Raw genomic sequence first — 72,089 nt, forward strand, 5'->3', positions numbered from 1 at the left:
CCGTGGTTGTATTCATTATATATAATACAGCAACCGGAAAAACGTGAGGTGATATCTGCTTCACTAGGGTTGGATGTAGCAACAGACACAGAGTTCAGCGGTACTCCCAGAGGGGGTAAACCGATAAAAGGACTCGGGTTGCCCGTCGAACCAGGACCCGGAGGGGACAGATAGGGCCGGCAGCCAGTTCACATACAGCAGCAGGGCCACACAGAAATTGCGCACAATAAGAGGCGAAGACCCCGGCAGGGTCAAAGTAACTCAGAGTTCCCATACAGACTCCGGTGACAGGACTGGTTGTAAATCCTTTTATGTTAAAGTAAACTGGTTAAACGTTTCAGTGCCTCAGTCTTTCATTTGGACAATAGCCATCTATCCAGGATCGAGATCGTCACCGCTGGGAGAACCTGCTGCTGATCAAGTAAGTGCCTGTCCCCTCATGATACCCCTTACACTGTGCATTGCCTGAGGCCACAGCACCGGGTCAAGCCACCCGTGACATCCCTCTCAAGAGACAGACTCCATTGGTCCGGTGCTGGGTATCCCGGTCTCCTGGGCGTCACAATTGGTGTCACGAACAGGATCTAGCCAGCCCGTATACCGGGTATTGTGTGCCGTGATTGGAGCCCAAAACTGTGAAAACTGGGATGAAAAATCTTGAAAATTGACTTTATTAAAGAAAAATCCATTCCCCATTGAAAACTATTGAAAGTGACTTTTCCCCATTGGTTATAATGGAGTAAAGATGGCCGCCATCCCCTGAGGTAATCACTTCATAACCATTAGGCACGAGACTGTTAATTGAGCTACGCCATCACCTGAGCCCCAGTCTAACTGAAAAACTTCAGAATCCGCCATTACAGAGCGCGGTGGGTGGGAGCAGCAGGGGGCGTGTCATTGTGGGCGGCACCAAGCTGAGCGCTCTGACATCAGAGCAAGGGGAAAATCGATCCTGCTGCACAGCGGAACGAATCTACACTATCCCGACGGAAGCGGAGGACCGGAAGGGTCCGGATTAACTAAGGGGGCACAGTATGTCGCAGCACGGAGACGTCGCAGCACTCGGCAACGCTAATGCAGCTGAAAGACAGAGTGTCAATAGAGAGTCCGGCAGCGCAGCGGTGCAAGGAGTGGCGCCCATCATGCCGGTGCTGATGCCATATACCCCGGGTGGCCCATGGCTTCTAATGTATGAAGGTGAGCCTAATACCCTTGACGATTTCAGAGAAAAGATGCTGGCCCATTTTGACATGTTCCCTGTGGGTGAAGTTCAGCGTGTTAGTCTCCTGATGATGCAGTTAAGTGGCCATGCTAAGCGAGAAGTCACAGCATGGGCAGCTGATCTAAAAGGCACTGTTGAACGCATATTTGCTGGATTAAAAGCTACATTTGAAACCACGGCCAGCAGCAAAGCTAAAATACGATTCTTTAGTTGCAAACAAAAAGCTAATGAGGGCGTGAGAGACTTTGCCTTAAACCTGCAGGAAGCCCTTAAATCACTTACACTGGCTGAACCCATTTTTAACACCGGAGCGGATAAACTGCTAAGAGATCAATTTATTGAGGGACTCTACACCCCTTCTCACCGGGGGCATGTGAGCATGCTTGTTTTTAAGAACCCTGAATTGACATTTGCCCAATTAAAGGAGAGCGCTATACGTCTCCAGCTGGCAGAGGCACCTCGGGATCAGGATCCTGCGCAACCCATGGCAGAGGCACCTCAACAACAGGGAGTGCCAGTGACATCAGCTATGTCTGGGGCCATTGCTAAGCCCCTGGGGCCCAGTACTAATGAGGCTCTTAAACAAAAGCTTGACTCTTTAGCTGATGTTGTTGCTTCAATGGCTAAAACCATGCAGGAGATGAGAGGACACAAGATGGAGTTGGCAAACTGTAGAGAGGATGTTCCATGGATGAGACCCCGGAGATACCCGACATGGAGAGGACGACCCCGCGACCGCTACCAACCGGATGGACAGCCCATTTGCCGCCGTTGCCAGCAGCCGGGCCACTTTGCACGAGATTGTGATTTAAACGGGAATCCCCTGGGAATGCGGGCCGCTTCGCAGGAATGAACTTTCAAGGCCCAACACCCTGGCACGACAGGTACATCGGAGGACGACCCATTATCCCTATCGTGCTGGACGGAATTCCCCTCAACGCTTTGCTGGACACAGGTTCCCAGATTTCATCTATACCGTATATCCTTTATAAGAGGTACTGGGCTGATGCAGATATTGATAAAGGGCCCTCTGATGTTGAACTAGATATATGGGCCAGTAATGGTAAGTTGGTACCGAAACTAGGATTCAGGGAGATGACCATAAAGATTGGTAAAGTAGAACTGAAGAAACAGGGTATAATTGTTGTTGATGTTGACCGGCGGAACTGTGAACCAACTGTATTGATAGGAATGAATGTGTTAGAGAACTGCTTTTCCGAAGTCATTTCTGTCTTACAGCAAATTGCTGAAACTGCCCAATCCTGCCAGCAGAGAGTTCTCCGGAGGGAAATAAAAGTATTGATGTTAAGGCAACAGGTAGAAGTTGCAGGTGGAGAAATCGGCAGTGTGAGGGTAAGTGATCCAACGTCTATTGTAATCCCACCAAAAACAGAAATGCTGGTATGGTGTAGAGCAGCCATTGGTACTAAGGGACGAGATTATCAAGCCTTAATAGAACCAGTGTACACCGACAGCAGGCCCACTATACTCACAGCACGAGGGATAGTCGAGGTACACCGGGGACGAGTGCCGGTACGACTTTTGAACTGTGGAGAGGAAGAGGTCACTTTGCCAAGGTATGCTACAATGGCAAAGCTATATACTGTTGACAACAATGCCATCACAACCATTGAGCCCTTAGAACCAACCTGTCAGGTGGAAGGCAATGGCTCAGATGGAGAAATGGAGGATTGGTGCCAACAGCTACACGTGGGCATAAATTCAACACCTACCCATCAAAAACAAGGGGTGTATAGGCTAGTGACGGAATATGAACAAGTCTTCAGTAAACACCCATTGGACTTCGGACGGATAGAAGGGGTAGAACACACAATCCCCACAGGTGACCATCCCCCAATAAAAGAAAGATATAGACCCATACCGCCTGCTCACTATCAATGTGCAAAAGATATGCTGAGGGAAATGAAACAGGCCGGGGTAATAAGAGACAGCTGTAGCCCCTGGGCGGCCCCTCTAGTGATTGTCAAAAAAAAGGACGGAACCACGAGAATGTGCGTAGACTACCGGAAGATTAATAACATCACCCATAAAGACGCCTACCCCTTGCCTAGGATAGAAGAGTCCTTAACTGCTTTGAAATCTAATTATTTTTCCACCTTAGACTTAACAAGCGGGTATTGGCAAGTCCCTGTGGCTGAGAGAGATAAGGAAAAGACGGCATTCACCACACCAATGGGTCTATGTGAATTTAATCGCATGCCGTTCGGACTCTGCAACGCATCCGGTACCTTCCAGCGGCTGATGGAATGCTGCCTCGGACACAAGAACTTCGAGACCGTCCTCCTGTACCTAGATGATGTGATCGTCTACTCAAAGACTTACGAACAACACTTAATAGACCTGGCAGAAGTGTTCGAAGCCTTATCCAGGTATGGCATGAAAATCAAGCCATCCAAATGTCACCTTCTCAAGCCAAAGGTACAGTACCTGGGACACATCGTGAGTTCGGAGGGAGTAGCACCAGATCCCGAGAAAATAAGCGCCATAAGGGATTGGCCAAGACCTACCAGCGCAAAAGTGAGACAATTCCTGGGATTGGTGGGTTACTATCGCAGATTTATAAAAGGATTTACCAAGTTGGCAGCACCCTTGCAAGACACCTTGGTAGGGCAGACGAAGAAACCTTCAAACCGAAACCCTCCTTTTCAGTGGAACGACGAAAGGGAAGACTCCTTTGAACAACTAAAGAAGGCACTAACCGGAGAAGAGGTTCTGGCATACCCAGATTACCATAAACCTTTCATCCTCTACACCGATGCCAGTAATGTGGGACTAGGAGCGGTGCTGTCACAAAAGCAAGAAGGTCGGGAGAAAGTCATCGCCTTTGCAAGTAGAAAGCTCCGGCCTACTGAAAGAAATTCAGAAAATTACAGCTCCTTCAAATTGGAACTACTGGCAGTAGTTTGGGCTGTGACGGAGCGTTTCAAACACTATCTGGCCGCTGCAGAATTTATTGTCTATACTGACAACAATCCGTTGACCCACCTGGACACAGCCAAATTAGGTGCGTTAGAACAGCGATGGATAGCCCGGTTATCTAATTACAACTTCATAATCAAGTATCGAGCAGGTCGCAAGAATGGAAATGCCGATGCCCTATCCCGGATGCCACACTTGAGAGATGTAGAAGAGGAAACGGGGGAGCTTGAAGAAATTGAACTACCAGCCTTCCATCGTCCCAAGGCAAAACATCATCAGTCAAGTACCTATCAGAAACAACAAGAGGTGAATTTTAATCCGTTAGCACACCATAGATGGGCTGACACCCAAGACAGCAATCCGGCTGTGAAGTTGGTGAAGGAACTGTTGACTGAGCAAAGTGCATATCCCTATGAGGATGCCCCAGAAGAGACGCATCAACTCTGGAAAGAGAGAGGCAAAATGTTCCTGTATCAAGGGAAGCTCTGTAGAAGATACACCAATCCGAAAACACATGAATTGGTTTGGCAGATTATTGTGCCTAAACAAGATGTGAAGATGGTCCTCGAAGCTTACCATAATGGTGCTGGTCACTTCGGTTGGAAAAAGTTAGAAGTACTTCTAAGAGAAAGATTTTATTGGGTCGGGATGAGAAAATCAATCGAACAGTGGTGCAGAAATTGTGGCCCGTGTAACCTCAGAAGAAACGATCAAAAGAACCAAAGAGCACCACTGCAGCCCATAATCACCAAACAACCACTTGAACTTGTAGCCATGGACCACGTGAAGTTGACACCAAGCCGGTCCGGCTATGTCTATGCCTTGACCATCGTGGACCATTATTCACGTTTCTTGGTAGTAGTACCCGTAAAAGATCTGACAGCAAAAACAGCAGCCAAAGCGTTCCAAACGTACTTTTGTAGACCCCATGGATATCCGGAACAGGTTCTCACCGACCAAGGTACAGCCTTTGAATCAGAGATCTTCAGAGAATTCTGTAATATGTATGGTTGCAAAAAGATCCGGACGACGGCCTATCATCCACAAACAAACGGCTTATGCGAGAAGATGAACCATATTGTAATAGACCTACTAAAGACTTTACCTGAGACAGAAAGGAATCAATGGCCAGAGAAATTGCCTGACTTGGTGGATCTGTATAATCATGTCCCGGTGAGCTCCACCAACTGCACCCCAGCTTACCTTATGCGTGCAAGACCCGGCCAATTACCAATCGATCTAGAAATGGGAATTCTGAAACCAGACGCAGAAGTTCAAGACTCCAATTGGGATATCATACGGCAAAAGCAGTATCGCCAAGTGCAAGAGAGTGTGGAAAGAAGCCTTCAGCAAACTAGAGAAAGACAAGAGCGAACTTTCAACCAGAATGCTCTAGCGACCCCATTAAGACCGGGTGACCAAGTGCTCAAGAGAAATCGTCGAACCAATAAACTGGACAATCAGTGGGAAGCCGTACCCTACACAGTTTTACCAACAAGAGTGGATAATCCTAAAATGTGTCTCATTAGCAAAAACGGAGGCTTAACATCTGTACTAGTGTCAAGAGACAATCTTAAATTATGTCCGGAAGCATTGAAAGAGCCAGACGTTGTCCAGCCAGAACCAGAAGTTATTCAACCCATACAGGTTCAACCAGTAAAGGAAAAAGAAGAGGAAGTGTATCACACCTGTATAGGAGACTTTCCCAAAACCCTACTAACATACCATGGTGCAGTAGTGGTTCCCATGGTGGCCTTTTACCCAACACCGAACCCAATACCAGAAGTCCCAAGACAGGAAGAGGCTGACCCCGTACTACAGGAGGTTCCAGGCCAGGAAGAACAGATTCCTGGTCAGAGTAATCCCATTCACGGTGGACTTGCCAACTCCATAGTCGTGGAATTATCTTTAGCAGAGCGGGCAGATACTACATGCGCAGTAGACAGTAGTACACCACATGAAGAGATACCGCTATTACGTAGATCACAGCGTAGTACCCAGGGCCAATTACCAGCCAGGTATGCAGATTACCAACTATAAAGCTCATAATGTGAATTGTATATATGTTATGCCATATATAGTTAAACAGAAAATGTAGTATAGTCATTGTTATCAGTCTGCAACGTTTAAGCCCAGTACCTACAGAGACTTGTCTGTATGAACTTCTTGCATATTCTTGAACTTGTTATCAGCCCGGAGGCACTAAATCAAAGCTCCGGAAAGACTGCTTTTTGAACTTTGCTTTTTGCTCTTTTTGAACTTTCTTTAGACTTTCTATTGAGTACCTTCAAGGGTAGAACTGTATTAATGGACGCTATTTGAAGTGACTTTTTACAGAACTCTATTTTTGTTTCCTTGAGTGGTTTTTGTAACTTTTCATTTTTAAGACTCTGTACATATTAATTGTTATTTCAAAATGTTATTGTCCCACAGTCCCGGAGTACTGTTCTTAACTAAGGGTGAATGTGGCACCCCTAGGGGTATTTGCCACAAAAATAGTTACTGACACTAAACACAAATATTAAGATAGCAAAACTGCACTACCACCTCCGGCCAGAAGGGGGAGCTCCAGAGACTCCCCTTGATCCATTCTGGTCTGAGAGAAGAAATGGCAGTTGGGCTAAGGAGCTGAAAGTGAGAGGTCATACAGCTGAATTTCTAACAGCCCTATGACGGTTTCCAGGCCCAAATCACCGGCCTGAGGAGAAGAGGGATAGAGAAAAAGGACATTGTGAGAACCGGGTAGCATTAATCACTACCCAGAACAGGCGCAAAGACGGATACCGGATCCGTGGTTGTATTCATTATATATAATACAGCAACCGGAAAAACGTGAGGTGATATCAGCTTCACTAGGGTCGGATGCAGCAACAGACACAGAGTTCAGCGGTACTCCCAGAGGGGGTAAACCGATAAAAGCACTCGGGTTGCCCGTCGAACCAGGACCCGGAGGGGACAGATTGGGCCGGCAGCCAGTTCACATACAGCAGCAGGGCCACACAGAAATTGCGCACAATAAGAGGCGAAGACCCCGGCAGGGTCAAAGTAACTCAGAGTTCCCATACAGACTCCGGTGACAGGACTGGTTGTAAATCCTTTTATGTTAAAGTAAACTGGTTAAACGTTTCAGTGCCTCAGTCTTTCATTTGGACAATAGCCATCTATCCAGGATCGAGATCGTCACCGCTGGGAGAACCTGCTGCTGATCAAGTAAGTGCCTGTCCCCTCATGATACCCCTTACACTGTGCATTGCCTGAGGCCACAGCACCGGGTCAAGCCACCCGTGACATCCCTCTCAAGAGACAGACTCCATTGGTCCGGTGCTGGGTATCCCGGTCTCCTGGGCGTCACATTACTTTTATAGTATTTTACACTTAGACTGTCACAGTTGACTTGAAAAGCAAGATGGGATCAGTAGTTCCACAAGTGCAAAATGATCTGTAGTACAGTTTGTTTTCCTATTAAACCCTGACTTTTGTTTCCAGCCAGAGAATACAAGCTATACTGGCACGTGTAGTAAAGATAATGAGGGTAGTAAATTTTTACTGTCAGATTTCCAGCTGCATGAATAAAAAAAAAAGCTTTTGCTTTTGTGACGTCACTGAATTCCTTTTGAAATGGAAAGCGAATTGGGATTTCCCTGATCTGAGGCGAGGCTGAAAGGCGGCAGGAAGTGGAGGGAGTATATATTGTCAGGCAGCACACATGTAAGAGCAGAATACTCAGAATGAACGGTAGCGTGCAAGTAACACTTGCCTGGAAAGATGGCTCAGTCCTACTGCAGCCAATATGGGACTTTGTCACATCTAAAGAAGAACTGGTCAGGTCCCCTTTCTATCCAGTTATCTTCTCATTTACAGTCTACTTGTTCTTCTGTCTGCCTTACCTGGCACTGGACGCTCTGTGCTACCAAATACCTGCTTTGAAGAAATACCAAGTGCAGCCAAAGTCCAGACCTACCCTGGCTATGGTGCTCCACTGCCTGGCACACACGGTTTACAGCCACTTGGTCTTTATATTTCCACTGACTGTTGCCTACTGGTACTGGAGACCAGTTAATTTGCCGCCTGTGGCGCCACAACTGCCTCGATTTCTACTGGACATCATTGCCTGCCTGCTCCTGTTTGACTTCCAATATTTTGCTTGGCACCTGCTGCATCACAAGGTTCCCTGGCTGTACAAGACATTTCACAAGATGCATCACAAGTACACGGCCACCTTTGTGCTGGCCACCCAATATTCCAGCGCCTGGGAGATGCTGTCTCTTGGATTCTTTGCCAACGTCAGTCCCATCCTACTGGGATGTCATCCAATGACTGAAATGGCCATCTTCATCATCCATATCTACCTGTCCGTGGAAGATCATTGTGGTTATGACTTGCCATGGTCAACTCACAGGTTAATACCATTCGGGATATGCGGTGGACCAAATCATCACGACCTCCATCATGAAAAATTTGTGTCGAATTATGCACCTTACTTCACGCACTGGGACAAGCTGTTCAATACACTAGCACAGAAGACTGCTAAGAAACCTTAAAACCCAGGAAACTGCATTCAGAAATGAACTAGACCTTGATTTGCACTTCAGGACCAAGGAGCGGGTGCAAGATGTGCTGGATCTGGGACTTCAAGGCTGAGCCGTCAGAACATGGTACCAAAACTGTACCTTGTCCCAACCACCTTCTCCAGGTCCATCAAGGCTAAATATTTGAAAACTGTACCTGGCACCGAATAACTGAGCCTTGTCCATCACTTCTGCATGGTTGGTGTATGATATTTCAACTGGACTTTGTGTTTTAACATTGATGCACCTTAGGACCATAGGATGCAGATCACCTTTACAATGACTATACTGTAAAGAACTGCAGCCATAGGGAAGGAAATATTAATTATTACTAAATGATAATATTAACTATTAATTTATTTATAGTCCTGTACATTACATTAATGTGAAATTAATTGCGTCCTACGACTTCTAATACCTTTATACGGATACGTTATTTATTATAAACATGCAGAAGGATTCTGTTTCAGAAAGTTATGCCATTTTCAGTCATTGTGATCTAAAATCATAAAGTTATGAAACTAAGTGTAAAAAAACCCTTGGTTGACTATGATCATAAAATAAGTTATTGTAAGTGGAGGGTGGGCTGAAGAATGTGGTTATAGATGGCAGAGGAGGTGTCAGTAGACTGTGTATGAGTCAGTGGAGAGACAGCGTTGTAAGTATAGATGTAGCAGAGCTGAAATTGCCATTACTTTTGTTTTTGCACTGTGACAGTTCACACATGGTGACGCCGCATGGCAATTGTGTCAGATAGCAAACTCTTCTCTGCTACATCAGGATATACTGAAAGCTGCGGAAGGGATGTGTCGAAGGATACGGGAAATGTTAAGAGAAGAAATCAGAAAAGTAGTAAGAAAGTGATAAAATGTGTTTGGATAAAAAGGGAAATACGTGATTTTAAGAATAATGTTTTGCTGACTGAATTATTTTCTTGAAATGGAGAATGTGCAGAATTCATTGGAAAAAACAACTTTGCACTAAGCACAGCTGGCTGTGTTCCCCCCATAATAATAGACACGTGTTATATATTTTTGTACTGGTGAAGTGTTGTAAATTATTAATTGTGTGTTTATTACAATGTATAAATGTTATATATTTCTCTTTTCTTTAATGAAAAAGTATTATTAAAAATCAGACCTTTTTTTTTAAATCGATGAAATTGGATTTCATTATTTTTACTGTTTGGCTGGATGTTCTTACGAGTGAAAGTTTGAGGATTTACATGATATCTATAAAACATGAATTTATTAGTAGAAATAATATGCATATGTTACATACAAGTGACCAGTAGAAAACACTTTTTCTATTATATTGGCATGTTAATAATGGCTTAGTGATTAAGAGCATTGAAACTGGGAAAACCTCTTGGACCTGGTATGTTCCTCGTAGATTAAATTTTCTTTGTGTTCCCTACTTCATCTCACATTTCAAAACAAGGTTTTCTATGAGATTGGCTATACTGATAAATGATAATATTAGATCCTGAGCAGCAGTAGGAACTGGCACTGATTATAGGGGTTTTCCAGGACTATATACATTTTTTTTTACTATGGGCCTAAGAAATAACAGGAAGGTAGTTACTAACTATCTGCCTATTGTGCACGTTCCTGACCTCTGCCGGCATAGAGCGGTCACAGACCACTCCTGTCGGCGATTCAGTGGCGTCATGTCGACAGAGTGGCTTTTCTTGCGCTCTGCTCTGTTGACGGGTCATCACTTCCGATGTCATGCTGATTGACAATCGGCTCCCTGCTGCCTAACGATGCATTGACAGAGCAGCTTGGAAGAAGAAGAGCTGCTGTATTGTCATGGAGCAGCTGAATCGCTGGGAGGAGCGGTCAGTGACTGCTCTGTTTTGGTGACAACTACCTGCCTGTTATTTGGCGCACAGTTAAAGAAATAATATAGTCCTGGATAACTCACTAAGTGATGCAATCTGTACAGTGGGGAAAGTGCTGCCATTGTGTAAACTGTGTCATGTACTATGAATACCGTTGAACACAGACATATGGCATGCACATGACACGAAAGAACTTCATGTGAGAAGGAAGTGTAGTGTGTGGCAAACAGCGCTATTACTGCTCCGGGAAAAATAATTACAGATGCATTGCAGTTCAACCTGTCTGAAAGTTGTTTCCTCTGATGAGCGGGGGCTGCTCAGGCCGTCCCCACGTACAATAGATTTTCAACAGATCCGATCAAAATTGATTGGATCAGCCAACAAAGAGTAGAAACAGACTGTTTGTGGCCACTGTAGGACGCACACTGTATACCTAAGGTGTATACACTGAATAATGTCCACAGTCGGTGTGGATGCCCAGGTTACTGTAGACCATAGGGACCTATGAGGTCAGAAAGTGCCGTCTGCAGCATCCTATACAATTACACAAACAGTTGGAAGTGCATACTGGACACTGTAGGTTAAGGGAACACTGGTAAATGGCAGGATATGGGAGCGTTGATGTTCCCAATTTATATTTTAGGCCAAGTGCACAGACGCAGTATGAACTTAGCCCAATAACAATGATGTTGCTGTTATAAATAAGGTACTCTACTCTTTTCCGGTATAGAAAAGTTTGCATTTTTGCATTACACATATTTTGACAAGAATATTGTGAACTTTTGCTTTTTTTTTACACCACCCCTGACCTGTAGTCTAAAAAAAGTGGTTGGGGCATAGCACATAGCAAAAGGCATGCTCGGACTGGCCCATAGGGTAACAGAGCAATCACCCAGTGGGCCCCAGCGCAGAACCTTCCTCTAGCCGCTAGTACTCAGCGCAGTGACATCTGGGGCACAATCACACAGGTGAGCAGTGTCAGTGAGTCACTGATTCCGCTGCCCATGTCCTGGCTGGCATCCTCTCCTTGTACTGAGTTCTATTTGCTTCTTGAAGATGTGATCACCCCCAGTACAGGGACAGAGGGGCTCTAATCATGTTTCTGCTCAGCCAGTTACTCCATAAGTCCGGAGGGTGGAAGTAGTGTGAAGCTGTGAGAGGCCAACGCCATTAAGGGGATGTTGGGTATCTTGAAGTCACTGCATTGTGCCACCTGTGCCCACTGTTACACATGATGGAAAAGGAGATGGAGTCTGTGGGGAAAAAGGAGTCTGAATCAGGTGAGTATAACCTTTTTTTTATTACTCTTACTTTATTTGCCTTGGGAGTCAAATAGTGGGACTATTATACTCTATGGGGGGCTGTGGTGGACATCATACTGAATGGGGGACTGTGGACATCATAATATATGGTTGGGCTGTGGAAGCAACCATAATGTATGGTTAGGTTAAGGTGGATGTGATGTTGTGAGGGGGACTGTGGTGAACATACTGTATGGGGGATATGGGGGCCACCATACTGTATGGGAGGCTGTGGGGGTGCCATACTCAATGAAGGACTGTGGATCCATCAAATTGTATATGGGGCTGTGGAGGACATTATTCTGCATACAGTGGGTTCAGGTTGCTATCATACTTTATAATGGCATATTTGGTCTTCTCAAATGCCTGAAAGTCAATATATACCATATAAAAATCCAATAAGTAGAACAGGGAGACTCCTCAAAATTATTAAATCAAACATTCTTTATTGTATAATCATATACAAAACATTAAAGAAAACTATTATAAAGATAACATATGGGGTAGTTTTCAGAAACAGAGTAAAATGAACCCGGTGACAATATACAGAAGTAAAATGCTAGCGTCAGTGAAATACTCAAGACAGAATCCAATCTAGAATCCGGAGGAGTCTATTGAAGGTTCATAGTGGGCACTCCATGTGGGTCTAAGTCGTAATATCTTATATCTTATCATTGAAATAAAGTGCTAGATGCCCATCACGTCTGAGTAGGAAAAATATCTACTCAAAGAATAGCACAATATACAAATGGCTAACATTGTTATTCAAGAAAAAACACCTGCAGATACCATATGCTACTATAAATTAGATATCTGACAGGTGACATCTAATTTTTAGTATTCTTCACAGCACTCATTGTTATATCTTGTTTGTCTGAGATATTGTATTATCTTAGGACTGAGATCTATATATTAAGGCTGAGTGTATGAATAATATGAGTTTGATAAACTCAATAGGTGATTTTCCTTGAATAACACTGTCAGACATTTGAATATTGTGCTATTCTTTGAGTAGATACTTTTTCTACTCAGACTTGGAGAATTTGGTGGAGTGTCCACTCTAAACCTTCAATAGAATCCTCAGGGATTCTAGAATGGACTCTGTGGTGTTGAGATATATTATTTAACTAACACTAGCATATTACTTCTGTATATTGTCACCGGGGTCATTTTACTCAGATTTGTGAAACTTCCCCATATTTTATCTTTGGAACTGTTTTTAATGTTCTGTATATGATTATGCAATAAAGAATACTCGATTTGATACATTTTGAGAAGGAGTCTCTCTGTTCTATAGATCGGATTTCTTTCTGGGGGCCTGTTGTGACAATGTTGTGTCTATGATGCCGTGTAAGCCATTATGTTTTGTATACAGAGCTTAGGGGGGCATCATACTATATGACGGGCTGTGGTAGACATTATACTGTATGAGGGAATGTGAGGTACATCATATGGTATGGGGGACATTATACTGTATGGGGATTGTGGGGCATCATACTGAATGGAGGGCTGTGGTCCATCATACTGAATATGGGGCTGTGAGGGACATTATACTGTATGAGGGGATGTGAGGTACATCATATGGTATGGGGGACATTATACTGTATGGGGATTGTGGGGCATCATACTGAATGGAGGGCTATAGTCCATCATACTGAATATGGGGCTGTGAGGTACATTATACTGTATGAGGGGATGTGAGGTACATCATATGGTATACATCAAAATGTATAATAATAATAATCATACTGAATGGAGGGCTGTAGTCCATCACACTGAATATGGGGCTGTGAGGGACATTATACTGTATGAAGGGGTGCGAGGTACATCATATGGTATGTGGACATTATACTGTATGGGGATTGTGGGGCATCATACTGAATGGAGGGCTGAGGTCGATCACACTGAATATGGGGCTGTGAGCGACATTATTCTGTACATAGGGGATTGTAGGGGCTATCATACTGTATGGGGGCTATGGTGAACATGCTGAGTATAGGGGGCTGTGAGGGATATCATACTCTATGGGGAGATGTGGGTCCCTTATAAATGTATAGTCCAAATTAACTTCACGCCGCAGAATTCAGTTATCATGTCCACTGGGAACGCTAAAACCGGCCCCAATCCAAGAAATAAGTATTATTCACTGACTTTGATGATTCCATTGTGAAATATTTTTATTTTCATTTCAAAGTCATTTCACTGATTTTCTATATGGGAAACAAACATACAGATAAATTTCAAATATTCTAAGAAAAAAAATCCATGAATAGCATATTTGAAATGCCACACAGTTTTGATTAGACGTGGAACAACACGCCTGGAGGTTTATTTCACAAATGAATTATCAATGTTTGCGAATTTTTATTTTTTGGATTCTGGTAACCTTCATACTGTGTATGAGGCGTTGTGGTGACCATAAAGTATGAGGGGCGAGCTGTGGGGGCCATCAAAATGCATGTAGGGGGCAGTAGTGCACATACAGTATATGGAAGGCAGTGGTGTACACTATACTGTATAGGGATATACTGTAGGTGGACCCCATACTGGATGGGGAGCTGTGGTGACAATCATACTCTGTGGAGGGGCAGTGTGAGGAGGGGGCACATATTTGGAGAGGCCAGCGTGGTTGGCAACATGAGACAATTGTGAAAAGGTGGCATAGTATAGACATGGAGAGAAAGCAACATGATATTATGTCACAGTATGGAGAGGGGTTAGCATGGCAGGGGAGAGTGTAGAGAAATAGAGAGTGTAAGGAGAACGAGAGGAGAAGGAACAGCTATGGTATAGGCCATGGTTCTTAAGGATAGGTTGTTTGCAGATATAGCTCATAAGGGTGAATGGTGTGGCGATTATACTGCAGTTAATAAGGGTAGACAGTGTAAAGGACATATATCATTGGAGGCTTATTTAGGGCAGAGGATGGACAGACATTTTTTTTGTTTTATAATGACACTCTTATTTTTCTGGCAAGATGTGCCGCAGAAGGAAGTTTATGGATACATTGTAGTTCTTTAACCCCTTAGTGACAGAGCCAATTTGGTACTTAATGACCAGGCCAATTTTTGCAATTCTGACCACTGTCAGTTTATGAGGTTATAACTCTGGAACTCTTCAACGGATCCCGCTGATTCTGAGATTGTTTTTTCGTGACATATTGTACTTCATGATAGTGGTAATATTTCTTCGATATTACTTGCAATTATTTATGAAAAAAACGGAAATATGGCGAAAATTTTTAAAATTTAGCAATTTTCAAACTTTATATTTATATGCCCTTAAATCAGAGAGATATGTCACGAAAAATAGTTAATAAATAACATTTCCCACATGTCTACTTTATATCAGCACAATTTTGGAAACAAAATTTTTTTTTGTTAGGGAGTTATAAGGGTTAAAAGTTGACCAGCAATTTCTCATTTTTACAACACCATTTTTTTTTAGGGACCACATCACATTTGAAGTCATTTTGAGGGGTCTATATGATAGAAAATAATGAAGTGTGACACCATTCTAAAAACTACACCCCTCAAGGTTCTCAAAACCACATTCAAGAAGTTTATTAACCCTTTACGTGCTTCACAGGAACTGAAACAATGTGGAAGGAAAAAATGAACATTTAACTTTTTTTTGCAAACATCTTAATTCAGAACCATTTTTTTTATTTTCACAAGTGTAAAAACAGAAATGTAACCATAAATTTTGTTATGCAATTTTTCCTGAATACGCCAATACCCCATATGTGGGGGTAAACCACTTTTTGGGCGCACCGCAGAACTTAGAAGTGAATGAGCGCCGTTTGACTTTTTCAATGCAGAATTGGCTGGAATTGAGATCGGACGCCATGTCACGTTTAGAGAGCCCCTGATGTGCCTAAACAGTGAAAACTCCCCACAAGTGACACCATTTTGGAAACTAGACCCCTTAAGGAGCTTATCTAGATGTGTGGTGAGCACTTTGAACCCCCAAGTGCTTCACAAAAGTTTATAACGTAGAGTGTTGTGAATTTGCTTTTTGGCTCCCTCTAGTGGTTACTAGTTTTTTGACTCTGGTTTTTCTGTCTTTCCTTTTATCCGCACCTGGGTCGTTAGTTAGGGGCGTTGCTTTATAAGCTCCCTGGACACTCAGTTCTATGCCTGGCAACGTAGTTATCAGAGCTAATCTGCTGTGCTCTTGTCTACTGATCCTGGTCCGGTTATTCAGCTAAGTCATTTACTTTGCTTTTTGCTATTTGTTTTTGGTTTAGTATTTTTGTCCAGCTTGTTCCTAATCTGTATCCTGACTTTTGCTGGAAGCTCTAGGGCGCTGGTGTTCTCCCCCCGGACCGTTAGACGGTTCGGGGGTTCTTGAATTTCCAGTGTGGATTTTTGATAGGGTTTTTTTGTTGACCATATAAGTTACCTTTCTATATTCTGCTATTAGTTAGCGGGCCTCTCTGTGCTAAACCTGGTTCATTTCTGTGTTTGTCATTTCCTCTTACCTCACCGTTATTATTTGTGGGGGGCTTCTATCCTGCTTTGGGGTCCCTTTCTCTGGAGGCAAGAGAGGTCTTTGTTTTCCTCTACTAGGGGTATTTAGATTCTCCGGCTGGCGCGAGTCATCTAGGATCAACGTAGGTATGACCCCCGGCTACTTCTAGTGTTGGCGTTAGGAGTAGATATATGGTCAACCCAGTTACCACTGCCCTATGAGCTGGATTTTTGTATCTTGCAGACTTCCACGTTCCTCTGAGACCCTCGCCATTGGGGTAACAACAGTTTGCCAGGCCCATATTAAATGTTTAATGCATTGCAAAAGAGGGATTATAAGAAAGAAGATTCTGAGTTTTTTTTTTTCTCCTCTCTCATTTTTTTTTTTTTTTTTTTTTTTTTCTTCATCCCCTTTACCTCAGAGTGGCTTATGCTTGCTGCAGACATGAATGTCCAGACCTTGATTACAAGTGTGGACCAGCTGGCTACTCGTGTGCAGGGCATACAAGATTATGTTATCAGAAGTCCTGGGTCAGAACCTAAGATACCGATTCCTGAACTGTTTTCCGGAGACAGGTTTAAGTTTAGGAATTTCAAGAATAATTGTAAATTGTTTTTGTCCCTGAGACCCTGTTCATCTGGAGACTCCGCTCAGCAAGTAAAAATTGTTATTTCGTTCTTACGGGGTGACCCTCAAGATTGGGCTTTTTCGCTGGCGCCAGGAGATCCGGCATTGGCTGATATTGATGCGTTTTTTCTGGCGCTCGGTTTACTTTATGAGGAACCCAATCTTGAGATTCAGGCAGAAAAGGCCCTGCTGGCTATGTCTCAGGGGCAGGACGAGGCTGAAGTGTATTGCCAAAAATTTCGGAAATGGTCCGTGCTGACACATTGGAACGACTGTGCACTGGCCGCTAATTTTAGAAATGGTCTTTCTGATGCCATTAAAGATGTTATGGTGGGTTTTCCCATTCCCACAGGTCTGAATGATGCTATGGCACTGGCTATTCAAATTGACCGGCGATTGCGGGAGCGCAAGACCGCAAATTCCCTCATGGTGTTGTCTGAACAGACACCTAATTCGGTGCAATGTGATAGAAAAACCGCAAATTCCCTCATGGTGTTGTCTGAACAGACACCTGATTTAATGCAATGTGATAGAATCCTGACCAGAAATGAGCGGAAAATTCATAGACGCCGGAATGGCTTGTGCTACTACTGTGGTGATTCTACACATGTTATCTCAGCATGCTCTAAACGTATAGCTAAGGTTGTTGGTCCGGTCACCGCTGGAAATTTGCAACCTAAATTTATTCTGTCTGTAACTTTGATTTGCTCACTGTCGTCTTATCCTGTCATGGCGTTTGTAGATTCAGGTGCTGCCCTGAGTCTTATGGATCTGTCATTTGCTAAGCGCTGTGGTTTTACTCTTGAACCATTAGAAAATCCTATTCCTCTTAGGGGTATTGATGCTACGCCATTGGCAGCAAATAAACCGCAGTATTGGACACAGGTTACCATGTGCATGACTCCTGAACACCGCGAGGTGATACGTTTTCTTGTTTTACATAAAATGCATGATTTGGTTGTTTTAGGGCTGCCATGGTTACAGACCCATAATCCCGTCCTGGACTGGAAGGCTATGTCAGTTTCTAGTTGGGGCTGTCGTGGTATTCATGGGGATATCCTGCCTGTGTCTATTGCTTCTTCTACGCCTTCGGAAGTTCCGGAGTATTTGTCTGATTATCAGGATGTCTTTAGCGAGTCCAGGTCCAGTGCATTGCCTCCTCATAGGGACTGTGACTGTGCTATAGATTTGATTCCAGGTAGTAAATTTCCTAAGGGAAGACTCTTTAATCTGTCGGTACCTGAACATACCGCTATGCGTTCGTATATCAAGGAGTCTTTGGAGAAAGGACATATTCGTCCGTCTTCTTCCCCTCTTGGTGCAGGATTCTTTTTTGTGGCTAAAAAGGACGGATCTTTGAGGCCTTGTATTGATTATCGGCTTTTAAATAAGATCACTGTCAAATTTCAGTATCCTCTGCCGCTGTTGTCTGACTTGTTTGCCCGAATTAAAGGTGCCAAGTGGTTCACCAAGATAGACCTTCGTGGTGCGTACAACCTTGTGCGCATTAAGCAAGGTGATGAATGGAAAACCGCATTCAATACGCCCGAAGGTCATTTTGAGTACTTGGTGATGCCTTTTGGGCTCTCCAATGCGCCTTCAGTTTTTCAGTCCTTTATGCATGACATTTTCCGGAAGTATCTGGATAAATTTTTGATCGTTTATCTGGATGATATTTTGGTTTTTTCTGATGATTGGGACTCGCATGTGGAGCAGGTCAGGTTGGTCTTTAAAATTTTGCGTGAAAATTCTTTGTTTGTCAAAGGCTCAAAGTGTCTCTTTGGTGTACAGAAGGTTCCCTTTTTGGGGTTTATTTTTTCCCCTTCTGCTGTGGAGATGGACCCGGTCAAGGTCCGAGCTATTCTTGATTGGACTCAGCCCTCGTCACTTAAGAGTCTTCAGAAGTTCTTGGGTTTCGCTAACTTCTACCGTCGTTTTATCGCTAATTTTTCTAGCGTTGTGAAACCTTTGACGGATATGACCAAGAAGGGCTCCGATGTAGCTAACTGGGCTCCTGCTGCCGTGGAGGCTTTCCAGGAGTTGAAACGCCGGTTTACTTCGGCGCCTGTTTTGTGCCAGCCCGATGTCTCACTTCCCTTTCAGGTTGAGGTGGATGCTTCGGAGATTGGAGCAGGGGCCGTTTTGTCGCAGAGAGGCCCTGGTTGCTCTGTTATGAAACCTTGTGCCTTTTTCTCTAGGAAGTTTTCGCCTGCCGAGCGAAATTATGATGTGGGCAATCGGGAGTTGTTGGCCATGAAGTGGGCATTTGAGGAGTGGCGTCATTGGCTCGAGGGTGCTAAGCATCGTGTGGTGGTCTTGACTGATCACAAAAATCTGATGTATCTCGAGTCTGCTAAACGCCTTAATCCGAGACAGGCCCGCTGGTCATTGTTTTTCTCCCGTTTTGATTTTGTTGTCTCGTATTTACCAGGTTCAAAGAATGTGAAGGCCGATGCTCTTTCTAGGAGCTTTGTGCCTGATGCTCCTGGAGTCGCTGATCCTGTTGGTATTCTTAAGGATGGAGTTATCTTATCAGCTATTTCTCCGGATCTGCGACGTGTGTTGCAGAGATTTCAAGCTGATAGGCCTGAGTCTTGTCCACCTGACAGACTGTTTGTTCCGGATAAGTGGACCAGCAGAGTCATTTCCGAGGTTCATTCCTCGGTGTTGGCAGGTCACCCGGGAATTTTTGGCACCAGAGATCTGGTGGCCAGGTCCTTTTGGTGGCCTTCTTTGTCAAGGGATGTGCGGTCATTTGTGCAGTCCTGTGGGACTTGTGCTAGAGCTAAGCCTTGCTGTTCTCGTGCCAGCGGGTTGCTCTTGCCCTTGCCTGTCCCGAAGAGACCTTGGACACATATCTCCATGGATTTCATTTCTGATCTTCCGCTATCTCAGGGCATGTCTGTTATCTGGGTGATATGTGATCGCTTCTCCAAGATGGTCCATTTGGTTCCTTTGCCTAAGCTGCCTTCCTCTTCCGATCTGGTTCCTGTGTTTTTCCAGAACGTGGTTCGTTTGCACGGCATCCCTGAGAATATTGTGTCAGATAGAGGATCCCAGTTCGTTTCCAGGTTCTGGCGATCCTTTTGTAGTAGGATGGGCATTGATTTGTCGTTTTCCTCTGCTTTCCATCCTCAGACTAATGGACAGACGGAGCGAACCAATCAGACTTTGGAGGCTTATTTGAGGTGTTTTGTCTCTGCTGATCAGGACGATTGGGTGACATTCTTGCCGTTGGCTGAGTTTGCCCTTAATAATCGGGCTAGTTCCGCCACCTTGGTTTCGCCTTTTTTCTGCAACACTGGTTTCCATCCTCGCTTTTCTTCAGGTCATGTGGAGTCTTCTGACTGTCCTGGGGTGGATTCTGTGGTGGATAGGTTGCAGCGGATCTGGAATCATGTGGTGGACAACTTGAAGTTGTCACAGGAGAGGGCTCAGCGCTTTGCCAACCGCCGCCGCGGTGTGGGTCCCCGACTACGCGTTGGGGATTTGGTATGGCTTTCTTCCCGCTTTGTTCCTATGAAGGTCTCCTCTCCCAAATTTAAACCTCGTTTTATTGGTCCTTACAAGATATTGGAAATCCTTAATCCTGTATCTTTTCGTCTGGATCTTCCTGTGTCGTTTGCTATTCACAATGTATTTCATAGGTCCTTGTTGCGGCGGTACGTTGTGCCTGTAGTTCCTTCTGCTGAGCCTCCTGCTCCGGTGTTGGTTGAGGGCGAGTTGGAGTACGTGGTGGAGAAGATCTTGGATTCTCGCCTCTCCAGGCGAAGACTTCAGTACCTGGTCAAGTGGAAGGGCTATGGTCAGGAGGATAATTCCTGGGTGGTCGCCTCTGATGTTCATGCGGCCGATTTAGTTCGTGCCTTTCATGCCGCTCATCCTGATCGCCCTGGTGGTCGTGGTGAGGGTTCGGTGACCCCTCACTAAGGGGGGGGTACTGTTGTGAATTTGCTTTTTGGCTCCCTCTAGTGGTTACTAGTTTTTTGACTCTGGTTTTTCTGTCTTTCCTTTTATCCGCACCTGGGTCGTTAGTTAGGGGCGTTGCTTTATAAGCTCCCTGGACACTCAGTTCTATGCCTGGCAACGTAGTTATCAGAGCTAATCTGCTGTGCTCTTGTCTACTGATCCTGGTCCGGTTATTCAGCTAAGTCATTTACTTTGCTTTTTGCTATTTGTTTTTGGTTTAGTATTTTTGTCCAGCTTGTTCCTAATCTGTATCCTGACTTTTGCTGGAAGCTCTAGGGCGCTGGTGTTCTCCCCCCGGACCGTTAGACGGTTCGGGGGTTCTTGAATTTCCAGTGTGGATTTTTGATAGGGTTTTTTTGTTGACCATATAAGTTACCTTTCTATATTCTGCTATTAGTTAGCGGGCCTCTCTGTGCTAAACCTGGTTCATTTCTGTGTTTGTCATTTCCTCTTACCTCACCGTTATTATTTGTGGGGGGCTTCTATCCTGCTTTGGGGTCCCTTTCTCTGGAGGCAAGAGAGGTCTTTGTTTTCCTCTACTAGGGGTATTTAGATTCTCCGGCTGGCGCGAGTCATCTAGGATCAACGTAGGTATGACCCCCGGCTACTTCTAGTGTTGGCGTTAGGAGTAGATATATGGTCAACCCAGTTACCACTGCCCTATGAGCTGGATTTTTGTATCTTGCAGACTTCCACGTTCCTCTGAGACCCTCGCCATTGGGGTCATAACAGTAGAGCCGTGAAAATAAAAAATCGCATTTTTTCTACAAAAATGATCTTTTTGCCCACAAATTTTTATTTTCACAAGGGTAACAGGAGAAATTAGGCCACAAAAGTTGTTGTGCAAGTTCTCCTGAGTACGCTGATACCCAATATGTGGGGGTAAACCACTGTTAGGGCGCACCGCAGAGCTTGGAAGAGAAGGAGTGCCGTTTGACATTTTCAATGTAGAATTGGCTGGAATTGAGATTGGACGCCATGTCGCGTTTGGAGAGCCCCTGATGTGCTTAAACAGTGGAAACCCCCCACAAGTGACACCATTTTGGAAACTAGACCCCTTAAGGAACTTATCTAGATGTGTGGTGAGCACTTTGAACCCCCATGTGCTTCACAGAAGTTTATAACGTAGAGCCGTGAAAAAAAAAAATTGCATTTTTTCTACAAAAATGATTTTTTGCCCACAAATTTTTATTTTCACAAGGGTAACAGGAGAAATTAGACCACTAAGGTTGTTGTGCAATTTCTCCTGAGTACGTCGATACCCAATATGTTGGGGTAAACCACTGTTTGGGCGCACCGCAGAGCTTGGAAGAGAAAGAGTGCCGTTTTACTTTTTCAATGTAGAATTGGCTGGAATTGAGATCGGACGCCATGTCGCGTTTGGAGAGCCCCTGATGTGCCTAAACAGTAGAAATCCCCCACAAGTGACCCCATTTTGGAAACTAGACCCCCCATGGAACTTATCTAGATGTGTGGTGAGAACCTTGAATGCCCAAGTGCTTCACAGAAGTTTATAATGCAGAGCCGTGAAAATAAAAAATATTTTATTTTTCCACAAAAAAGATTTTTTAGCCCCCAAGTTTTTATTTTCACAAGGGTAACAAGAGAAATTGGACCCCAAAAGTTGTTGTCCAATTTGTCCTGAGTATGCTGGTACCCCATATGTGGGGGTAAACCACTGTTTGGGCACACGGCAGAGCTCGGAAGGAAGGAGCGCCGTTTTGGAATGCAGACTTTGATACAATGGTCTGCGGGTATTATGTTGCGTTTGCAGACCCCCTGATGTACCTAACCAGTAGAAACCCTTCACAAGTGACCCCATTTTGGAAACTAGACCCCCCCAAGGAACTTATCTAGATGTGTGGTGAGAACTTTGAATGCCCAAGTGCTTCACAGAAGTTTAGAATGCAGAGTCTTGAAAATAAAAAATATTATTTTTCTCCACAAAAAAGATATTGTAGCCCCCAAGTTTTTATTTTCACAAGGGTAACAGGAGAAGTTGGACTGCAATAGTTGTTGTCCAATTTATCCCGAGTACGCTGATGTGCCATATGTGGGGGTAAACCACTGTTTGGGCGCACAGCAGAGCTCGGAAGGGAAGGAGCGCCTTTTTGGAATGCAGACATTGATAGAATGGTCTGTGGGCATTATGTTGCGATTGCAGAGCCTCTGATATACCTAAACTGTAGTAACCCCACACAAGTGACCCCATTTTGGAAACTAGACCCCCCAAGGAACTTATCTAGATGTGTGGTGAGAACTTTGAATGCCCAAGTGCTTCACAGAAGTTTAGAATGCAGAGTCGTGAAAATAAAAAATATTTTTTTCACAAAAAAGATATTGTAGCCCCCAAGTTTTTATTTTCACAAGGGTAACAAGAGAAATTGGACCCCAGAAGTTGTTGTCCAATTTATCCCGAGTACGCTGATGCCCCATATGTGGGGGTAACTAACTGTTTGGGCGCACGGCAGAGCTCAGAAGGGAGGGAGCACCATTTGACTTTTTGAGCGCAAAATTTGCTGTCGTGTTTGGAGACCCCCTGATGTACCTAAAGAGTGGAAACCCCCCAATTCTAGCTCCAACCCTAACCCCAACACACCCCTAACCCTAATCCCAACCTGATCCATAATCCTAATCACTAACCCTAACCATAAGCACAACCCTTACCCCAAAACAACCCTAATGTCAACCATAACCATAACCCTAATCAAAACCCTAAATCCAACACACCCCTAATCCTAATCTCAACCCTAACCTCAAACCTAACCCTAATCCCAATACACCCCTAATCACAACCCTAACCTTAACCCTAATCCCAAACCTAACCCTAATCCCAAGCGTAACCCTAATGCCAACCCTAACCCTAATACCAACCCTAATCCAAACCCTAACCCTAATCCCAGCTCTAACCCTAACTTTAGCCCCAACCCTAGCCCTAACTTTAGCCCCAACCCTAACCCTAGCCCTAAGGCTACTTTCCCACTTGCGTCGTTTGGCATTCCGTCGCAATCCTGCAAATGTGCCCGCAGGATGCGTTTTTTGCCCATAGACTTGTATTGCCGACGGATCGTGACGGATGGCCACACGTCGCGTCCGTCGTGCACTGGATCAGTTGTGTTTTGGCGGAGCGTCGGCACAAAAAACGTTCAATGAAACGTTTTTTTGTACGTCGCATCCGCCATTTCTGACCGCGCATGCGTGGCCGTAACTCCGCCCCCTCCTCCCCAGGACATAGATTGGGCAGCGGATGCGTTGAAAAACTACAGCTGCTGCCCACGTTGTGCACAATTTTCACAACGTGCGTCGGTATGTCGGGTCGACGCATTGCGACGGCCCCGTACCGACGTAAGTGTGAAAGAAGCCTAACCCTAAATTTAGCCCCAACCCTAACACTAAATTTAGCCCCAACCCTAACCCTAAATTTAGCCCCAACCCTAGCCCTAACCCTAGCCCTACCCCTAACCCTACCCCTACCCCTAACCCTACCCCTAACCTAACCCTACCCCTAACCTAACCCTACCCCTACCCCTACCCCTAACCCTACCCCTAACCCTACCCTTAACCCTACCCCTAACCCTACCCCTAACCCTAACCCTACCCCTAACCCTAACCCTACCCCTAACCCTACCCCTAACCCTAACCCTACCCCTAACCCTAATTTTAGCCCCAACTGCTGTTCTCCTGCCGGCCGGCAGATGGAGACAGATGGCGGGCGCACTGGGCATGCGCCCGCCATTTTCTTCTGCCGGCGGCCAAGAGGAGCAGCAAGAGGATCCAGGGACACAGGTGAGTATTGTAGGGTCCCCGAATCCCCCTATTTCTCTGTCCTCTGATGTGCGATCACATCAGAGGACAGAGAATTACACTTTACTTTATTTTTTTTTTTTGCAGGCGCCGGTAAACAGTTAATTACCAGCGATCGCAAAACAGGGGTCGGTAAAACCGATCCCGATCATGCTCTTTGGGGTCTCAGCAAACGGTTAATCCGGCGATCGCAAATGCGGGGTGGGTTAAAAACCCCCCGAATCATGTTCTCTGGGGTCTCAGCTACCCTCGGCAGCCGAGACCCCGGAGAAAATCGGCCTCTGGGGGGCGCTATTTACTTTTTCCACAGCGCCGTTAATTAACGGCGCTGTGGTTTAAGTACCCTTAGCGGCCGCCGTTAAAAGGCGTATCGGCGGTCGCTAAGGGGTTAATGTAGGAAACTGTAATTGGTCTTGTAAATTTTAATAATTGCTCATGTATAAAAATGAATGCCATATAGATGACAATTGTGATGAAAATTGCCCTTTGTATGTGGATGAAACTCTGATGAGTTTTTATACACTCTTGAGCACAGGATTTAGAGATCAATGATTTTTCTTGCATGGAAAACCAGTTCGAGTTTCATAAGAGTTTTTTTTTACCAGAGTGTAAACAGAGATTAGTCAGTGTGTACATTTTTACCATCAGGGTTTCCTCAGAATTTCTCACTTTTTATTGGATGGAAAAAAACTGTTTCTCCAGCTTCACCTATCAAACAATCCTTGAAAATTGGACCCTCGCAGACAATTATAGTTACAGGCGCTATCCTTGAAAAACAAGGGTAGCACTCACACAAGAAAAAAGCACGCCTCATTGAACCCTAAAAAGGAATAGAAAAAATATCAAACAGGTTTTACTTTCTTTTTGTTTAACTATGTTTCCATGCTAAAAAAATTAACATCTATCCACATATGTATATATAGATGACCTCGTACTTAATATTATAAACTTCCAAGATACTGGAAATCACCCGGATGAAAGAACTCCAATATTGCTTTGGATATTCTTAACAATTTACGTATGGGGTTCATTATAACCTTATTTATTCATTGATCACACATGTACCAGCCACCCCCAGTGTCAACCACACGAACCCCGGCCTTAACGTTAAGTATAATGTACCCCCATCCACAATATACAGTGGGTACGGAAAGTATTCAGACCCCGTTAAATTTTTCTCTCTTTGTTTAATTGCAGCCATTTGGTAAATTCAAAAAAGTTAATTTTTTCTCATTAATGTACACTCTGCACCCCATCTTGAATGAAAAAAAACAGAAATATAGAAATTTTGCAAATGTATTAAAAAACTGAAATATCACATGGTCATAAGTATTCAGACCCTTTGCCCAGACACTCATATTTAAGACACGTGATGTGCATTTCCTTGTGATCCTCCTTGAGATGGTTCTTGTCACGATAAGCTGCAGCCGGAGATGCGACCCAGCCCATGAACGCTCCCACACCGACCAACCAACTAGGGCGGGGGGGGGGATGGGGCACGTGTTCCCCAGGGATGCAATATGGACCCTCTATACCACAGAGGGGGACTCGGGCCTACCCGAACTAGGGGAGGGCAGAGACCGGGGTTCTGTGGCAGCTGAGCATGTGGACACTTAGGACTTGATTACACCGCATAACTTCAGGTATAGAGAAAGTAAAGTTTACTAAAGTAAAGTCACTTAGTACATAAACCAAACATGAATATGCCAGACTCCCGATTCCACACCTCCTAGAAGGGTACCACCCAGTGGACCCCAAGGCACCAACGGATCACTGAGGCACACATAGGCGGGACATCAAGACATCAGGACACAGGCAGGACATCAGGGTATACAGGGTAATCAGGACACAGGCAAGAAATCAGGGTACACGAGGACGTCAGGACATCAGGGTACACGAGTTCATCAGGACACAGGCAGGACATCAGGACACAGGGTAACCAGCAAACATCAGACAAGAGTCGTTCGGTTCCGGACATCCGACACGACCTACAGGCACCACCACTGTCATCATTCTCCAAGCTCCAGGCAGCAGTCATCAGGTTCCAGACTGCGGTCTTCAGGCTCCGAGCATCGGACCTAGGAAGGAACTCAAGCGGGATGGTGCTAGAACCGCAAAATTGCTGGACCTGCCAGGAGCTAGCACCGCATGGTAGTCAAAGCACAGAGTAGTAGATGCTCAGCAGAAACACCAGTTTCAAGAGACTCAAAGTCACTGGGTGCGAGGCTCCAGATGCAGAGAGATTCCAGGAACATAACACAGCAGACACAGTTCAGACAGAGTCAGGTACAGGACAGGTACAGGATCAAGGATTCAGGCCTGGATATACCGCTTCCAGGACAGGCGCCAGAACAGGACATAACAGGAATCAAGGCAAGGACTTTGGTACCAAAACATAGACATGAGAGTTGCAGGAACACAAAACACACATAGCAAAGTTCAGGAGCTTTGTGAGTAGCTCAGGCCCCGCCCAAAGGGCAGGGGAACTTTATATAGGAGCTGCTCCTCAGCAATTGGCTGGGGACAGCTTTTCAAGAACACACAGTAACCCTGATAAAAGCAGGTGAGGTGTGGCCGCGCACGCCCTTAGCACAAACAGAAACCATTATAGCACAATCAGTGCAGGAACTGAGGCTCAGGGCACCTGGCAGAGGCTGCACGCCCAGACACACGTGGAAAGTCATGCACCAGCTGCAAATGACTTCGCAACCCGCGGACAGCTTCCACAGCAGCAACCAGGGACCGCACATGCAGAAGTTAATGCAGCAGAGCAAAGACCTAACCACCCATGTACGGCTATGCAGCAGAGCAGGGAACTGAGAAGGCTCCATACAGGTAACAGCCAACAGTATCCAAGCTCAGTTAGGGGGAAAGGAGCAAAGGGCTAAATCAAAGACATGCATTGTCACGCCGAAAACCAGATACAGACAGAACGGCGTGACAGTTCTACTCCTTCATTGGAATCCAGCTGTGTTTAATTAAACTGATAGGACTTGATTTGTAAAGGCAGACCAAATGAGAATCATGAGGTCAAAGGAACTGGTCAAGGAGCTCAGAGACAAAATTGTGGCAAGGCACGGATCTGGCCAAAGTTACAAAATAATTTCTGCAGTATTCAAGGTTCCTAAGAGCACAGTGGCCTCCGTAATCCTTAAATGGAAGAAGTTTGGGACCACCAAATGTTATCCTAGATGTGGCCATCCAACCAAACTGAACAATCGTGGGAGCCTTGGTGAGATAGGTAAAGAAGAATCCCAAGATCACTGTGGCTGAATTACAGAGATGCAGTAGGGAGATGGGAGAAAGTTCCACAAAGTCAACTATCACTGCAGCCCTCCACCAGTCAGGCCTTTGTGGCAGAGTTGCCCGACGGAAGCCAGACTATGAGAAATAAGATTCTCTGGTCTGATGAGAAGATAGACCTTTTTGGTGATAATTCTAAGCGGTATGTGTGGTGAAAACCAGGCACTGCTCATCACATGCCCAATACAATCCCAACAGTGAAACATGGTGGTGGCAGCATGGGGGTGTTTTTCAGCTGCAGGGACAGGACAACTGGTTGTCATTGCAGGAAACATGAATGCGGCCAAGTACAGATATATCATAGATGAAAACCTCTTCCAGAGTGCTCTGGACCTCAGACTTGGCAGAAAGTTCACTTTCCAACAAGACAATGACTCTAAGCACACAACTAAAATAACAAAGGAGTGGATTCAGAACAACTCTGTGACCATTCTTGACTGGCCCAGCCAGAGGCCTGACCTAAACCCAATTGAGCATCTCTGGAGAGACCTGAAAATGTCTGTCCACCAACGATCACCATGCAACCTGACGGAACTGTTGAGGATCTGCAAGGAAGAATGGCAGAGGATCTCAAAATCCAGGTGTGAAAAACTTGTTGCAACATTCCCAAGAAAACTCAGAATAATAATAATCTTTATTTTTATATAGCGCAAACATATTACGCAGCGCTTTACAGTTTGCACACATTATCATTGCTGTCCCCAATGGGGCTCACAATCTAAATCCCCTATCAGTATGTCTTTGGAATGTGGGAGGAAACCGGAGTACCCGAAGGAAACCCACGCAAGCACAGGGAGAACATACAAACTCCTTGCAGATGTTGTCCAAGGTGGGATTAGAACCCAGGACCCCAGCGCTGCAATGCTATCCACTGAGCCACCGTGCTGACTCATGGCTGTTCTAGCTCAAAAGGGTGCTTCTACTCAATACTGAGCAAAGGCTCTGAATACTTATGACCATGTGATATTTCAGCTTTTCTTTTTTAATAAAATTGCAAAAATTTCTACATTTCTGATTTAAGAGGTCAAGATGGGGTGCAGAGTGTACAGTAATGAGAAAAAAAAATTGAACTTTTTTGAATTTGCCAAATGGCTGCAATAAGAGTGAAAAATTTAAAGGGGTCTGAATACTTTACGTACCCACTGTAACCTCATCCTTAGCAGTGTCCACTTGCCATATAAGACACCTATGTTATACCCACTTATTGCCTCCTATTAACCATATGGAGGGCATGATGTGACCTTTTGACTTGTATGGTATACACTGTATGAGTACAGCAGATTGCCCTAGTCCTTACTGAGGTATCCAGTAAAATAATACATATTCTGGGATCGGTGTACATTATTGCATCTATGGGTGATGTACGTCACAGAGGATACAATTGCTGTGACACATGGTCATAGCGACAGGAATGGGGGCTATCATTGCATTGCATGTACATACAGTTTTTTCTGCTGACCCTAATAATAGTGGTTTTCATAGAGCAGAATTTACCAAGATACCGTTATCTTCAAACTGCAGTGAGTACAACAAAGACCAGGAGAAATGTGTTTTATGAAAAATTACTTTTATAGTATTTTACACTTAGACTGTCACAGTTGACTTGAAAAGCAAGATGGGATCAGTAGTTCCACAAGTGCAAAATGATCTGTAGTACAGTTTGTTTTCCTATTAAACCCTGACTTTTTTTTCCAGCCAGAGAATACAAGCTATGCTGGCACGTGTAGTAAAGATAATGAGGGTAGTAAATTTTTACTGTCAGATTTCCAGCTGCATGAATAAAAAAAAAAGCTTTTGCTTTTGTGACGTCACTGAATTCCTTTTGAAATGGAAAGCGAATTGGGATTTCCCTGATCTGAGGCGAGGCTGAAAGGCGGCAGGAAGTGGAGGGAGTATATATTGTCAGGCAGCACACATGTAAGAGCAGAATACTCAGAATGAACGGTAGCGTGCAAGTAACACTTGCCTGGAAAGATGGCTCAGTCCTACTGCAGCCAATATGGGACTTTGTCACATCTAAAGAAGAACTGGTCAGGTCCCCTTTCTATCCAGTTATCTTCTCATTTACAGTCTACTTGTTCTTCTGTCTGCCTTACCTGGCACTGGACGCTCTGTGCTACCAAATACCTGCTTTGAAGAAATACCAAGTGCAGCCAAAGTCCAGACCTACCCTGGCTATGGTGCTCCACTGCCTGGCACACACCGTTTACAGCCACTTGGTCTTTATATTTCCACTGACTGTTGCCTACTGGTACTGGAGACCAGTTAATTTGCCGCCTGTGGCGCCACAACTGCCTCGATTTCTACTGGACATCATTGCCTGCCTGCTCCTGTTTGACTTCCAATATTTTGCTTGGCACCTGCTGCATCACAAGGTTCCCTGGCTGTACAAGACATTTCACAAGATGCATCACAAGTACACGGCCACCTTTGTGCTGGCCACCCAATATTCCAGCGCCTGGGAGATGCTGTCTCTTGGATTCTTTGCCAACGTCAGTCCCATCCTACTGGGATGTCATCCAATGACTGAAATGGCCATCTTCATCATCCATATCTACCTGTCCGTGGAAGATCATTGTGGTTATGACTTGCCATGGTCAACTCACAGGTTAATACCATTCGGGATATGCGGTGGACCAAATCATCACGACCTCCATCATGAAAAATTTGTGTCGAATTATGCACCTTACTTCACGCACTGGGACAAGCTGTTCAATACACTAGCACAGAAGACTGCTAAGAAACCTTAAAACCCAGGAAACTGCATTCAGAAATGAACTAGACCTTGATTTGCACTTCAGGACCAAGGAGCGGGTGCAAGATGTGCTGGATCTGGGACTTCAAGGCTGAGCCGTCAGAACATGGTACCAAAACTGTACCTTGTCCCAACCACCTTCTCCAGGTCCATCAAGGCTAAATATTTGAAAACTGTACCTGGCACCGAATAACTGAGCCTTGTCCATCACTTCTGCATGGTTGGTGTATGATATTTCAACTGGACTTTGTGTTTTAACATTGATGCACCTTAGGACCATAGGATGCAGATCACCTTTACAATGACTATACTGTAAAGAACTGCAGCCATAGGGAAGGAAATATTAATTATTACTAAATGATAATATTAACTATTAATTTATTTATAGTCCTGTACATTACATTAATGTGAAATTAATTGCGTCCTACGACTTCTAATACCTTTATACGGATACGTTATTTATTATAAACATGCAGAAGGATTCTGTTTCAGAAAGTTATGCCATTTTCAGTCATTGTGATCTAAAATCATAAAGTTAAGAAACTAAGTGTAAAAAAACCCTTGGTTGACTATGATCATAAAATAAGTTATTGTAAGTGGAGGGTGGGCTGAAGAATGTGGTTATAGATGGCAGAGGAGGTGTCAGTAGACTGTGTATGAGTCTCTGGAGAGACAGCGTTGTAAGTATAGATGTAGCAGAGCTGAAATTGCCATTACTTTTGTTTTTGCACTGTGACAGTTCACACATGGTGACGCCGCATGGCAATTGTGTCAGATAGCAAACTCTTCTTTGCTACATCAGGATATACTGAAAGCTGCGGAAGGGATGTGTCGAAGGATATGGGAAATGTTAAGAGAAGAAATCAGAAAAGTAGTAAGAAAGTGATAAAATGTGTTTGGATAAAAAGGGAAATACGTGATTTTAAGAATAATGTTTTGCTGACTGAATTATTTTCTTGAAATGGAGAATGTGCAGAATTCATTGGAAAAAACAACTTTGCACTAAGCACAGCTGGCTGTGTTCCCCCCATAATAATAGACACGTGTTATATATTTTTGTACTGGTGAAGTGTTGTAAATTATTAATGGCGTGTTTATTACAATGTATAAATGTTATATATTTCTCTTTTCTTTAATGAAAAAGTATTATTAAAAATCAGACCTTTTTTTAAAATCGATGAAATTGGATTTCATTATTTTTACTGTTTGGCTGGATGTTCTTACGAGTGGAAGTTTGAGGATTCACATGATATCTATAAAACATGAATTTATTAGTAGAAATAATATGCATATGTTACATACAAGTGACCAGTAGAAAACACTTTTTCTATTATATTGGCATGTTAATAATGGCTTAGTGATTAAGAGCATTGAAACTGGGAAAACATCTTGGACCTGGTATGTTCCTCGTAGATTAAATTTTCTTTGTGTTCCCTACTTCATCTCACATTTCAAAACAAGGTTTTATATGAGATTGGCTATACTGATAAATGATAATATTAGATCCTGAGCAGCAGTAGGAACTGGGACTGATTATAGGGGTTTTCCAGGACTATATCAATTTTTTTTACTATGGACCTAAGAAATAACAGGCAGGTAGTTACTAACTATCTGCCTATTGTGCACGTTCCTGACCTCTGCCGGCATAGAGCGGTCACAGACCACTCCTGTCGGCGATTCAGTGGCGTCATGTCGACAGAGTGGCTTTTCTTGCGCTCTGCTCTATTGACGGGTCATCACTTCCGATGTCATGCTGATTGACAATCGGCTCCCTGCTGCCTAACGATGCATTGACAGAGCAGCTTGGAAGAAGAAGAGCTGCTGTATTGTCATGGAGCAGCTGAATCGCTGGGAGGAGCGGTCAGTGACTGCTCTGTTTTGGTGACAACTACCTGCCTGTTAGTTATTTGGCGCACAGTTAAAGAAATAATATAGTCCTGGATAACTCACTAAGTGATGCAATCTGTACAGTGGGGAAAGTGCTGCCATTGTGTAAACTGTGTCATGTACTATGAATATCGTTGAACACAGACATATGGCATGCACGTGACACGAAAGAACTTCATTTGAGAAGGAAGTGTAGTGTGTGGCAAACAGCGCTATTACTGCTCCGGGAAAAATAATTACAGATGCATTGCAGTTCAACCTGTCTGAAAGTTGTTTCCTCTGATGAGCGGGGGCTGCTCAGGCCGTCCCCACACACAATAGATTTTGAACAGATCCGATCAAAATTGATTGGATCAGCCAACAAAGAGTAGAAACAGACTGTTTGTGGCCACTGTAGGACACACACTGTCTGCCTAAGGTGTATACACTGAATAATGGTCACAGTCGGTGTGGATGCCCAGGTTACTGTAGACCACAGCGACCCATGAGGTCAGAAAGTGCCGTCTGCAGCATCCTACTCAATTACACAAACAGTTGGAAATGCATACCGGACACTGTAGGTTAAGGGAACACTGGTAAATGGCAGGATATGGGAGCGTTGACGTTCCCAATTTATATTTTAGGCCAAGTGCACAGACGCAGTGTGAACTTAGCCCAATAACAATGATGTTGCTGTTATAAATAATGTACTCTACTCTTTTCCGGTATAGAAAAGTTAGCATTTTTGCATTACACATATTTTGACAAGAATATTGTGAACTTTTGCTTTTTTTTTACACCACCCCAGACCTGTAGTCTTTAAAAAAGTAGTTGGGGCATAGCACATAGCAAAAGGCATGCTCGGACTGGCCCATAGGGTAACAGAGCAATCACCCGGAGGGCCCCAGCGCAGATCTGGGCCTCCAACCCCACAGTAAGGGCAGTATTTGGCTTTATTCACTTGATTCACTCTGTACAGAAAAAAATAGCATCTCATCATTCATTATCCAAACTACCCAGTTTATTATTATATAGAAATATAGGTAAAATTGTGAATGAGGGTAGTGTAACATTTGTATGCAGGTGAAAAGTGTCCCCCCCAAAGTCAATGTTACTGGTGGGCCCTTGGCAAACCAGTCCGACACTGGCAAGAGGGTATAAACAAGCAGGCACAGCAGACTTGCTATGAGGGTGCAGTCAGACGGCCGTATTGGACCGCATTGCTCGGACTGGTCGCGGCTTTCCCGACCTGAGCGTTACAGCTTTATGTATTTATGCAGCTCAGGTCAGGAGCATTGCAGTCCAATCTCAATCAGATTTATGCAGCTGTCTCACTGTGCCCTAAGGGTTGTCCAAAGTCAGGGACTTTTTTTTTAAAACTTAAATGCATGTTTCTGGGACTAAAGAACTGCTTTACATAGCCTCTGTGTTGCACTGTTTCTTGGAGCTGCAGATGAGTTAACTTCGATTCTGTCAGTGAGTTCTTACAGACTGGACAGACTGTGACTATTATTTGTCTTTTTCTGAGTTCCTCTCAACTGATTTTTGAACACAAGTCACATCGAAGTTGAATGTGCAAGGAAACAAAGAATCCATGAAAGCTAAAATGTGCAATTTTTTTCTTAAAAAAAAGATGTGAGAAAATGTAATTATAAGGAAAGAAACATTTCCCCAGAGGTGGAAAATCCCTTTGAAGGGAACCTGTCAGCTGATTCATGCTGTCCATACCAGGAGCAGCATGAATCAGAGCTTGGCTAAATGATTGCAGCCAAGAGTACTTTTCTCTGAAACACTCCAGAGAAAATATGGTTTGAAAAGCAGTGCCGCAGCTCCAATTGATTGACAGGTGTCCTCCTTAGACATAGATGGGTTTTTTCAACTGGGGTACTGCTAGCCGAGTGTCTCCTCTTCCTGTGGTCAACCTGGATCTTCAAAATATACTTTCTCTGAAATGTCGCTGCACTACAGAGGAAAATATACAGTGGGTACGGAAAGTATTCAGACCCCACTAATATTTAAGTCACATGCTGTCCATTTCCTCGTGCTCCTCCTTGAGATGGTTCTACTCCTTCATTTTAGTCCAGCTGTGTTTAATTAAACTGATAGCACTTTGGAAAGGCGCACACCGGTCTATATAAGACCTCACAGCTCACAGTGCATGTCAGATCAATAAGAATCATGAGGTCAAAGGAACTGGCCAAGGAGCTCAGAGACAGAATTGTGGCAAGACACAGATCTGGCCAAGGTTACAGCAGAATTTCTGCAGTACTCAGGGTCCCTAAGAGCACAGTGGCCTCCATAATCCTTAAATGGAAGAAGTTTGGGACCACCAGAAGTCTTCCTAGACCTGGTCATCCAATCAAACTGAGCAATGATGGGAGAAGAGCCTTGATGAGAAAGGTAAAGAAGAACCCCAAGATCACTGTGGCTGAGCTTCAGAGATGCAGTAGGGAGATGGAAGAATGTTCCACAAAGTCAACTATCACTGCAGCCCTCCAACAGTGGGGCCTTTATGGCAGAGTTGCATGATGGAAGGCTCTCCTCAGTGCAAGACATATGAAAGCCCACATAGAGTTTGCTAAAAAACAAATGAAGGACTCCCAGACTAGAAGAAATAAGATTCTCTGGTCTGATGAGATGAAGATAGGCCTTTTTGGTGATAATTGTAAACAGTATGTGTGGAGAAAACAAGGCACTGCTCATTGCCTGCCCAATACAATCCCAACAGTGAAACATGGTGGCAGCATCATGCTATGGGGGTGTTTTTCAGCTGCAGGGGCAGGACAACTTGTTGTTATTGAAGGAAACATGAATGCGGCCAAGTACAGAGATATCCTGGATGAAAACCTCTTCCAGAGGGCTCTGGACCTCAGACTTGGCCGAAGGTTCACCTTCCAACAAGACAATGACCCTAAGCACACAGCTAAAATAACAAAGGAGTGGCTTCAGAACAACTCTGTGACCATTCTTGACTGGCCCAGCCAGACCCTTGACCTAAACACAATTGAGCATCTCTGGAGAGACCTGAAAATGTCTGTCCACAAACTTTCACCATCCAACCTGATGGAACTGGAGAGGATCTGCAAGAAAGAATGGCAGAGGATCCCCAAATCCAGGTGTGAAAAACTTGTTGCATCATTTCCAAGAAGACTTTTTTGAATTTACCAAATGTCTGCAATGAAGCCAGGAATGTTAAAGGGGGTCTGAATACTTTCCGTTCCCACTGTATATGGCTGCAATGATATCTCCAGGCTGTGATTCATGCTGCCTGTGGTTTGGGAAGCATAAATACTGCTACAGGTTCCCTTTAAGAAAAAATAATTGTCTCAGTGGTGGATAGCCCTTTTAAAGGGAACCTGTCACCCCCAAAATCGAAGGTGAGCTAAGCCCACCAGCATCAGGGGTTTATCTACAGCATTCTGGAATGCAGTAGATAAGCCTCAATATATCCTAAAAGATGAGAAAAAGAGGTTAGATTATACTCACCCAAGGGCAATCGCGGTCCCGGTCTAGTCCGATGGGTGTCGCGGTCCGGCGCCTCCTATTTTCATCAGATGACATGCTCTTCTTGTCTTCACGCTGCGGCTCCTGCGCAAGCGTACTTTGTCTGCCCTGTTGAGGGCCTCTCTGACGTTTCCCAGCGCCTGTGCACTGCAGTACTTTGATCTGCCCTCAACAGGGCAGGCAAAGTACGCCTGCGCCGGAGCCGCAGCGTGAAGTCAAGAAGAGGATGCCATCATAGGAAGATGGGAGGCCACTGACCGCGACGCCCATCGTACCGGGACCGCCCCCTGCGTGAGTATAATCTAACCTCTTTTTCTCATCTTTCAGGATACATCGGGGCTTTATCTACAGCATTACAGAATGCTGTAGATAAGCCACTGATGCTGGTGGGCTTAGCTCACCTTCGATTTTGGGAGTGACAGGTTCTCTTTAAGCTAGAAAAATGCTGTACATTATAGCATAAATCCATTCCAAATCATAGCTTGAGCAGATATCAGGTTCTGGTGCTCGGGCTTCTAAAAGATGCAACAAATTTATAAAGAGGTTTGCATCTATTAATAAATGTAGCTCATCTTGCTCCTGTGGACTGTTCTAGTCATGATGAATTGGCCCATTAGTTAACATTATTAAAATAAATGACATGAGTGGGTCTGAAGATACTGCTGTTAAAAATGTAATGAATGGGGCACAGCATGACTGGCGCCATCCATGCTGTGTCACATTCCACAAATGACATTTCTGAGCAACAAAACATGGGGGGCATCCATAGAGCTTCTATTGGACTTTTAAGAAGAAATGTCCCGTATTGGTGGCCACATGTGGAGCAGCTCTCCTTTATGTATTATTTCGTGTGAGATTTTTGTAAAATAGCAGCATTAGTCGTATTTTTAATCACTGTGAGGATAAGTTCACACGACCATTAAAAAAAAAAAAATTCAGTTTTCATCTAGAGAGAAGGATTTTTGATTCGTATATCATCCATATGTCCATATCCACTGAGGTGGATTGCTGATGTTTTGAGGATGTTTGAGCTACAAAGGCACAGGAACTTAGTCTAAGTTGAAGCAAAGATGAATGAAGCAGGTTATCAGCAAATACTGTAGGCAAATTTACAATCATCAGTCCGGAAGCTGAGCATAGAACGTACTTGGATGTTCCAACATGAAAATGATTCAAAACACAAGGCCAAGTTGACCTGTCATTGGCTACAGCAGAACAAAGTTAAGGTTCTGGAGTGGCCATTTCAGTCTCCTGAACTCAATATCATTGAGCCATTCTTGGGAGATCTCAAGCATGCAGTTCATGCTAGACAGCCCTGGAATTTACAGGAACTGGAGGCTTTTTGCCAAAAAGAGTGGGCAGCTTTACCATCTGAGAAAATAAAGAACCTCATCCACAACTACCACAAAAGACTTCAAGCTGTCATTGATGATAGAGGGGGTAATACTCTTTTTCCTTCAACTTTGACCAAGTTTCCTGTGCCTTTGTAGCTCACACATCCCCAAAACATCAGCGATCCACCTCCGTGCTTTACAGTAGGAATGATGTTCCTTTCATTATAGGCTTGTTGACCTCTCCAAATGTAACGTTTATGCTTGTTGCCAAAAAGGTAAATTTTGGACTCATCACTCCAAATTACCGTGTTCCAGAAGTTTTGAGGCTTGTCTCTGTGCTGTTATGCGTATTGTAGGTGAGATACTTTGTGGCATTTGCGCAGTAATGGCTTTCTTCTGGCAACTCGATCTTGCAGTCCATTGTTCTTCAAGTGTCTCCTTATTGTGCATCTTGAAGCAGCCACACTGCTAGTTTTCAGAGAGTCCTGTATTTCAGCTGATGTTATTTGTGGGTTTTTCTTTGCATTCCAAACTATTTTCCTGGCAGTTGTGGACAAAATTTTTGTTGGTCTACCTGACTGTGGTTTTGTTTTTACAGAGCCCCTGATTTTCCATTTGTTAATCACAGTTTAAAAGCTGCTGTCTGGCATTATCAATTCATTGGATATATTTTTGTATCCCTTTCCTGTTTTATACAGTTCAACTACCTTTTCCTGTAAATCCATTGACAATTCTTTTGCTTTCACCATGATTTACAATCCAGAAACATCAGTGGCTGGATAAAAGATGCAAGAGTCTGTCTGGATCCCAGAAACTCACTCAGCTTTTATGCACAAACACTGATTACAAGCAAACAGGTCATAGGTGAAGATGTTACCTTTTAGTAGCCAGTCAAACCCATTTGTATTGACTTCTGTGCATGTTATCAGGTCAAAATCACCAGGGTATGTAAACTTTTGATCAGGGTCAATTGGATGTTTTGGGTTGTCATTATGATTTAAAAAGAGAAAACACAGTAGTTTGACAATAAATGGCTTTACCCAACCACTAAAGTTTTGCTGTTATCATTCATATTCTTTGAAAAAAGGCCAAGAAAGCAAAAATTCTGCAGGGGTATGTAAGTTTTTGAGCACAACTGTACGTATTGTGTTACCTTTCCATTTAGATTGTAAACTCTATTATTGTCCTCTGTTTTTTTTTCATTGTTTGAAAATGAAATTGTACATACAGTCGATGGAGTAGGATCTGGCACTAGATAATATGACATCTCATAATTACTTAGAAACTTTCTCTAGGGTGAGAATGGATAATTGTTAGAGCTTCCAAATGTGTATGACACAATATCTCCTGATTTTTACACTAGACAGGAACACAATGGTGAGGAGTGTACAACACGTGGAGCCAGGAATTCCCCTGATTGTGTCATCATTGCAATGAAGTGAAAGACTTTGCATCACACCTAAGTATATAGTAATTATGGAATAGATTCTCATTAATACAGAAGCATCTGATCTTTTTTTCGCAATGTACTAAGAGTTGGTAAAACTGCAAGCACCATTGTGCCCGTGGAGGATCATTTGTGATTGACAGCTGTTGCCATGTTGCAAGAAGCACATAACCTATGTGATATCATGATTATTGACAATCACTACATGAACACAGGAGGGCTCCCTTTGGTCTCTCGGCATCTCGGAGCATCTTTTGCTCCTCTCACTATTATCAATACATGCACCCTGATTGCTTAGAGATACTATGATTTTTGCAAGCCAATAGCAGACTAATTTCATTGAGAGCCATTTAGGATACAAGATCTTATAGTTTGTTCTTATGAAAGATTCTTCCTGCACAATCTTTGAAAGAACATTCCCAGAAGGATTGTGTCTTTTGTTCATTCATTGATTGTCCATGGCCAGTTTGAATGACTGTATGGACTAAAATCTACATGGTTATATCATGCTAAAGTATATATGGCTATATCACTTAACAGAAAATTCATGCAGCGGTTCTGCCAATTCTGTCTATGTGTATGAGCATCTTTAACCTCTTCCCGATATAGGATGTAACAGTTGATTCTACGTTGGGTATGGGTGTAAAAAGCAGACGTTGATGCTGATCCCGCTTCATACAGCGCCGGTGCCGTCTGTGTTATGCGGTACTAAACATACCAAAAGAACTGGCGCACAGCTATAAACTATACACATAAAAGGGGGGTGCAAGTAGCAGCATAGTAAATGACAAAAAGGGAGAAGAAAGACGCTGCTACAAAAATTGCACACCACCCGGTATATGAACATGCAAAAAACACTTTATTGGCATAGACAATAAAAACAATTAAAAACATAGAACCACTGTAAACCACCTGTTATGTGGTAAACTCCTGCTACAAAAAGCTTCACCTGTACCTAGCTCCAATTGCTTCTGTCAATCTTGTGTAAAACAGTTGTTCCAGCACCAGTTGCCATATCCCTTTGACAAGATGACATTGAGCTAATGGGTTACTACTAAAGGCCACCATTCCCACCATCTTGGTTCCCCTATGAAGCCGAGCCACAATCTGGCACAGCCTGTTGATGTCTCGTCCCATGTCAAGTTTCAGATTCCAGTAACCTGACTATGAAACATACCCTTACATGGTGTGAATGGACTATTACTCAAAAGAAAACTGAATAGAATGTAAAGGTGCCATTTTCCTTAGTTTTCTCTCTCAACTCAGCCAAGTGTTTATGTGTTCTAAATGGAAGTGGTTTAAATTTAAACTGGCCAACCCTTATCTCCATGGACATTATGGCCCTGCTCATCAAGACTGGCGTGAACCACACCACTCTTGATCAATAGGACCATAATGTCCAGGGAGACACATGCCTCTTAATGAATCACTAGAATAGAAAGGTAGGAGACAAAAAAAGCGCAAATAGGGTCTTATCCCCAGGATTATTTCCAATCAATTATGAGAGAACTGCTCACCTGGTGGTACACAGTAAAAGCGTGTAGTTGTCAGCTGCTGCAGATCCACAGGTCGGCGCTGCGACCTCTCAGAACCGTTATAATAGATGAATGTGGATAAAATCCGCGCTGCTGTGACAAATGCTGGATCCAGATATAATTATAGGATGTTCGGGTGGTTTATTCAACGCGTTTCGAAGCTCATGGCTTCTTCTTCAGGAAGTTTCCACAGAAAGATATCTTAATGAATCAGGCACATCTTAAAAGTGGTGTAGTGTAAACTAAAACTTGTCATGAATTAGACAAGCAGACATCGCGATGCCTTGTCCCTCCCTAGCTCCACCAATGTTGATAGAGTTGGATGAAACTGGGAAGAAAACACAAACTTTTCAAAGCATTTTGATGAAACAGGGCCTATATGTTGGGAGACAGTCATGTGACATCCTATTAAATGGTTGATGAGTTCCACCAAAATTAGTTGCGCCAGCTGGCTTAAATCAAATTGGTATTGGAGTTTTTACAAGCATTACCCTTGAGGCACAGATAATTATAAACTTTCTTTCACACTAAGGAAAGGAGAAAAGTATGTAAATCTCTCACAAAATAACTTAGAATCTTCTATATACCCAATGACAGAGGCCACAAAGCAATGTCCATTCCTAAAGTAATACTAATACAATAGTAATTTCAACCACATAAAAGTGCCTAGAACTTTTCTTGCCAGTCACACATCTTTAAAATAGTGGTAATTTCTCATTTCCACCATGCAGACATAGACACAGATATAACCCACTGCCAAAATTCTAAGTATCCTCCAACTTTGTCTTAAAATAAAACTTGCATATTTAGCTGAACTGCACTCGTCAGTCGTCATGTAAAGGTACCGTCACACTAGACGATATCGCTAGCGATCCGTGACATTGCAGCGTCCTGGCTAGCGATATCATCCAGTGTGACAGGCAGCAGCGATCAGGCCCCTGCTGTGCTGTCGCTGGTCGGGGAAGAAAGTCCAGAACTTTGTTTCGTCGCTGGACTCCCCGCAGACATCGCTGAATCGGCGTGTGTGACACCGATTCAGTGATGTCTTCGCTGGTAACCAGGGTAAACATCGGGTAACTAAGCGCAGGGCCGCGCTTAGTAACCCGATGTTTACCCTGGTTATCATCGTTAAAGTAAAAAAACAAACACTACATACTTACCTACCGCAGTCTGTCCTCGGCGCTCTGCTTCTCTGCTCTGGCTGTGAGCGCCGGGCAGCCGGAAAGCAGAGCGGTGATGTCACCGCTCTGCTTTCCGGCCGCTGTGCTCACAGCCAGACCAGAGAAGCAGAGCGCCGAGGACAGACAGCGGTAGGTAAGTATGAAGTGTTTGTTTTTTTACTTTAACGATGGTAACCAAGGTAAACATCGGGTTACTAAGGGCGGCCCTGCGCTTAGTTACCCGATGTTTACCCTGGTTACCGGCATCGTTGGTCGCTGGAGAGCTGTCTGTGTGACAGCTCTCCAGCGACCAAACAGCGACGCTGCAGCGATCCGGATCGTTGTCGGTATCGCTGCAGCGTCGCTTAGTTTGACGGTACCTTAATCATATTGTGGTTGAGTCATTGCTACACTATGATCATTGTGCAGTAGATCTGTCTGTAACACACAGATCCACTTGTAATTTAAAACCAAAGTAAACACATTGCGGTATTATAGTAGAATTAATAATGTAAGCGAAGTTAATTAAAGTTTAATTGAAATTGAGAACAATTTACACCTTAAATTGATACACGAGCCAGTAGAGGAATGCCGTTCTTATCTTTATGGGATCAGGAATTATTCATGATATCTGGAGTAGCTCCAAATTTCTATGATAGTATTATGAGTTTTATTAAAAAGGAAACAATCGTCTACTAAATTATACTACTCTGAAATGGAAGGGAAGGTAGGGATTGAATCCTATTCTGTGGGTAGTAACGTGACCTGCATGAACTGACTTAGATTCCCCTTTTTATGCACCTCATTAAGGGCACTCTTTCAATTAACTCAAAAATATTGTTGATGCAAATTAATTTGCAGAACCAGGTCCATTAGCCACTTCAGGAATGTATGGCCACTGGATGGGAGTCTTGTGAACCACCTGTTACCTGATGGCATCCCTAGCTCATCTTTTGAATAGTTGGTGTGGCGCAATGTCATAGTTGCGGTTGGAGTAACATGTGACATAGCTCCAGGCTGGCTAATCAAAAGAAGAGCCACAGATGCTGTCAGGTGAGAGACATTTTTTATTGTTCCTGTCCAGCGGCCACCGATTACTGACTTGATCAATAGAGTTGGCGTGAATCGATTTGCTGGACTTTGTCTAAATCTTGCTCGGCTCCACTGGAGGGCTGATTAATCGAACCCTCCAATTATCTTTTTTTTGCTAAATCTGTGCATATGTGTAGGTAGTGTTCTGCCGGTGTGTTAATATACTCACGTACCTTCGTCATCTTCTGTATCTAGTGTAGTTCTGATCCTCTTCTGAGTGATGTCATCGCTCTGCAGATTCTCTGGGTCACACTGTGCTCTGCGTGACCTGGAAGTGGCTTTTACATTGTAAGTCTATGGTCAGAACAAGGCCCCATACATTTACATTGTATAAAGGACTCCAGGCTCACACATAGGGAATATAGTGCGCTGGGTAGTCTGAATTGCGATGATGTCACTGAGATGAGGAGCGGAGCAGATCTGGATACCGGAGAAAGAGGAGGTTGGTGAGTATGTTAATGAATTGACAGTACACTACATATAGGTACACACACATTTATAGAAACAAAAGTTCATGGGATGACTTCTTTCATTTCCAGTCATGTTCATTTAACGATATGGCAGTGAATCTGTGCAATAGAGGAAATAGTCCTCGGATGACCAACCAACTTTTTTTTGTGTTGATTAAACTCTTTCTTACTAAATTTTATAAGATGTTGGAGCTGTATTTTTTTCTTAGTAGGAGATGTGTCTCAAATGTGAATTCACGGGAGGCTGGGATGGAATATGTTATGGATCCTGGGTGATGGATGCTGTGGGAGAGGGGAGTGCAGTGCCGTCACTCTCTTTCAATCCCTGACCCGCGCTATATACTGTATTCTGTGAAAGAAGAGCTTGTCAAGCAGCTGAGATAAAAGCAGCGAGAGACATCATCGCCCGTCCTACAACTTCTAGCTCTGCCCTTAAATGTATCATCATCAAGGGGAGGTTCATAAAAACAGTGAGTGCCACCATCGCCGTCCCCTGATGAAAATTTGCTTCGCTGTAGGCACCATGCATTTAAAAAAATAAATGTAGAAAAATGCATGGTGCCTACAGTGAAACATAGCGGTGGCAGGGTCATTTCATGGGGCTACATGAGTGATGCTGGTGTCAGGGGATCTACTTTTCATTGATTTAATGATACCATTATGGATTCACAATATGCTGCTCAGTATTGAAAGAGAAGATGCTACTATCACTCCGTGCTCTTGATAGACGTGCACTTTAACATGATACTGATCCAACACACAAAATTGTTGCATTTCTGAAAAAGAACAGGAGGAAAGTAATTCAGATGCCAAGTATTTCTCCTGATCTGAACCCAATCGAAACATGTATCGGGAATTCTGAAGAGACAAGCTGAGCATCTCCATCCAGCATCCTGGCAATAAAAGAGGTCATTCTTGAAGACAGGAAAAAAATAGATCTGGCAACATATTGCCAATTCATACCAATAGGAGTTAGTGCCCTGCTTGCAAATTTACAATTTATAATTTTATGTTTTACAGCTTTTAAAAAATTGAGAAACTTAAAAATAATCTGTGAGGCCATGTTTTGGTATCCATTTTGGAAAAATGTTTTCTTTAATCTCTCAATTCTTTATGACATATACTATACATTCATTACGAGCACTTGTTAATCTATGCTCCGTGATAGATTACATACAGTGCCTTGTGAAAATATTCGGCTCCCTGGAACTTTTCAACCTTTTCCCACATATCATGCTTCAAACATAAAGATACCAAATGTAATTTTTTGGTGAAGAATCAACAACATGTGGAGCACAATTGTGAAGTTGAACAAAATTTATTGGTTATTTTAAATTTTGGTGGAAATTCAAAAACTGAAAAGTGGGGCGTGCAATACTATTCGGCACTCCAGAAGTTCATTGTGGATCTCTCAATGATCCAATGTGGTCCTAAATGCCTAATGATGATAAATATAATCCACCTGTGTGTAATCAAGTCTCCGCATAAATGCACCTGCTCTGTGATAGTCTCAGGGTTCTGTTTGAAGCACAGAGAGCATCATGAAAACCAAGGAATAAAACAGGCAGGTCATTGATACTAGAAACACATGGGCTACTTGCACATTGAACAAGTCTGTAGGAACATGTTCACACCACCAAGAAACTTGAAGACACAAAAGAGCAAAGTGAGGTCAAAAATACTCTGTTGTAAAAAAAAATCACAGTAATAAGCAAGTGCTAGTCAAAAGAAGGAAAAAAAGGGTATTAAGATGATACGTATTTTGCAAAAAAATGTATACTAAGCTGCTCCACCAATCGCCAAGGTATACCCATATAGAGCAGTCCTAACTAATGTATATAATTCCTATTTGATGTATTTAAAACCTGATCATCTGTATAGTACCTGTGTAAGCAGGGTTCAGAGAAGGAATATCCATGTGGACATGCTGGATGGAACAGCTTAAGTGCAAATGACCCACAAAGGAGTGGTGGACTCCCCAGTCTTGTAGAAACAAGAGAACAATTATAGAACCAGAAACACATGGGCTACTTGCACATTGAACAAGTCTGTAGGTCCGTGATACTGTTGTGGAGAAGTTTAAAGCCGGATTTGGATACAAAATGCTTTCCAAAACTTTAAACATCCGAAGAAGCACTGTGCAAGCCATCATATTGAAATGTAAGGAGTATCATACCACTGCAAATCTACCAAGACCCGGCCGTCCCTCTAAACTTTCATCTCAAACAAGGAGAAGACTGATCAGAGATGCAGCCAAGAGGCCCATGATCACTCTGGATGAACTGCAGAGATCTACAGCTGAGGTGGGACAGTCTATCCATAGGACAACAATCAGTCGTACACTGCACAAATCTGGCCTTTATGGAAGAGTGGCAAGAAGAAAGTCATTTCTCAAAGATATCCATAAAAAGTGTTGTTTAAAGTTTGCAACAAGCCACCTGGGGGACACACCAAACATGTGGAAGAAGGTGCTCTCGTCAGATGAAACCAAAATCAAACTTTTTGGCATAATTACTTTGTACCCATAGAATCAGCTGCAGGAGAATGGCTAAAATTCCCACATTTTAACCTTTAAGAAGCCGTGACAGCGGCATGGAATTTGATAGCAGGAGAGCCCTCCCTCTGTCAGTGTGTCTACTCATTTCTAATTTATGTATGGTGCTGTAAGAAGATGGACAAGTTAGAAGACTCACATAGAAAATGCCTAACAGAGTGTCTGCAAGCAAAAATCCACCATCTGCTGGTCAAAGATGACAGGAAAAGGGAAAGCAGAGAGATGTGCAGAAGTACAGTACACAGGGGACTGGGGCCGCCTTCAGGGGATGAAGGCGGCCAGTGCAAGGTGTGCTATGTAGCAGCATACTCTCTCATTAGGGCCTAGATGGCATGTGGCATTATCACCATAGTGACAGGGTAACGACGGTGTCAGGTACATGACTAACTGTGTTGCGCCATAGGACAGAGCAATAGCATGAAGACACGTGTATCTATTATAAATGTTTCTTGTCTTGTATGATACGGTTTAACTGTTATAACTGTTACGGCTGCTTCTATCCAAAGTGACTTGCGTCTAAATTGTAAAACATTTTATTGCATTCTAATAAACTGCTAACCTTGTTTAATTTTGTTACCGAATCATTCAAATTGCTGTGTTAGAGTAATAAATAATCTTTGTTTAAGTTACCGCTGTGTCCACATCTTCTGTGCTGTTTACAGTGCCTACAGTGAAACATAGTGGTGGCAGAGTCCTTATATGGGGCTGTATGAGTGCTGCTGGTGTTGGGGAGCTACATTTCGTTGATGGTATCATAAAATCACAGATGTACTGCTCTATATTGAAATAAAAGGTGCTACCCTCACTTTGTGCCCTTGGTAGATCTGTTATATTTCTGTAGAACAGTGTGAATATGATTTGGTGGCCAAGTATGTCTCCTGATCTGAACTCAACAGAAATACCTATGGAGAGACAAGCTGAGGATCAATCTCCATCCAGCATCCAAGCTCTAAAAGAGGTTTCTCCTGTAGAATGTGAAAAAGATATATGTTGCAATATGTTGTCAACTTTTCTTAAAAATCACGGAGGTCATACAAAATACAAGATATTCTATGAAGCTCAGCCTTGTCAAAATGCTGAAAATTGTTCTTGGATTCAGTAAAATGTTGATTATAGAGATATGAGCAAGTTTTCAGTTCACTTTTCTTATTGACTGGGTAAAATTCTATAAAATTTGTATAGAATAGATTATGACAGAGTTTGGTAATATCAAAAAGGCAAGACCGGATGTAATAGATGTGCACTTTTCCAGCTTGACAATGATCCAAAACACACATCTCTCGCCTTTCTGAAGAACAGCGTGAATGTGATTCAGTGGCCAAGTATTTCTCCTTATCTGAACCCAACCATAACACCTATAGTGAATTCTGAAGAGTCAAGTTGAGCACCCCTCAGCATCCGGCATCCAGGCTCTAAAAGAGGTCTTCCTTGAAGAATGGAAAAAGATAGATGTTGCAGTATGTCACCAACTTGTTCATTACATGCTTAGAAGATATGATGCTGTCCAATTATTATGGAGGGCATTCAAAATTCTAGGTATAGTGGTTTTTGATGTGTTGTGTATTCATTTTTGCATCAACTAATTTTAGTAAACCTGAAGATTTTGTAATGATATTTACAGTATATTATTAACCTTAGTTTCATGTTATGGGTTAAAAAATGTTCAGCTTTATCAAAATTTTGGAATTTTTTCTTGTTTTCAGTGCGATATTGATTAAAATGTAAGATTTCAAAGATGGTGTATTCATTGATACTGACTACTGTATCTGACAACCTTCATAACATATGAAAAGGATGAGTTTGCAGCTATTTTGTTTGTAATCAATTAAATAAGTAAACACCATAAAAAAAGCAATTAAAAAATTAAAACTGACTAGAACTACTACATCTAGTGACCGTCCTTGGCAGCTCTGCTTCAATTAAAAAAATATGGGAGCTGAGCTGCAGTACCCAAAATTGGCAACTACACAGGGTGAGAAGCCATGATATTTTGCCTGTGTTCATTCTGTACATTGGACTTCTACGAGAACTGCAAGCAACTGATTGGTGGGGCTGATTTGTGTTGGACTCGCCTTATGATCAGATATTAAAGGAGAAAAAAACCGCTATTAACCTGTATATATGGGATTAATCTGCAGCTCTGGACTACCCCTTTCAGGCTAGACACATATCATGTGACTGATATCTGCGTCTATTCTATGGTATTCAAAACATTCCATACAATGCACAAAAGAACAGCAGCAAAGACAAAACATAAACAAAATACATTTACAAAAACTTCAAAAAGAAAATTGTATTTTTATTAAATACTTACTGTCCTGAGAACATAAAAGAGAACAGAAAGTTTTATTTTTAATCAGTCCGTAAATATTTCTTGTGCTTAAAGGGGACTTCCGCTACTAGGACAACCCCTTCTCAATCTGTATGTTTCCCGTTTACAAAATAATAACATGCTCACCTCCAGTGCTGGCGCCATTCCAGCGGAGTCAGCACTGGCTCATGCGAGCATTGCAGCCAATCACCAGCCGCTTTACTCTCCCCACCTTGGACGTATCACATACATCCAGAGGAAGTCAGAGATCAGCAGTGCTCACATCCCCAGATGTATATTATTAGTTGGGGAGAGTCAAGCAGCTGCTGATTGGCTGCAAGGCTCACGTGATCCATTGCTGACACTGTCACAATGGGATTATGTGACTTAATAATGTCACGCGATCCCTAAGAGAGAAAGTGCCGACACCGAAGATGAGTATCAGTGTTATTATTTTACTGGGGGCAAACCGATTGAGAAGGGGTCTCAGTAGTGGAGAATCCCTTTAAGTCCGGTGTTCACATTGTAAATTTTATGTGAAAAATATCACAGAGTAAGAAAAGTCCAAACCATGTACTCTGGAGATTCCGGATTTATGTGATACGGCGTTTGTGAATAGCTGGGATAATAAGTAACCTCCACACTGGGAACTGGAAATTCCTCTGATGATCTCAGAGCTGGAAGTTTCTCGGCTGAGCTCAGCATGTGCTTGTGCTGCTATATAAAAAATGTCATTGTGCGACTATTGCATAACTCATAGTAAAATAATCATTAGTACTGGTCACACAGGAGATGAGCCAAAAATACCACTCCCCTCTGCGGAGAGGTACATCTTGGCTTTTTAACCTCATTATTCGGTTGTGCAACTCTTACTTTTCCTGATCACTCATCTTAGAGGGAGAACTGAACACCGGGGATGAAAGGTTGAAATAGTCTGTAACTCCTTAAAGACTAAGCCATTTCTGGTATTCAGAATCTTTTTTGTTTTTTGTTTCCCCGTAATAACAAACTTAATTTTTTATGTAGCAGTAATAGATCCAATTCCGTATGCATGTAGATTTCATGGCGCCAATATTCATGGCACCAATTTCCACTTTTGCGTTTTCATTTTTTTCCTCCCCTTCTTCCCAGATCCATAATTTTTACGTTTTTCTGTCCACGTAGACATATGAGGGCTCGTTTTTTTTGCGAGATGAGTTGTACTTTTGAATGACAGTATTAATTTTACCACACAGTGTACTGGAAAATGAGGAATAAAAGTTTCAAGTGTGGAGAAATTGTGAAAAAAAAATACAATTCTGATGATGTTTTTTGGGAATTGTAGAACGGAGTATTATTATTATTATTATTTATTGTTATAGCGCCATTTATTCCATGGCGCTTTACATGTGAGGAGGGGTATACATAATGAAAACAAGTACAATAATCTTATACAATACAAGTCATAACTGGTACAGGAGGAATGAGGACCCTGCCCGCGAGGGCTAACAATCTACAAGGGATGGGTGAGAATACAGTAGGTGAGGGTAGAGATGGTCATGCAGCGGTTTGGTCGATCAGTGGTTACTGCAGGTTGTAGGCTTGTCTGAAGAGGTGGGTCTTCAGGTTCTTTTTGGAGGTTTCGATGGTAGGCGAGAGTCTGATGTGTTGTGGTAGAGGGTTCCAGAGTAGGGGTGATACGCGAGAGAAATCTTGTATACGATTGTGGGAAGAGGAGATAAGAGGGGAGTAGAGAAGGAGATCTTGGGAGGATCGGAGGTTGCGGGTAGGTAAGTACCGGGAGACGAGGTCACAGATGTATGGAGGAGACAGGTTGTGGATGGCTTTGTACGTATTTGTACATTATTTGTTAAAATTTATCTAGCAATATGATTCTTCTCATCAATATGATTACGACGATACCAAATATGAGCAAAGATACCAAATATGCAAGCAGCATTCACGGTCCGTCACTCAAATGACGGCACATCGCTAGTGCACGCCCAATGTTGGCGTGCGCTAGCGATGCGTTCACCATTTCAATCAATGGCGGCATTAACGGACTACGTTACACCGCGTTATGCCGCGTTGTAATGTTGTTCGTTAAACGTACTGCCATAACGCAGAGTGACCCTACCCTTAGGCTGATGGAACTGTGTGATAGCTTATTTTTTTGCAGGGGGAGACTTTTTTATAGCATTCTGGGATATATAACATTTTCATGGCATTTTTGGGTTAATTGCTGTTACAAAAAAACCATCATTTTAATAATAATAATAATAATAATAATTTTGGCGTTGTTTCATTTTTTGCTTACGGTGTTTACTGATAAAGTTAATAATTTTTATGTTTTCATAGTTCAGACATTTCTGAACTTGGTGATGGCACACCAAAATTATTTTTATTATTTTTTTTTTAATAATTTAAATAATAATTTTTTACTTTTCACTGTTTTTATCAGTCCCTTACACTTGAAGCTGCCATCGTCTGATCACTTGTGCTACTGTGTATGCAGAAATGTCACAGCATTGCTGCGTATAGTAAAAATTACTGTCTTAAAACCCACAGGCTTGGTTTCAAGGTAGCTTTGTAGTGACAAGCACTAGGGATAAGCGAAGCCGTGGATGCTTGTGTTCGGATGGACTTTAAAAAAAATCTGGTTCTGGACCTAAGCTTGACCCCAGACACCGAACCACATACAGGTGCTTGTCACAAAATTAAAATATCATCAAAAAGTTAATTTAATAGCCCAGCAAGCCCATCACAGTATTGGACAACCAGGACAGAGACAGCTCAGCAAGACAGCTTCCATAGAACAGCATAGCAATCATTCAATTAGCGGAGGAATCGTGACACTTAGAAAATTGATGATGAGTTCAGTAGCTATTTCACCCTCTGTATATATACAGGGCCATGTGTGAAAAATTGATTGCCCCTAAACCTAATAACTGGTTGGGCCACCCTTAGCAGCAACAGCTGCAATCAAGCGTTTGAGGTAACTGGCAATGAGTCTATTACAATGCTCTGGAGGAATTTTAGCCCACTCATCTTTGTAGAATTGTTGTAATTCAGCCACACTGGAGGCTTTCCAAGCATGAACGGCCTTTTTAAGGTCATGCCACAGCATCTCAATCGGATTAAGGTCAGGACTTTGACTAGGCTTCTGAGTGGGTCCCTAACCAGGTAACCTTGATTACAACTGGGTGACGCACCCTAATAGTGGAGGAGAACTTCAGCAGATGACAGCGATGTTGCTGAAAATAATCTCTATACAAATAGCAACATTGATATTACCACCATATGGTCAGTGGTAGATACCAGCCCTGCAGAACATATAACAGATCAAAGTAAAGTTACAGATGGTGATCTACTGCTGACTTTCTTTCTGATGGGATTATTCACTTTTCCGGTCTTTTCCATCTGGCTCAGACCGACAAAACTTCTTCCACCCAAGACTCATATGCAGAGACTACAACAACGACACATTTCACTTCTCATAGTCACTATCTATTCCCAACCTGCACAAACTCCTCATCCTACTAGTACCTCAATGCTGCTGCCGTATGTGTCCTTACTACTGCACCTGCTGTGTGGTTCTCTGTGCTCTGTAAATTCTAAAGTACCTCTCTAGAATATAGTAATGCCGTGTGCAAGTGCCCTAGAAAACAGAACCGACATTTTGTCCCCTAGAAAGTAATATTGCCCTCTGTGTGCCCCTTTGATAGTCACAGTAACCTGAGGTCCCCTGTAACAATAAGTGCTCTTAACATTGAATAATGTCCCAAGTCTCCCCCCTGTACAGCTCCCCTATACACAGCATGATGCTCTCTTACTCTCTTATACATAACATGATGCCACCTCACTGTAATGTACCTCTACACAGTATACTGACCCCTTAGTAGCCCTCAAACTGCTTGATGGCCCCAACACTGTGTGATGTCCCCTTCACTGTAATTTCCACACTGTATGACGGCCCCCTTGATAGCCTCCATATAGTATAATGTGCCAGATAGTCCTCAATATAGTATAATACATTCCCCATAGGCCTGTATAGTATAATGCACTCCCATAGGCAGCCTGTATAGTATAATGCACTCTCATTTGTCAGTCTGTATAGTATAGTGCAACCCCATTAGGCAGTCTATATAGTATAATGCACTCTCATTTGTCAGTTTGTATAGTATAATGCAACCCCATTAGGCAGTCTGTATAGTATAATGCACACCCATTAGACAGCCAGTACAATATAATGCACCACCATAAGGCGGTCTGTATAGCATAATGCAACCCCATTAGGCAGCCTGTATGGTATAATGCACCTCCATTAGGCATCCTGTATAGTATAATGCACCTCCATTAGGCAGCCTGTATAGTATAATGCACCCCCATTAGGACATCTGTATAGTATAATGCACCCCCATTAGGCAGCCAGTACAATATAATGCACCCCCATTAGGCAGCCTATATAGTATAATGCACTCTCATTTGTCAGTCTGTATAGTATAATGCAACCCCATTAGGCAGTCTGTATAGTATAATGCACCCCCATTAGGCAGTCTGTATAGTATAATGCACACCCATTAGGCAGCCTATATAATATAATGCACCCCCATTAGGCAGCCTGTATAGTATAATGCACCCCCATTAGGCAGTCTGTATAGTATAATGCACCCCCATTAGGCAGTCTGTATAGTATAATGCACACCCATTAGGCAGCCAGTACAATATAATGCACCACCATAAGGCAGTCTGTATAGCATAATGCAACCCCATTAGGCAGTCTGTATAGTATAATGCACCCCCATTAGGCAGTCTGTATAGTATAATGCACACCCATTAGGCAGCCTATATAATATAATGCACCCCCATTAGGCAGCCTGTATAGTATAATGCACACCCATTAGGCAGCCTATATAATATAATGCACCCCCATTAGGCAGCCTGTATAGTATAATGCACACCCATTAGGCAGCCTATATAATATAATGCACCCCCATTAGGCAGCCTGTATAGTATAATGCACACCCATTAGGCAGTCTGTATAGTATAATGCACACCCATTAGGCAGCCTATATAATATAATGCACCCCCATTAGGCAGCCTGTATAGTATAATGCACCCCCATTAGGCAGTCTGTATAGTATAATGCACACCCATTAGGCAGCCAGTACAGTATAATTCACTCCATTAGGCAGCCAGTACAGTATAATTCACTCCATTAGGCAGCCAATACAATATAATGTACCCGAAAAAAAATCCAATACTCACCTTTCTTCCTCCTTGTTCCCACGGTGCTCTGAGTTCCAGACAGCGGGCGCTGAGTACTAATGTCAGACACTTACAGGGGGATGATGGGAGAAGGAGCGTAATGCTCCCTCTCTCATCAATGCGGTCAGCTGTATCGCCAACCAGCCGATACAGCTGACCCTGCGATGACGTGTGGGGGGCCCACTGCTGGCACAGGACCCCCCACCACCTGCTTTGGGGCCCCATAGCGTCCAGGCGGCAGAGCAGGGGGATCGTGTCTCCCTGCTCTGTTGCAAAATGTAACTGAATCGGCGCGCTGTGCACGCTAATGCAGTTACATAGCGTAGCTCTGGGTGGGCCCTCTCAGAGTTTGGGGCTTGGGGCCACCGTCCCCTCTGCCCCCCTGGTAGCTATGCTACTGCTGAGGACACCATGAGCGTGAGAAAGTTCTCCTGCTCGTGGTGCCATCAGACAGGGAATAGAAAGTCACAGCCATTGAACTCACTTCACCTATGTGACCTAGGGCGAACGCTGTGGGAAATTTTCCCACGGCGCTCGCGCTGACTTCAGAAATAAAATGCCCCTAAAACATTGCCTCAGTCACATCATATTGTTGTGAAAGAATGATAGGATTCCTATTTTATCAGATGACCTACCACGTCATAGGTGTACTCTTGTCCAATACATACACAGATGCAAAGACTATATTACAATTAGCGCTGTACGCTAATATAAAGGCATTGAAAGAATATTTAGTCTTACTTCCTTATCCCTTTGGCAGCCCTGATTGACTCATACAAAGTCCAGGCGAAAGAGGAAAAAATAGGTGGCACTCCATGATGCAATAAAACAATCCTTTCTTTATTCAATGCAAGTAGTACATGGATGCAGGGGAGCAGGTGCAGTGAAGGACTTCGCCCTACATCCTTTGCTGCACCTACTCCCCTGCATCCATGTACTACTTGCACTGAATAAAGACAGGATTGTTTGACTGCATCATGGAGCGCCACCTATTTTTTCCTCTTTGGCCTGGACTTTGTACGACACTGATCATTTCAGGTGTTGCACCCGGGATTTTGCAAGCCGTACACTGCTGGTCTGCCGAGTAAGCTTGAAAAGCCATGTTTCAAGTTGTTTGATGCTGGTTTTTCTCATTTTCCACAAGCCCTGATAGACTGTTTGCATTACCTTGCAATGAACTGGAATATGAATTTTCCTCAACTGCAAGGTATGTACTGTATAAACTTTTGTATGATAGGGGTACAGAACTTTATTAAATTCTTAGGACTTGACTTTAACCCTGAAGCTGTTTTTGTTCTTTTTTTGTTCTTTTTTCTTACTTCCTGTCATACACTCTTCAGCATTGAAATTGCAACATCAAGAAGGAAAAGTCGTCAAATTATGGAAATCACAGGATGGATAGTCAGGCTAATCATATGCAAATGGTGAGAAAATGTAAACAAAATTTTCAAAACGTTTTGACTTATTCAGTATCAAGTAAGAGGACCACAAGCAGAAATGTCCACAATTCCACATCTTAGCTGCTATCAATGAGATTATTGATGGTTGTCTGAGTGACTGACTGTCAAATTTTATCCTAGGGGCTAGCACACAGGAGTTTCCCACGCGTAGCAGGTCATCTTTATCATTTTTACCTCTGGCTATTTCATAAAGGCAGTATAGTAAGCAGGGCTTTAAAAAGACGAGAAGCGAAATCCTGAATATGGTTCCTTGTTCAGTGATATAATATCATAATAACTTTATAGCTAGAGATGAGGGAGCCTTTCAAGGTTCAGTTCAGTTCGGAATGGTGAATGTCCCGATGTTCGACGAACATGTTCACCAAATGGGTTGACGAACATACCCAAACCCCATTTTCTTCACTGGGTGGCAAAACCAAACTCATAGACAACACCTTCAGGGGGGCCAAAAAGCTGACAAAACAGCTACAATTAGGGGCAGACACCAGGAAAATTGGCAACAATTGACCAATCAATTGCGCTATCAATCAATAATTTAAAAAAAATTGACATGGTTTCCCTGTATTTTTGATAAGCAGCTAGGCAAAACTAACAACTGCGGGCTCCAACTCTCAGCTGTCAGCATTAGCAAGGCTGGTTATTAGGAATAGCGGGGTCCCTGTGCTGTTTTTTTAAATTATTTTAATATATCAATCTTGAAAATGGTGTGGGGTCCCACAAAATTTTGACAACCAGGCAAGGTAAAGCTGACAGCTGGTGGCTGGTATTCTCGACAGCCTCCCAAGAAAAGGTGCAACTATTAGATGGCCCAATTCTGGTGCTTTGCCCAGCTCTTTCCACTTGCTCTGTAGCGGTGGCATGCGGGGTAATATTTGTGGGGTTGATGTCTCGTTTGTATTGTCCAGTAACATCAAGCCATCGTCTTAGTAATGGAGAGGTGTCCATAATCCTATATTGTAAATAAACATACAGCAAGAATAAAATCCTGTAATTGAAAGAATGACACAGGCTCCTTTACTGAATTTAAATTAAACCATTCTCACGTCATCATTCATTCCACCAAAGCCATAGTCTCCTTTGATAAAACAAAAATAGGGCTGAAATTGATAGCCTACGAAGGGGCCATGGATATAGACCTCTGCTAGACTAAAAACATCTGCTCTCAGCCACCCCAAAATTTCAGTGAGAGCTGCTCATATCATTGCTAGAGATGCAAATCAGAATCCCCACTTAACTACAAAAGCCCTTCAGAAAGATTTAGCAGATTGTGGAGTTGTGGTACATTGTTCTACTGTTCAGAGACACCTGCACAAATATGGCCTTCAAGGAAGAGGCTTATATCGGCCGGTAGTAAACTACTACTGTACATCTGTATCGGGACACAATATATCTTGATATCGGGTCTCCTGATGAGCCTAATGAGGCGAAACGCGTTGAGGCGGTAATTGCTACTTTGCAGTGGTGGTTGAAAAATGAACAAGGGATAAGATGAGTATCGACATTATGTGTATGTGATTTGCTATTGATGATGATGGAGATGGGGTGTTTTTTGAGCTAACTGGCGTGACCCATTTGAAGCAGGTAGGGAAGTGGAGTTACACTCCCCCTGACATATATATGAGTGTATTAGGATGCTATGTGGGCTCTAGAACCGAGAAACACTAAAAGACATCAATTAATTTGATAGAGAATTTTTTTATTTTTCTTATTGTATATTGGTGTGGTTGATCCCTATTAACACCAATAGCTTGGTCTGGAAAGGCTTTGTTCATATATGGACTATTTACCATCGTACCACCACTTGCTATATGTATTCAAATTTTGGTTTTAAGGGTTGGGAATCTAGAGTCTCCTTAGAATAGAATTGTTTGTGTCTATTGGTAGCGGTCCCTTTAGAATCTGGGTAGAGGGTTTCCTTAGTGGCTGCAGGGTATATCAGGGACCCTAGGGTCAGTCATCGTGGAGCGGGGGCGTCAATATGTTCCCCCCTAGGCTGTCAACCTCCGCAGCCAGGTAGGTGTGAGCTTAGTGGACACACCTAGGAACTTCTAGTTTATCCCAACAGTTTTAATAGGTTTATTTGAGCACATTTTTCTTTGTTTTTTTGTTTTTGTGGGTCACTTTTTGGTGTGGATTCTATTTTTGGTCCTTTTAATTAATAAAGTATATCTTTTTGATTAGGGTTTGTATATGATATTGGTTTTTGAGACCCTTGATATATATATTTTTTGAGACTTCATGGAAGAGTCATCAGAAAAAAACTCTCCTGCATCCTCACCATAAAATTCAGTATCAGAAGTTTGCAAAAGAACATCTTACAAGCCTGATGCATTTTGAAAACAAATCCTGTGGACAAATGAGGTTAAAATAGATATCTTTGGCCAGAATGATCAAAGGTATGTGTAGAGAAGAAAGGGCACATAATTTCAGGAAAAGAACATCTTGCCAACCATTAAGCATGGAGGGGGATCAGTCATGTTTTAGGGTTATGTTGCAGTAAATGGCGCAGAAAACATTTCAAAGTTAGATGGAAGAATGGATTTAATGAAATTTCAACAAATTCTTCATGCAAACATTACACCATCTGTAAAAAAAACCCGAAGTTGAAAAGAGGATGGCTTCTGCAAATGGATAATGATTCTAAGCCAGCACAGTCAAAAAGAGCAAGTTTAAGGTTATATAATGGCCCTCAGTCTCGTAACCTGACTATTATTGGAAATCTGTGGCTATACCTCAATAAAGCAGTGCATGCAAGACAACTGTTATGTAGTCAGAGCGTGGGGATGTATAGTTGACTAACTAGACCACTGATGGAGCTGTGTAAGGTACACAAGAGAATGAGCTTCCAAAAACCAAAGGTATTTATTTAAAGGAAGCTTAACAAAAAGGAATAGGTGTTTGAGGGAAGAACCCCCTATACCATGACACTGAACCATGTGGTGGAGCATCGGGTAAGGTGTACCCCAATACAGATATTCCCCTGTCGCAACACCAGGTGGCTTAAATGCCGCGGTACCCAGACCAGAGGGATGACCCCTACAGACCGTATTAAAAAGACAGTGGAATACTGGCTCTGTTGGTGGAGAGAATCCCGGAAGCTCTGTGTAATCCCAGAAAGGCTGATCCTGCCGGCAGTGATATCTAGATGGTTCCGTGAGAAGTGGCTTGGTCAGCCTGGAGTGGAAACCGGAGAGTCCAGAAGGATCCAGAATAGGGAACTGCCAGCGGAGGATTCTGAGGAGACAGAGGTATTAGTATAACGCAAGTAACAAACTTCAGTTTGCAGAGCACAGCAGAGCGAGGCCTGAGCAGGAGGCCACGATCAACAGAATGAACAAGTTGCCCAGGCACCTCCCTTAAGGGGAGGATGCCTTTTATGCACAGATCATCACAGCACAGACAGCCCTAATAGAAAACAGGTGCCCTGCTGCTTTAGGAATGTGCAGGAAGTGGGGCACGCCTCCTAAGAGCATTTCCAGGAGACTTGCCAAGGGGATGCAGGTTCCTAGCAGAGAAGGGAGCCGCTGATTTTTTGGAACCACGGACAGTGTGAACAGTACCAATGGAGCCAATGTCAAAGGCGCCAGTCTCCCTGGACAGCGGAGACTGGACTTGAGGCTGAGGGCATGACAACAACCCATGAATCTCACAGAACTGTAAGAATTTTCCAAGGAAGAATGAATGAAAATTCCTCAAGCAAGATTTGGAAGACACTTTTCTGGTTACAAAAAACATTTACAAGCTGTGATACTTTCAAAAGAGGGTGCCACTAGATCTCGTACAAACCATGCAGGGTGCCGAAACTTTTGCATTTTTGCGACTTTTGCCATCAAATTGTGACATTTGATGCTAAAAGTCACTAAAAGTCATCCAAGGCAGGTAAAAAGGAAATTGTTTACCTTATGCTAAATACATGAATCGTGTGCGTCATTTTTAAGAATTTTTGTAAATCTAGAAGTGAGAAAATCAGTTCTTCAGAAATGATAATAAGATCACAGACCAGACATCTTTCATTTGACTGGTGCTACCTGGAGTCTAGCTGAAGTTTGATCACAGAATCGTTAGCTGAGATTGTCTCAAGAAAGGAGGCTAGTGGCGTCTTTTGTAGAGACAATACTCCCTAGAGATAGTGGCAGATGTTAGATTTTTAACAGTATACCTTTTTGTGTGTGTTTCTAAAATACTCCAATAAGACTCAGCCAGTGCCCATTGTAATAGCTGCATTTCACCAAAGCGTTTCCATATACACAAAGTTTCAGCCTGAGTTTTCATAAGTGACAGCCATATTTCACACCACAGTTTCTTTAAAAATGCTATTACTTAATAGCAGTGTTACCTACACATCAAAGTCCTAGTATACTTATTAATGGTCTCTAAGAGGGAGAGATTGATGGTCTCTAACAGAAGAGATATCTTAGTAGCTATTATTTTGTAGCGCTGAATTCGTCCCCCATCAGAGGTCCCTTTTAAGCCCTACGACCGTTTTTGTGAGTTTTGCCTTCCAAACGATTCAAAATCATTTTTCAACCCCATTGTAAAGTTAGTTACAGTTGTTTTCCCATCAATAGTTATTTCTTACCATGCATAGCCGATCCCTCTAGGGAAATCACCAAGGGTAGTTCTGTTTTTCGGTTTAAAATTTACTTAACCGCTAAATCATTTGTGGAAAACCCTTAATTCACATTACATGTCATGCTAATATTGAAACTTTTACAAGTAATTTATGAAAACTTTCTGTATGGTAAAATTAAATGTTTGTGGTGTATTGGATAGCATTGTGTAGGCAGGTGTGCGAAATTATTATTTTTAAAGGAGTTTTCGGGTCACAACATATCATTGACTTATTCATGGGATAGATCATTAATATCAGATCAGTGGGGTTCAAACACCTTGGACCTCCACCGATCGGCTGTTATTTGCTTTGGCAGACACCAGATGTAAACATTTTGAATGGAGCTGAAAAATTCAATGTTTAGTGACCATCACCGATAATGGAAGAATAGCACCCAGAGCAGATAACAGCTGATCGGTGGTGGTGCCAGATCCCTCGCATGTTGGCTCAAAGGCAGATCAGTGGCTCAGTGGTTAGCACTATTGCTTTGCAACAATGGGGTCCTGAGTTCAAATCTAACCAAGGACATCATGTGTAAGGAGGGTGTATGTTCTCCCCATGTTTGTTTCCTACCACACTCCAAAGACATACAGTTAGGGAATTTAGATTGTGCGCTCCAATGGGAACAGTGATGATAATGTCAGTAAATCGATGGCATTATATAAGTAAAGCCTAATTATAATCTCTACTGTTGTGATATTGAAGACTTATCCAATGTTCAGATCATCAATATGTTGTATAAAGCAAATACCTTTGAAAGAGTTCTTATCTGTTTGTGGCTGCCCTTTTTTAATTAAGAAATAAGTTTGCATCTGTAATTTAATGTCATTTTACTAAATTACGTTAATTCCAAAAAATGACAAGAATTGTCCTCAATGCTACTCTAACAGTCCTGACGTTCTAATAAGTCGGGTCTGAACTTTTGGATTGTAAAAACATGTCATGCAGAGCAGCATCTATAACCATCCTCAGACCCCCTCATTGGCAAAGGGCAAGATCTCAAATGTTATCGCAAGAGCTCACACTTTTAGCTAAACAGCGCTATCAATCAGTGACAGCTATTATGATTTTAATGATTGGTAACCGCGGTATACATGATGCGTCAGCACTGTAGTGCAATATCTCACATTAACATGAGTGAGAAGTTAGAGAGGCCATGGAATGATAAATTGACAAGGTGTTGCTAGTTGAAACAGTGCTGACAGAATATAAGGACACACCACTTTGAGGCAAGTGGTAACATCCATTATAATTTATTCATACACTCCTATTATTATTATAATACATTTTTATAGCCCCATTTATTCCATGGCACTTTACATGTGAACAGGGCAAATATAGACAACTAGAATAAACATGAGTAAAACAAGGCACACACAAGTACAGGAGGAGAGAGGACGCTTCCCCGCGAGGGCTCACAGTCTACAGGGGATGGGTGAGGATTAGTGTTGAGCATTCCGATACCACAAGTATCGGGTATCGGCCGATATTTGCGGTATCGGAATTCCGATACCGAGTTCAGATATTTTTCTGATATCGGGAATCGGTATCGGGATTAAGATTCATGTGTAAAATAAAGAATAAAAATAAAAAATATTGATATACTTACCCTCTGACGCGCCCTGGTTGTCACCGCTGCAACCGCCATGCTTTCGTTGCAAAGAATGAGCGTGTTAAGGGCCTTCGATGACGTCCCGGCTTGTGATTGGTCGCTGAGCGGTCATGTGACCGCTCACGTGACCAATCACAAGCCGCGACATCATCGAAGGTCATTAACGTGCTCATTCCTAAGAATTCCTAAGAATGAGCGCGTTAAGGACCTTCGATGACGTCGCGGCTTGTGATTGGTCACGTGAGCGGTCACATGACCGCTCAGCGACCAATCACAAGCCGCGATGTCATCGAAGGCCCTTAACGCGCTCATTCTTTGCAACGAAAGCATGGCGGTTGCAGCGGTGACAACCAGGGCGCGTCAGAGGGTAAGTATATCAATATTTTTTATTTTTATTCTTTATTTTACACATGAATCTTAATCCCAGGGCCTGAAGGAGAGTTTCCGCTCCTTCAGACCCTGGGATCCATTACAGGATACATTCCGATATTTGTGTCCCATTGACTTGTATTGGTATCGGATATCGGTATCGGCGATATCCGATATTTTTCGGATATCGGCCGATACCATCCGATACCGATACTTTCAAATATCGGACGGTATCGCTCAACACTAGTGAGGATACACTAGGAGAGGTTAGAGCTGGTCATGCGGTGGTTCAGTAGACTGGGGATCACTGCAGGTTGTAGGCTTGTCGGAAGAGGTGGGTCTTCAGGTTCCTTTTGAAGGTTTCTGTGGTAGGCGAGAGCCTGATGTGTTGTGGTAGAGAGTTCCAGAGTATAAGGGAAGCGCGGGAGAAGACTTGGATGCAGTTGTGGGAGGAAGAGATAAGAGAGGAGTAGAGAAGGAGATCATGAGATGATCGAAGGTTGCATGTAGGTAGGTACCGGGAGACCATGTCACAGATGTATGGAGGAGTCAGGTTGTGAATGGCTTTGTATGTCATTGTTAGTGTTTTGAACTGTAGCCTATGGGCAATAGGAAGCCAGTGAAGGGCCTGGCAGAGAGGAGAGGCTGAGGAGTAATGGGGAGACAGGTGGATTAGTCGGACTGCAGATTTTAGGATGGATTGGAGTGATGCCAGAGTGCTAGAGGGGAGGCCAGAGAGTAGGAGGTTGCAGTAGTCGAGGCGGGAGATGATAAGGGCATGTCCTAGTGTTTTTGTGGTTTCATGGTCAAGGAATGCACGGATCCGGGAAATGTTTTTGAATTGGAATCAGCAAGAGGAGGCAAGGGCTTCCATATGTGACTTGAAAGAGAGGGTAGACTCAAGGATCACCCCGAGACACCGAGCGTGCGGGACCAGGGAAAGTGAGCAGCCAGTGACCTTGATGGATAGGGTGGAGGGGTAAAGTGAGGTGAGGGAAAGATGATGAATTCTGTTTTGTCCATGTTCATTTTTAGAAAAAAGAGCAGAAAAGAAGGATGAAATGGCAGACAGACATTGTGGGATTTTGGTTAGTAAGGAAGTGAAGTCGGGTCCAGATAGGTAGTTCTGCGTGTCATCAGCGTAGAGAGGATATTGTAAACCGTAGGATTCTATGAGCTGTCCCAGGCCGAAGGTGTAGATGGAGAAGAGTAGGGGTCCTAGAACTGAGCCTTGGGGAACACCGACAGACAGAGGGCAAGATGAGGAGGTGGTGTGGGAGAGGAAGACACTCAATGTCCGGTCTGTTAGATATGATGAGATCCAGGATAGGGCCAAGTCTGTGATGCCAAGAGATGAGAGAATCTGTAACAGGAGGGAGTGGTGCGCAGTGTCGAAGGCAGAAGACAGGTCCAGGAGGAGGAGGACAGAGTAGTGTCGCTTGCTCTTAATAGGTCATTGGTCACTTTAGTTAAGGAAGTTTCAGTTGAGTGATGTGGTCAGAAGCCAGATTGTAACCAGTCAACTGCTAGTGGAATAACGGAGAAAAGGAATGCCAAAATGCAGAGGTTTAATCCCTTAACGACCAGAGGTATTTTTGTTTTTGTATTTTCATTTTTTGCTCCCCTTCTTCCCAGAGCCAAAACTTTTTACTTCTTGGTCAATATGGCCATGTGAGGGCTTGTTTTTAGCAAGATGAGTTGTACTTTTGAACGACATCATTGGTTTTAACATATCGTGTACTAGACAACGGGAAGAAATGCGATGAAATTGCAAAAAATTAAAATTCTATAGTTGGTTTGTTTTTTTACCATATTCATTAAATGCTAAAACTGTCCAGCTATTATGATTCTCCAGGTCATTATGAGTTCATAGACACCAAACATGTCTAGGTTCTTTTTTATTTAAGTGGTGAAAAAATATTTCCAAAGTTTGTTAAAAAAAAAAAAAAAGTGCACCATATTATGATACCCATAGCGTCTCCATTTTTCGCTATCTCGGGTTGGGCAAGAGCTGATTTTTTGCATGCCAAGCTGATGTTTTTAATGATACCATTTTGGTGCATATATGATCTTTTGATCGCCCATTATGAAATTTTAAAGCAATGTTGTGGCAACCAAAAAAATGTAATTCTGGAGGTTTGGCTTTTTTTCTCGTTACATCGTTTAACGATTGGGTTCATTCTTTTTTTATATTGATAGATCGGGCGATTCTAAAAGCAGCAATACCAAATATGTGTATGTTTGATTTTCTGTTATTGTTATTGTTTAATTTTGAATAGGGCGCAAGGGGGGTGATTTGAACTTTTATAGTTTTTTATTTTTGTAATTTTTTAAAAACATTTTTATTACTTTTTGCATGCTTCAATTGCCTCCATGGGAGATTAGAAGCTGCAGTACTTTGATCGGCTCTGCTATATGCAGGCAATGATTAGATCGCCTGTATGTAGCAGAAATGCTCACTTGCTATGAGTGGCGACCACCGGGAGGCACTCATTGCAATCTGGCTATGACAACCATAGTAGTCTACTGGAGACCTCTGGTTGTCATGCCAAACAGAGGTCTACTGGAGACCTCTAGTGGTCATGCCAACCCATCGGTGACCTGCAATCACGTGATGGGGCGATTTCCAGGGCGCTTGCCAGAAGCGCAAGTTAAATGCCGCTGTCAGCAATTGAAGAAAGATTTTTTATTGGGAATACAAGTACCGTATATACTCGAGTATAAGCCGACCCGAGTATAAGCCGACCCCCCTAATTTTGCCACAAAAAACTGGGAAAACTTATTGACTCGAGTATAAGCCTAGGGTAGGAAATGCAGCAGCTACTGGTAAATTTCAAAAATAAAAATAGATGCTCCATACCGTTCATAATTGCCCCATAAGATGCTCCATATAAAGCTGTGCCATATATAATTCTCCATACTGTTCATTATTGCCCCATAGATGTGCCATAGAAAGCTCTGCCATATAGTGCTCTGCACCGTTCATTATTGCTCCATAGCTGCCATATAGTGCTGTGTGCCGTTCAGTACTGCCCCATAGCTGCCATATAGTGCTGTGTGCCGTTCAGTACTGCCCCATAGCTGCCATATAGTGCTGTGTGCCGTTCAGTACTGCCCCATAGCTGCCATATAGTGCTGTGTGCCGTTCAGTACTGCCCCATAGCTGCCATATAGTGCTGTGTGCCGTTCAGTACTGCCCCATAGCTGCCATATAGTGCTGTGTGCCGTTCAGTACTGCCCCATAGCTGCCATATACTGCTGTGTGCCATTCAGTACTGCCCCATAGCTGTGCCACAGAAAGCTCTGCCATTGCTGCTGCTGCTGCAATAAAAAAAAAAATGCCATACTCACCTTTCTTGCTTGCAGCTCCCAGCGTCCGGTCCCGGCGTCTCTGCGCACTGACTGATCAGGCAGAGGGCGCCGCGCACACTATATGCGTCATCGCGCCCTCTGACCTGAACAGTCAGAGCGGAGCGACGCCGGGAAGATGGAGCGGCGCCCGGCGGCTGGAACGCGGACGGGTAAATATTACATACTTACCTAGTCCCAGCAATCCTGACGCTCCCTCTGCCTGTCACAGCTGTCTTCGGTGCCGCAGCCTCTTTCTCTATCAGCGGTCACCGACACCGCTGATTAGAGAAATGAATACGCGGCTCCACCCCTATGGGAGGTGGAGCCGCCTATTCATTTTTCTAATGAGCGGTCCCACGTGACCGCTGAAGAGGGGAAGAAGCTGCAGCACAGAAGACCGTGGGACGGCAGGGGGAGCGTCAGGATGGCTGGGACTAGGTAAGTATGCCTCAGCGCCCTCACCCCCTCACCCGCCGACCCCACCGCTACCGTGACTCGAGTATAAGTCGAGAGGGGCACTTTCAGCCCAAAATTTTGGGCTGAAAATCTCGGCTTATACTCGAGTATATACGGTATATGCTAAAAAAAGTTAGGAGAGCTAGAAAAACAATAGCTTGGGTTATCAGTCAAACCAGAGTAATCTATCTGTAGATAGCTCGTAGCATACTAGTTTCGACAAGGGCTAAAAGTACAATCTGAGAAGTCTAACACTGTTATATTGTGTATGTCTATAAATATATTGTAAAATTAGTTATTTTTAAATTGTTTTAAATGTGTACAGTTGATTATTGATATTGGGTTCTTAAAAAATTGAGTGAAGTCTACTTCTCTAAAAGTAAAGAATCTCCCTAAAGCAGAACGCCATCAAAAGGGGGTTTCAGGGCAGTTAATGATTAACCATTGTTTCAATACTTTTAATGGCTTAAATCAATAGTGCAAGTAAAGATAAGAAGCTTTATGTATAACTTGTAGATGAAAATGCTACTTCCTCCACTTATCGGGCTATATTTATATATTTTATGGAATTAACCAATCATCATAAATGATGTTAGAATTATAGTACAGCTTGCTTCAGCTATGTCAATGCGAAATACTATGTATAAATACACAGTTGTGTGAAAAAGTGTTAGCCCCTTCCTGATTTCCTATTCTTTTGCATGTCTGTTACACTTAAGGCTGCCGTCACACTAGCAGTATTTGGTCAGTATTTTACATCAGTATTTGTAAGCCAAAACCAGAAGTAGGTGATAAATGCAGAAGCGGTGCATATGTTTCTATTATACTTTTCCTCTATTTGTTCCACTCCTGGTTTTGGCTTACAAATACTGATAGTTTTATCATATGTCCACAGATAGTGTTGTGCACACCTCACAATAATCATGTCAAACCAACTTCCCCATACATGAGTTATAAGGGAAAAAGAGGCTTAGGCAAAATTTACAAATGTAAAAAATATATTTTTAATAAAGAATAAATTAAAAACAATAATATTCAACAGGAAATCCTCTTCATAAAAAATAGCTGGGAACAACATACAGGTAGGAAAACTATCAATATAGTAAATACATATGGTATGGCATAATGGTCACAGTATGACAAATAATGCACTAATGCTCTATACCCCCTACTAAAATTACTTATGTGGTATATTCAGTGAGCGAAATTTCCCATGGAAACTGAGTTCCTATGACCACAATAAGGGCTATGAGCAAAAAATGCTAATTACCTCCCAAAAACATATCGGGCTGGAAAAAGTGCAACGTGCTATAGAAGTGAACCGTGCCTAAAGCTATTGCCAAAATGGTAAGACTTACATGAATGTAAATTCCTAACAAGAAGTGTTCCACAGCGACCCCGACAGCGCCGTTTCGCCTGACTGGCTTCCTCAAATAGGGGATGTAAAATACTGACCAAATACTGCTAGTGTGATGGCAGCCTAAATGTTTCAGAAGACAAAACAAATTTAAATATTAGACAAAGATAACACAAGTAAACACAAAGTGCAGTTTTTAAATGAAAGTCTTTATTATCAAGGGTAAAAGAAATCAGCTGATATATTGTATTTGATTTTAATTCAATTTATAGTTTATAGCTGCATAATTCCATTCTGCTTCCTTGATCCTATGCAACCCTGATCCCTTCCCAAACTCTCCTCCCCCTTTTTATTATCCTCCAGGAATCTCACCTATCCTCCCCATTTTTTCCTAAACGTTTAAAAGTACCTGCTAAATTTAGTTATTATTTATTAGCCCTTGTCAACCTCCCTTTTTTGGCGTATTATTTTTGTATATATTTTCACTTTTCTTGTGTGTTTATCACATTATATGTTCTAACATATATCTATAATATACCTATATGCATTTTAGATATCCTTGATAAAGACTGATGTTGGTCAAAACATTGAATCTTTTCTTGCCGTATCAAAATAATATATACATTTATTGCATCAAGATGTTTGTTCTACATCGTCATTTGAGGGTTTTTTTCCTACATTACGCCAGGACTGCGGTCCTGTTCTTGACCACATACACTTCAGGAACAGTAGTGCCGGTTCACATGATGAGGGCAGCCTGAAAAGCTGATGTGTTCCACAGCTACATTCACCCCCCTCAGGGAGCAGAAAGCAGACTACAAGTTAGATGATTTCTGTAAGTTTTCTCCTGTTTATTTGATACTGTTTTGCATAAGTTGTATGTCTTTTTATTATCATATTTTTATACCTTTTTCTTATTGTTAGCATTGAACCTTTTTCTGTTAAAGTATAAACCTTTAATAAGTTGAACCTTGAATGTTCTAAAGAATCCATAGCCTAGAGGTGTGTGAGCCTTATGAGTGATAAACATATTTTTATTAGTTATTTCTGGGACTCATTGCCCGTGTATTCGATGAGTGGTGGCAGCGTGTATGAGCGGGTGTGTGGCCTGGGTCGGTGTGTGATTTATGCTCCCCTTACAGCGTATGACAGAGGTTGAATGCTGGATGGAGAGTGGGGAGACAGATTAACCCTTGCAGGCACAACCCCAAGTCACGTGTGAGAGCAGGCACGTGACGAATAAGTGACACCACGGAGCAGCGATCCATGACTTTCCTCCAGAATGATCAAGAACAAACATCTAAAGCTACTGTTGCATTTCTGAAGAAAAACAGTGAAAGTAAATCAGTTACCAAGTATTTCTCCTGATCTGAACCAAGTTGAACACATATGGAGAATTCTGAAGAGACAACTTGAACATCGCTCTCTATGCAGCAACCAAGCTCTAAAAGAGGTAATCCTTGAAAAATTGAAAAATATGGATGTTGTAACATGTAATATGCTGACATCTTGTTCATTCCATGCCTAGAAGACTTGGTTCTGTTCATAAAAATCACAGAGGTCATACAAAATACTAGAAGTTGTAGTTTTTTGATTTGGGGTGTATTCATTTTTGTATCAACTATTGAGTAAAATTGAATATTCTGTCATGAAAATTATATTATTCTTTAATTAGAGAAATATGATTTTCTCCTCCTAGATTGATCTTTCACAGTCAAGTCATGGTTAAAATCTGTGTAAACTTTTTTCCGGATAAAACGGATTGTCCCATTAGGAGATGACAGTTGCTGCTCATAAGATTCTATGGAAGTTTGGATGAGGAGGAGTTAGAGGCAAGCACAGATGTTCTCCTGAAATGACAGTTACATTTTAAAGAGAATTTATCACTAGGGATGACTCTGAGCAAACCTGAACTGGCAAATTCGGGGTCCATATAGGATTCTTAGCATCCGTGCATGGACCTCCCTGAACATGGAAATCCGGTTTCCTGTTCGGGTTTGCAAGCCAAAAGCTGCAGCGCAGCAAAAATCAACAAGCTTTTAGGCTGTGGACACTTCCAGAGCCATCACAGCTATGCAACGTACTGACATGACTGTGATTGACTGGCATACCATGCGACCCTGCCTTTATAAAGGCCGGTCACATGTTGCACCGCCATTCTTTTCCTGGTGCACAATCACTCTGATTTTCTGTGCTATTTCAGCCTCCTGTTGTGTGCCATATAAGCCTCGTACTCTGTTCCTGTGCAACATAGCAGCGGTTGTGTAGACTGCACTAAAAGCCTGTTCATGTGTGCAATAAAATGGTTGTGTAGCCTGTGCTATAAAAGCCTGTAGTCCTGTGTCAACACATCCTATTAGTCTGTTGTATAAAAAGCTAGTTCTCGGACAAAAAATCCTATTAGTCTGTTGCATTAAAATCTAGTTCTCTGGCAAAAAAATTCTATTAGTTTGCTGCATAAAAATCTTGTTCTCTGACAAAAAATAATAATGCTCTGCTGCATAAAAAACTTGTACTTAAAAAAAAAATAGTACTCTGTGCCATAAAAACATACAAATCTGTTTCTCTGTATCATAATAGCTTTGAGTAGATTGCCCGAATCCAGCCTCTTGCCTTCAAGGTATTTTTTTTAATGGGGAATACATGAAGAGGGCAGCAAATAAGGGACATGGACGTGATCGTGGTGTTGCTGGTGTAGCTGCTAGGAGAGTACATTGTCTAGCTGCGCCTGTTACATTTCCAACTGCAGAACCTTCCCTAGATGCATGCAGGTGACCACACATTTGACGGTATTTAGTAGACCCCAGTCTTGCAGAACAAATCGTGAGGCCAGAACATGGTGGTCAGGTTTGATTGGATGGCTGAGACTGCCTCCAATTCTTTCACATTTTCTACCACTGAGTCCTCTACAGAAAGTGTTCAGACGGCACCTGAGGATCTTAGTCATCATCCTTCCACCTCACCCCCTTGAAGGGTATCTAAGCTGTGTGAGCCCCAAGTCATGCAGCAGTCTGCTGTTTGATGTGTCCACTGGCAGGGGTTCCATGGCTCATCCACCTGGCCCTGTCCCAGAAATGGAAGAGACTGAGTGCCTAACCACTCATTCTGTCGAAGGAGGAGTATGTGGGAGGGCCAGTGCACACGGTCAGTGTACCACTGCAGCACATTTCTGGGGCTGAGGAAAACAAGTTGCCAACTGCTGTGACTTTGTACAATGTGCCGACCATTAAGGAGTGTAGGGGTCAGAACTGGGTGGAAGATGATGAGGGGACTATGTTTTCCTAGACCTCCTATTTTGTCAAGACCATCCGAGTGACATGGTCAGTTCGGACTAACAGGTAGTCATGCTGGCCCAGCAACACACCAAAAGAGGGAGTAGGGTTGTAAAGCACAGCGACTGGTCTATAGCCAGAACATTGTCTCCTACTGCCCACTGCGCCAAGGGGATGAGCCCCCAAAAGCATTCACCCTGACATGGGATTTCTGTATTCAATGTACCGAAGACAGGTGACAGGTGGTCTGCAGGCTGTGTCATCAGAGCATCAAACGAGGTGTAAATGTTCTAAACCTGAGCACCACCTGCATGATGAGGCGTCTCAGATCCAAGCATGAAGTGCAGTGGAGTGCACATCTTAAAAAGCATGACAAATGTAAGCCTTCTACTGCTCCCGTTTGCTGCGCTCTCGGCCTCTTCTTTTTGGTCACCCTCAACAGGGCCATCAGCCTCCCCGCAAATAGAGGTTATAACAGCAACACCACCACCATCAGCAGCAGAGTCATTGACCATGTCCACATCGTCCCATGGAAATTTTCAGTTCTCTATTCTCCAAATTCTAGATAGAAAAAGGAAATTGCACCCTACCCACCCATGAGCTTTGTGCCTGAATGTCAGCATTTCTAAACTACTGGCATTTGAAATGCTGCCATTCCGGCTGGTGGAGACTGCCAGTTTAAAAAAACTGTGGCTGTCCCGCAGTACATTGTTCCCAGCCGCCACTATTTTGCCATGCAGGCCATTCTTGCCTTGTACACATTTGTTTCTGACCAGAAAAGATGTGCACTGCACAGCGCCATCGGTCCATGTTACAACAGATTCATGGACCAGTAAGCACGGTGTCATGCAGGTACAGACTGGGGTTGAAATTCATTTTAAAAAACTGACCGTCACATCCAAACATAGACTAAGTGTGAACAGGTGCTGAACCTAGAGTCGCCAACTCGTATATAGTCAAGTAAATAAGGCAGCACACTGCAGCGCTAAAACATGAAACATGAAAATTGAACTGCATTACTACACTAGAAATATGAAAAATGAGAGCGTTTAGCACATAAAAATGGCCAATTTTATGTGTACCTGGTAGCCACTTTACGGCATCTCTCTTATACCAGGTCCTACACTTGCCTTTCCTCGCTGAGAATAAACGTCTTCCATTTTCTTATTATTGCTCCCACAGTTAATTTCATCACACCAAGCTGCCTGCCTATTGCAGATTCAGTCTTCCCAGCCTGGTACAGGGCTACAATTTTGTTTCTGGTGTCCTTTGACAGCTCTTTGGTCTTCACCATAGTGGACTTAGGAGTGTGACTGTTTGAGGTTGTGGACAGGTGTCTTTTATACTGATAACAAGTTCAAACAGGTGCCATTACTACAGGTAATGAGTGGAGGACAGAGGAGCCTCTTAAAGAAGACGTTACAGGTCTGTGAGAGACAGAAATCTTGCATGTTTTTAGGTGACCAAATACTTATTTTCCACCATAATTTGCAAAATAAATCTTGCCAAATCAGACAAGGTGATTTTCTGGATTTGTTTTATCATTTTGACTCTCATAGTTGTGAGTACTTATGATGTCAATTACAGGCCTCTCTCATCTTTTTAAGTGGGAGAACTTGCACAATTGGTGGCTGACTTCTCAAGAAATCTATAATCTTATGTAGTAATACATTTAGTCTCCAAAAATCTGAACTAATGAACTCTAACATTTAAGTGACTAATTCATTGAGAACATGTAAACTGATGTCACTTCTGAAACACAAGGTCAAAAATGTATACATATCAGACCACAGTGATGAGCATTTTGCATCATGTGATGTCACAAAATGACAAAACAGTTTTCTAACAGCAATGATGCCCATATTGGTTGCCAGTTAGCTTTTCCAGAAACTGATATAATGACTAGATCTCCAAATAAATATTTTATGTTTTATTTTTATTGCATTATTTTCTACACATTGAAACCATTACTATGAGTTACTATGAGGCTCACATATGTGATACTTAATTGTCATGTTCTGATACTGGCATGAGATCTGAAAATAATATTGAGTGTGAATAATTAACAGGATCATATTTGGCATTTTAATCAAGGTAGATTCTAGCTTTAGTGTTCTTGAGACAAAAATTGAATGGTTATATAAACCAATCAAAAAACTACTTGAATATAAATAATCAAAAAAATATATATAAAAGTTCAAAAATATTTTATTGACACCAATAGAACAATACACAAATAATAATTAAAAACAAGAGGAGTAGCTTTGGACATCCA

The 72,089-nt window shown here is 42.9% G+C and overlaps 2 protein-coding genes across 2 annotated transcripts; both read left to right on the forward strand.

The window, feature by feature from the left end:
- The first annotated feature begins 7,622 nt into the window (after positions 1-7,622).
- On the forward strand, positions 7,623-9,862 carry LOC138665740 (cholesterol 25-hydroxylase-like protein). Its single transcript, XM_069753496.1, has one exon. The coding sequence runs from the start codon at positions 7,891-7,893 to the stop codon at positions 8,701-8,703; it is 813 nt and encodes a 270-aa protein (XP_069609597.1). The 5' UTR covers positions 7,623-7,890; the 3' UTR covers positions 8,704-9,862.
- A 19,860-nt stretch (positions 9,863-29,722) lies between these two features.
- LOC138665741 (cholesterol 25-hydroxylase-like protein) lies at positions 29,723-31,977 on the forward strand. Its single transcript, XM_069753498.1, has one exon. The coding sequence runs from the start codon at positions 29,988-29,990 to the stop codon at positions 30,798-30,800; it is 813 nt and encodes a 270-aa protein (XP_069609599.1). The 5' UTR covers positions 29,723-29,987; the 3' UTR covers positions 30,801-31,977.
- Positions 31,978-72,089: the final 40,112 nt, after the last annotated feature.

Source organism: Ranitomeya imitator, chromosome 2 (genome assembly GCF_032444005.1).
Source record: "Ranitomeya imitator isolate aRanImi1 chromosome 2, aRanImi1.pri, whole genome shotgun sequence".
Lineage (NCBI taxonomy): Eukaryota > Metazoa > Chordata > Amphibia > Anura > Dendrobatidae > Ranitomeya > Ranitomeya imitator.

Excerpts from the sequence above, each read along its gene's own strand:
- LOC138665740 (XM_069753496.1), top strand. The coding sequence starts at position 7,891 with ATGAACGGTAGCGTGCAAGTAACACTTGCCTGGAAAGATGGCTCAGTC.
- LOC138665741 (XM_069753498.1), top strand. The coding sequence starts at position 29,988 with ATGAACGGTAGCGTGCAAGTAACACTTGCCTGGAAAGATGGCTCAGTC.